The 60948-nt window shown below is 37.1% G+C and overlaps 1 protein-coding gene across 1 annotated transcript; it reads left to right on the top strand.

Annotated features, from left to right (window-relative positions):
- The first annotated feature begins 35568 nt into the window (after window positions 1-35568).
- Med30 (mediator complex subunit 30) lies at window positions 35569-49801 on the top strand. The gene is made up of 4 exons (XM_090339304.1): window positions 35569-35883; window positions 37805-37963; window positions 39760-39864; window positions 46355-49801. The coding sequence occupies exons 1-4, from the start codon at window positions 35710-35712 to the stop codon at window positions 46448-46450; spliced, it is 534 nt and encodes a 177-aa protein (XP_090195430.1). The 5' UTR covers window positions 35569-35709; the 3' UTR covers window positions 46451-49801.
- The last annotated feature ends 11147 nt before the right edge of the window (window positions 49802-60948 follow it).

The following is a 60948-nucleotide window of genomic DNA, read 5'->3' on the forward strand; positions in this document are numbered from 1 at the left end:
AGAGGAAAGAACATGTTAAAGAGATACAAATCAGAGGCTTGATTGGTAAAGTTGAATATGAAATTCAGTGGTAAGGACAGTTTTCACCGAATTCAGTTAATAGTTTGCACATTGCCAGAGGTCTTGTTCAAATATTTTCTGGTTTTATTAATCATAGAAAACAATGGGCTTCGTTGTGACATTTGCCTATTTGAATACCATGTTCTTTGATCATATTTAACCCTACTCCATCCACCTTCCTTTGTCCCCTTCTCCTCTCTTCCTGGTCCTTGCCAGTGGGTCTTCTTTCTGTTGGAGTTCTTAATCCTATTCTACATTCTGAACAAAGAAAAAGTGAGTTTGACTATAAACCCCTAAATAAAGCCAACTGTTGTTGAGATATGGAAGGAGTAAATGGGAAGACTTGAATTGTTTATGAAAACTTTCAGTAGCAGATATAGCTCCAAGAGCCTGATGTCTCATGGCCTTGGATAAATGGCCTACATCCAACATTTTAACCTCTTTTTATTTAATTTTTTATTTAGTTTCATCGTGATCTTTTCAACTTTCTTGTTTTGGTAATAGATCCTGGAGATGTGAGTATTTAATGAGTCAGAAAAACCTAGAAGCACTTCTAATTTAGATGAAGCATGAGTTGCTTATAAATGAGGAATGAAGTAGAATCAGAAGCTGTTTTCCATTCTGAGAGAAGGAAAATGAGACACTTGTGTTCTAAGAAATGTCAGATTATTCTATGTGTATGCTTCATTTCCCAGCTACGATGACCTCTCATCTGATAGTGAGATCCTTTTCAAGACATATGAAATGAAACAGATTTTCTCAAGCAAAGGGAGGGGTTCCTTCTTTAGGCTTCATTCATTTTTCCATACTGACATAAGAATGCAAACATCAAGATTGCTCTTTTCTTTGCAGATATATGTTGCAAACAAATCAACAACAAGAACTCTGCAACAAGCACAAAACTTACGTATGTAGTCAGATATATTTGCAAGATACAAATCTGATCATATCACAGATCTGGCTTAAAACATTTCAGTGTTTTCCTATTTGGGGTGAAGGATGTGAATCTTTATCCCTGCCCAGGCCAGACAGAACTCACATAATCTGTTTTTTTAAAACTCTTGTGGCTCTCTGCTTAGCAACCACATCAATCCTCTTCTGGTCTTTGATAAGCAATGTAGTCACTTGGGCTGCAGGGGTTTTTGAGAAGCAATTCCCTCTGTCAGAAAATCTCCTTTCCCCCTCTCTTCACCTTTTCAGCTTCCTCATACTTCTGAATTTAATTGATTTCCTTCAGAAAGTGTAGGTGATATATCTGAGCATCTTCCTTCTCTATGCCTTATATGCTTTTGCAGTTCTTCTCCTTCATAATACTGATTGCCTGATTATTTATTTGTGTAACTGTGTTGAGTGTCCATTTGTGCAAACATACTCTATGTATTTATCATTTAAAATCCAGGACCCATCAAGAATCCTCATACATAATGAATATCTAAGAAAGAAAAAAGACAGAAAAGTGAATGAAGTAAAATAATAAAAATGGGGGAGAGAGCAAGAAAAGGGAGAAAGAAAGAGGAAAAGAAGGAGTATCAAATTAGAGAAGACACTTTGGGGTCCATGATTCCTTGAAGTAAAGCAAATCCAGTAGCACAGTTAAAACTACTCTTTAGGCATATAGAGGAACCTTTCATTCCTTTTTATCTTTCTTATCACTTCATTGTTCTTGAAAGACCATCTCTACCACTTCTAATGCTCGGTATTGCTAAGCTGCAAGTACAATTTTCATCACTGAATTATTGTTGTAGCGCTTTTAAATGGATGACGATGAAAGAGGTCTTGAAAACAATGAATGAGGAATAGTTTTATATAAACCAATATCTATGCAATTCACCACTGCTGTTGGAACCTTACTTATTGCATCAATTAGAAAATGCTCTTCTCATAAAATAGGTAATTCTATATAAGACTGTTAAATAAAGAAACATTCTTCTAAGATAGAAGTAATGTTGGCTTTTATATGTTGTTGTATACTAGCTTAATGTCTTGACATTATCTGGAGCATGCTTCCTCATAATTCAAGATAAAACAGAGGAATATATAAAGATCTTTAGAAGAATGATGAACAAATCTACAAATATAGTTTCCTTTAGTGCTTCAGGAATATCCCTGCATGTTCATCTATGTTAAACTCACTGCCAGAGCTGCCAACAAGAAGGTCTGAGCAACAGCACACATTAATCTTTGTATTAAAGCAGTAAATTAATACATTAGATTTGATGTTTACTTTTCATTTATTTTGCATTAGTTTTTATTTCTCAAAGAAATTAATATACATTGAGAAGATATCTCCAAGAAAAAGTGGAATTTCCAGGACTTGGGGTGGCTATTGACTCTCAGATCAGAGCCTCATGCTATTAGAGGGATAAGCCAGCATTTTTTTTGTAGATTTTTTGATGTACTGTTCCAGATTGATTTCCCCCACTTTTGTTTTGCCTCTTAGCCTTGTTATTCTCGGTGTTCACTTTCACAAAATGCAAGGATTTTCAATAGCACAAACACTGGCACCATAGCAGAAATACCCATAATACTTATAAAAAGTGACTATCTCTGACCAAAAATAAGACTTGGTCTGGATACATGATTATGTGGACAATTTCTTTTCAAAGCAAGGAAAATATAGTTTGTTTCATTATTTGAGCTCTTATTTCCAGAGTCTAGTATAATGGGAACTTGGGATATTTTTTTCCTTCAAATGCAAGCTACTCAGTGTAAAACATTAACTACTCCCACACCTCTTACCTACATCAATATTACCAATTCCCCAAGATACTTCAACCACTTGAACCACTCCACCAGCCTCATGTCTCAGTTTTATAATTAGAAATCCTAATATCCTCAAGGTGCTAGATGTTGAGATCCCTCCCCTTTTCTGTTTCTTCTTCATATCATAGTTGACCCAATGAGTTATATGTATATACCTGCATTCATTCATACATACATTCATTCATATATACATACATCTTATACAGTCATGTAGATTAGGCCCTACCATGACCTTGCTTTATAAAGGTATCACAAATCAATCCACTCAAAGAAGTGTTGTTTCTCCCACTTTATTGACTGAAATAACTTAATGGAAATAAAGTTTTCTCCTGTCTATAAAATCTCAGACCTTTCATTTCACAATTTTATTAAATGAAATAACATTATAATATGTAGGAGTAGGAGGCATGACCTTATACTCATGAATGTATTTTCAGTGCCTTAACTGCAGTCAATTAAAATTTAAATTAGCCCATAATGCCAAATAGACTTCATTACAGAATTTTGTAAGTGTATCATTTACATGCTCTGCCAGTCTAATCATGTATCTTGACTTCAGCCATCAGTTGAGATCAACTCTGCTGAAATCTCTGTGTTCAATACCTGAAGCTCTTCAACACACCTTTATTAAGATGAGCAAAGATTGATTGGAAATTGAACTTACATGTAAAAATAATAACTAGTATAGTTCATTACAGAATTGACCAAAACACAATTTTGTAAAGTATGAGATAATAATGTTCATAATTTTAAGTCTTCCTAAGCGCAAAAGCCCCGCCTGTGCAAAGGAAATATTTTCCCTTCATTTTTAAGATTCTTCACTTTTCACTGATCTTCTCCAAATACAGACTCATTTTTCTTTCATATTTTTGCTATGCTGCAGTAGCCATTTTCATAATATTTTTCAATGTTCATGTTTTAAGTACAGAATAATTATGAAAACTTGTTCAATTGTGATTCTCTGAAAAATCCCTGGCTCTCTTAATTTCATGAGATATTAGCTTCTTGAAAAGATGGATGAAAGCTGGGATTTAGCAGATGAGATAGAAGCAAAACTAAAAGAAAAAAAAAGGAAAAAATGATTGTTACAGGCACAAGTTAAGAAATGTAGGCAAAGCTTTCTTGAGGGCCCAGAAATAAGACAGGAAAACAAAAAGCATAACCATAGCTGAGCACAAGGCATCAGATAGGAATCAAATGGATGTAACCCTTCTATTAATCACAATAAAAAAGCAAAATAAAAAAAAAGAAATCAAATGGGTGGCTGAGTCTAAGATACGTGATTTAAAGAGATAGAAAACAAGGACAATGCTTGTTTGTTTCTGAAATAATGGCCTGAAGAGTTTGGCAATATATTCCCTTTGTAGACAATCAGACTGATATTAAGTAAACAATAATACTCTAAAAATTTAAATAAGCTTAAACCTAATACGTTAGAATTCCTCAGCACAATGGGAGTAGCATATGAGAAAAATATTTTTAAAAAGAGTTTGCTTCCTCATGACATATAATTCCAAATGGAAGGCAATTTAACATGTCTGTACTGGTTACCTTTGTGATTGGACAAATTCGTTAACTTGCTAACTCTGCTTCCTTAGCTATAAAATGTAACATTCAGTTAACATTGATTCATTCAGTTGTTCAACATATATTTACTGGAGGGTTAAAACACATAGAAACAGCTGGAATCACTGGGAAGCACTATAAAGAGAAAAACATGGAAAACTCCTGGCCCAAATGGGGCCTCCATTCTGATAGAGATTAAACCATATAAATAAGGACACTAGCATTGCCATGGTTCAGCTGATACGTGTATTTGCACAGGTATGTGCATGTGTGTATAGTGGGTGTCAGTGGCTCATGTCTGTAATCCTTGCTTTGCAAGAAGCTGAGATCTAAGAATAATAGTGAGAAAGTACAAAAGCTAAAAGAGAGGACCCAACCCCTGAGTTCAGTATGAGCACACACAAACATAAACACACACACACACACACACACACACACACACACACACACACACACACACAGAGTGTAATAATAGTAAAATCATCCCTGATTCACACATGCTTCACAAGCTATTGACCCCTCTCTTCTTCTAATGCCAAGTTGTGTCCCCAAAAGCATCTTTGGGAGAAGCTCTAATGTCCACATCATATTCTCGCTCGAGTGACTTTATTCTGGGATCTGTTTCCACTGCTCAACTAAATATGTTGAGGCTAAATTCAAAACATATTTTCTAAACTTGATCTTGGGCCACTTGCTAGCTTCCTAGCAATTCCACATTATACTTCTAACCTGTTTTTGACTTGGGACCAAAAATACAACACTAAAATTACTATCTAATTAGTTCTCTTCCCTACTTAATACTTTAAAAATGTGTCAGGTTCCTTAGTAGAACCAAAATTTTTGATATCATTCTTACAGCCATCCAACGAATTTATTAAACCAACAAGGTATTTAGTTTTGTATGTGAAATAGGTTTATTAAAATATTTCCCTTCAGTATGTGAATTAATGCACCTTCTATCTGGCAGATATCATGTAACCCTTTTACTAATTACAATAAAAAAATTTGAAAAATAAAAAAATAAATAAAATAAAATTGCTAAAGCAGAAAAAAATATTTCCCTTCAATCTTAAGTATTTTAAAATTCATAGAGTAGTAACCATATGCTTACATATTATCATCTTTATGTACACATAGCAGCTACAATCTAAACCATCCTGGAATTCATTTTTAATGTGTTGATTATTTGTCTTTATTTAACTTCCAATATGTATTTCAGTAAAGCTTAAACCCCTTAAAAATAAAATAAAGAAAATTATGAAGATGTCCTAAGTACTTCAATAGTCCTTGATGCTAGACAAGATATTAAAGGAGCCTTCTCTTTTCTCTCTTCACCTCTATTTCTCTCATAGAAACCATGTCCTGTGACAGGAGATGAATGACCCTCTCTAGAAGTTATTATAGGAATTGTCTAGGTTCTACTTTTCCTTAATACACAGATCAATCTAGGGCAAGAAATGTCCTTCACACCTTTAGCAATGGAATTTTAATAATGGTCATCATATCTACAAAAAACCCCACATTTATGTTATTTTTCTTTGCCCATGTTTAATGAGACACTCCTAAATTCTCCTTTTGACTCAATGCCAAACAAGGCTATAGCTGGATCATCTGTAGGATGCTCATCTTGCAAACTGGTGATTAGAATGACTACCTTATTGCCTAACTTTTTATGCTTCCTGCCAATCTGCTTATTTGCCCAGATGTTTGAGTTTCAGCTATCCAGATTGTTTATCAATTTACTCATGTGTTTTATAAAAGAATCCGCTTGAGACACAGTGTTTACAATGTCTTGCTTGAGGATATATTTCTGCTTTACAAAATTTATTTAAATAAATCAGTTTCTAAAGAGGGGCAAACCACCAACACCATTTATGTTGCATGACAGTGCTTCTCCATGGGCCAGAGAGGTTTCAATTATCATGGATAGGGACCACTTCAGAAGTGACATGATCTATATTAAGTTAGCTTTTATTGCTTTTATAGCTATCTTAATGGGGCCATGACTGGGTGTAATAGAATGAGAAACTGGCTGGTTTTAAAATGACTTGTTTGTGCAAACTGTATACCAAACCACTTCTGAGATATAGAGTCTATCCTACAGCATCACTAATAAACTGACAGACACCTTACTGCATACCACATGTGTGTACCTCTATATACATGTACATAATAATAAATATTCATATGTTTGCCATGACAGTAAAAATTCATAGATCTTCTCATTATAAAGATAATAATGGCATCACTACAAATAAGAGTATTTTTTTATTATTTTTATTTGAAAAACATGCATTTTATTTTGTAGCAGATGTCAATATATTTAGTTATAGAGTGTTGGGCAATAAGTAAATAATGCTCCTATAAGGGATAATAGAAAGTTAAGAACCTCTCTAAGTGATTTGTTGAATGGAGACAACAAAAGTAGACTAGATGAAATATTCTCCAGAGTTAAAAACAGACTGACGGGGAGAAATAGAATGCACCATAACTACATGGAAATCTATTATCCAAGATAACTAAATATGTGTTATATATATGAATATATATATTATTTTGAACGAGAAGAGAAAGCCACACCTTAACCATTAGAGTAGTTCTTATATAATGTGTGGAATTCTAATTGTACTCAGATATCTTAGAAATGCTTTATAGAATAGAAATGCTTATTTATAAGACTAAATGCCTGGCTCCAATGGTAGACTACCAGCCAAGCAAGTGTGAGGACTCTGATTTGAAACTCCTGTACTACAAAAAAAATTAAGATTAAAAATAAATACACACAGGAGTGTAATCTACAGATACACTGGGGTGTCGTGGTTTCACATGAGATATGTTCAGAAACTTTTCCTGAGGGTGAATACAAGATCCTCCAGCATATGGTGGCATGAGGAGAAGATGCAGCAGAATTGTGTTTCCACAAAGGTAAGACTCTTCAGTCATCAAGTAAAGTAAAATACAGAGACAAAACTGCCCTTGGAAAAATTTCTCTGTCTTTTGGATCTTAAAGTCTGAAAATTACTCATCTATACACATAAAAAAGGGAGGACCTCTAAATTTAGCTGTCCAGCTCCAAAAGCCACTCTTAAAATAATAATTATTAGTGGTAGTAGGGTGAGGGTTCAGCGGAAAATTTCACATTCTTCCACTTTCTAAAACAGTTTCCCCATTCTGTTGGTAAATTAAACTAGTCAAATCTTACTATATGTTTGTAGACATAGAGAATTGTTCATTTCTTTTGGGTCCTGAATGAGAGATCTCAAATATTCAGTGCAGAGATGGGGGCACGGGGGCATGGCACCGCACAGAATGCTCTAAAGCTGACTAAATAGCTCTTATATCTCAGAGGCACACATAGTGTCCACAGCAAAGCCTGTTAGTCTTTGCTTTTGGCAGGGGGAAGGATGTTCTTTGTGTATATTAGTTATATGAAAAGATTTCACTGTGGTATCTCACATGTGCACATTTTGTATTTTAATCAGAACAACCCGTCATGGAAGGTCGGTGCTATTCCGGGCAAAGTCACCACTCTCCTCTCCTGATCACCAAGTGAAGAAAGGTGCTGATCAATGCAGTAGAGGGACATTCAGGATGACTCCAGAGGTTGACGCCATCACATCAAGAAACCAGCAGGCCCAAGGCCTCCATTTGGCCAGACACCACTCTCAGCTCTCAAACACAGAAGCCCGAGCCCATTTTGCTTCCCAGTGGTAGGAACAGTTCTTCTTTCTATACAGCTCCATCCATTACAGCACTAGTCATGCTAGCCAAGTATGTATGCAATTCACCCAGATGCCCTTCAAGGAATAAATGGATCAAGAATATGTGCAATATAGACACAATGGAATTCCTCTCATCCATTAGCAAGAATGAAATCGTACCATTAATCCGGAAATGAAAAACCTTGGAAAAATTAAAGTAAGCCAGACCCAGACCAGACATGGTTTCCCTCATTTGTGGTAGATAGATTGTGTCTATAAAGCTGTGAGTAAACACATTGGATGGTATGCAAGTGATTACAAGTTAACTACAGGAACTTAATAGAATCTATGGAGAGTTCAAATAGTATTTTTTCAACAAGACTAGGTCAACAGCAAAATTAACACCATGAAATGAGTATTTGCAAGACAGGAACAGGTGGGGGGGGGGTAGAATGTAGTCCAGAATTCATTGTGTATACCACAAAATTTGGAAAAGTAAGAAAAGAGGTAGGTTGAAACAGGGAGAGAATATTGAAGGGGTCACACTGATCAAGATGCATTACATTCATAAACTGCTTTGTTATATGGCATCTCCTGTGTACAACTACTTAAAGATAATTTAAAAAAGACTTTAAAGATAATAGCGCTTAGTCCTCATTTTACCTAGCAAAATTAACAAACATGTTTCCGTTCTCAAAAACAGAAACACCCGCTGTACCCCTCTACTGTGCTGTTGTTCAATATCATTCAATGAGCTCCCTTATGCAATTTTGATCCATAGACACAATGCACTTCAATATCATTTACTCTCCATTCTCTTTCCCTCCTCATTCCTTCAAATAGATCCATAATAACATTGTATGTTATATACTATTATATGAATATCAGTATGGTATGTATATCATATGTATAGATTCTACTAATGCTACTGTGTATTTCTTTTTTCATATATTTTTATTGTAATTAATAGAAGGGTTACATTATACTCACCAGATAGAAGGTGCATTACTTCACATACATTGATACCCTTTCTCATGCTTGGTCCCCATTTCCCTCCCCTAACCCCTCCCTCATCTTGTATTTCTTTAGCCAAAATGACAGAGACAAATGACCCAACTCAGTAGGCTTATCCTCATTCTTGAAGAGAAATCTCCTGACTATAGAAGTTCTGCTTAGACATTTATTTCTCCAAGGTGAGGGTTTTGATCAGCTACCAAGGTGCTTTCTCTACCTACAAGTTGTGTATACACACACACACACACACACACACACACACACACACACACACACACACACACAGAAGGAAGCAAGGGCCAGCTTCATGCTTCTAAGGTTTAAGATGATGTCTCCTATTTCCTCATATGAATCCACAATGGGTTGCTGTGTAGAGCTGAACCACTGGTGGCTTGTCACTAAAGATGAAAGCTGAGTAAATGTTACGGTACAGTGATGTTCATTAGGTTCTCACCTGGAAGAATCCATTCTGAACACCGCCCCTCAAAAAACTCAAGGAGGGATGTTAATTTGTAAACATGGGCTATTTATTATGACATATTTTGGCTTGAGTTTTTTCTTTTAATTTGCCATCACTGACTTTGCCATTTAAGATAACATGCCCAAATTAGCTACCTTTCAATAGGGAACGAACTCTTTCTATAAGCAATTGTTCCTTTCAATTATTAATTTAATGGAAATGCAATTATGGTAAAAAAGGAAATTTCTATTACAGACACTTCTCCATTGCTCACTCTCCCTGTTTAAAAATAAAAAATTTTTCCAGGCAAACGTTCTTGACAAAAATATGAGTTGCATGGTAAGATGATTTCATAATTTCAAATAAGTTTTCTTATTCTAAGAAAACACTTCCCAAAGTTTCCTAAAGTTGAGTTACAAGATACACAAGCAGTTTAGATGTGACTAAGACAGTATCTTCCCCTCCTGTCTAACCTTTTATTAAAAACCACACACTTTATTTCAACATTCTGAGCATATCCTAGACAACTTCGTGCATACAAGTCCCAGAGCAGACATAAAAACCAGATGGGAAAGAGATTTACAAGAACCAATCTCAAAAGAATATTTGCAAGCAGAATGTCAGCTCAACATTGATTTCAGCAATGTATTTTGATTTACAATACAGATGTCTTTTCAGAATTTTCATTTCTCCTTATGTAAAAACAAAGTATCTAGAGAATATAGTCCTAGGGGCTCGCTTTAAATGTTCCATCCTTAAACAAGAAACAAAAAAAATTATCATTTATTTCTCTCCCCTGGGAAGTTCAGACTTTTTAGTAGACTTTATCGATGAATTGTTAAATCAAGCACTTATGGCTATTCTTAGGAATATTTTCCTCAGAATGTGATCTTGTTACATTTTGAAGATCTTAACAAGGTGGAGAAAAATTAGAAGTTTTTTTTCTTTGGTCATTTCCTTATTATACAACAGCAGCATCTTGAGATTTTTATGGTGGTGACACCAGGCAGTCTTTTTAGGTATTAAAGACATAAAAATAAAAATACCTCCAAGTTCATAGTCTCCTTGAAAAGGAGGTAAAGAAAGTCAGCTGAATTATGGAGTTTGCAGAAAAAAATATTTGCACCCTGATAAAGGAAGCACAAAATTCTCTTAGGTAAAACAATAGAAAAGGGAAAAGAGTGAGCTAATAATAAATAACCAATAATGTGGTAAGTATAATGAAAACTCAATCTGCAAGAATTTTTTGCTTCTCATCTTCTTTGACCATAGGAAACGAAGTATATTCTTAAAAAAGGTTCATACTATGAGCAAAGATCTAGTAGCCCAATTCATAATATTTCCAGTTAGTAAAGAATAACTACTTCAGGGAAATAAAAATGAAGCATATTTTGGTATAACATGTGCAAATTATCCCTGATTTTTTTCCAGTGTTCAAAAAATATAGACATGCATCAGTAGCTCACATCTGCAACCTTATGTACTCAACAGGCTGAGCTCTGAATGTTGAGAATTCAAATCTAGCCCTTATATGACTTCATCTCCACAATAACTATCAAAAACCAGGACTGGAGATGTGGCTCAGGTGGTAGAACACCAGATGAGAAAGGAAAAGTGGGATCCTGAGTTTATGCCCCAGTACTAGAAAAAATTTACAATATTGAAATTTACTATTTTCCAGGAGCTTAATATAATAATAATAATAATATAATATAATAAGTGCCTTGTATCCAAGCTTTATTTGGCTCCTACTAGTGTGATTGAGTTTATGGCTTAGGTAAAGAAGAAACATAGGAAATGGAAGCATAGATCAGTACTAGCCAATGAGCAAAAGCATCAGGTACTGAGTTAGAGTCCTGGTCTCAGATCAAAAAGAAAAAAGAAAAGAGGAAGAAACTTGGTAGAGTCAATAATGGTGAAATTGGGCATAGTAAATATGTATACATTCACATGGCACTGAAATGACCCAACCTAATTTATTTTGCAACAACAATGAACCAACTAGCTTTGTTAACTTTGATGATGTAACTTATGGAGATGCTTAAACTTTATCGACCTATCAACCCAGGATATCTGAGAGAGATTTGTTCATTCAAAGAAATCTACAAATAAGCCTTGAGAGAAATAAAACATTTATTTTCTTTTTCTTTTCAAGTGGAACAGGGTAGGATTCAGAAAATAGCATGTTATCGTTTTAACTTCTCATTGTGTCATCTAGTCTGTGGAAAGAAAATGTCCACTATCTCTGTTGGGCCCAATGTTATATTGGGCTGCCTCTCCTTGTTACTTAGTATTGTAATCTCTATAAAGTAATACTGATGGGCATGGTGGTACATGTCTGTGAATATGACTACATAGGATGCAGAGTTGGAGTTTTTATGGTTCTAGGTCAGCCCAAAGACTGCTACCATAAAATATATATATATATGTATGTGTATATATATATATATATATATAGAGAGAGAGAGAGAGAGAGAGAGAGACTCTATCTCAATAAAGAGGCTGGGCCTGGTGGTTCATTCTGTAATCCTTGTTACCCAAGAAGTGGAGGTAGGAGGATCACAATTCCAGTTGGCCCCAGGTTTAAAAACAAAACAGAACACAGACAGAATCTTAAAAATAACTTAAGCAGGGGCCGGGAGTTTAGCCTAGTGCTAGAGCGCTTCCCTAGCATGCATAAATGCATAAAGACCTGGGTTTGATTCCTACATACCACATACATAGAAATAAGCCAGAAATGGTGCTGTGGCTCAAGTGGTAGAGCTCTAACCTTGAGAAAGCCCAAGGACGGTGCCCACGCCCTGAGTTCAAGGCCCAGAATTGGCAAAAAAAAAATAATAACTAATACAAAAAGAGCTGAAGACATGGCTTAAGTGGTGAAGGGTTAGCCTAACCATCATTACTTCACATGCCAGTACCTCCTAAAACAAAATAAAATGTAATAATGCCGTTAACATCACACTTAGATCTTATTTTAAGGCTCACTAAGTCACTCTGAAAGTAACATTTTCCATCACAATAATTTCCATGACTTAAACATTATTATTTTATCTAAGTTTTGAAACAAGCCTTTAAGGTAGATAAAGGGTTAATGAGATGATCTTTAGATGAAGAAACAGTTTCAAAATGCTCATATAACTTAATAAAGGTTACTGCAGCTAGTAATGAATATTCATAATCATGAACTCTGGCCCTCACAAGACTGGTTGAACATGACCTATATCGTTTGTGTTAATTATCTGGTCTTATTTTATTCCAATTCATTCAAAATATGCAACCTAAGTATGATAAAGGGGGCCATTCAGGATTAGCTAGAATATTTGATTAACCTAAATGCCCTGCAATAATATCAAGCATCCCAAGTTTTCATTTTATAGAAAAATACTGCTCAGATTTTGTAAACTTTTTCAAGAAAGCAAAGCAACCCTGGGGTAGAGTTTTTGAGGTGTAAATTTCCAACTTTCCCTTGAAAGCTGTAATTCATCAAAAATGGTGCATTTGATGAAAAACTGGGCTGAGACCTTGAAGGCATGTGACTAGTCAGTTTATGCTCTAAGCTTCCAGGAACGTATTCTGTATGGCCAATGTGATTCAGAAATGACGGGAGTTGCTGTTTGAGGTTTTCTGTTTCTCTCCAATTCAGCCTCCTTGGATTGATAAATGGGTCTAGTTGCATCTTTCCTGTGTTCTGTTGCTTTAATCTCAGCACTACATTCTGCAGGCCTAAAAAGGAGCTCTGTGAAGGAAGTTAAATAGGAAGTAGAGTTTTAGAGCTGAGGCTCCAGTGGAGGGAGCTCTTACTCAAGAGCTAAGTCAGATTTACTGAGAGAATACATTGAGACACTTGACTTTATTACCTACACTTAAGAAAATCACAAAGTAACACCAACCTAGAAAGCTGATTCTAGGTCTGCATTTACGTGTTATAGAGCAAGATGTAATTCCTTGTTGTTGGTCTCAATTAAGGTTTATTTGGCAAACAGCATTACTATTTTCTAAAGTGAACTATATGACTAATATTAATTCCAACAGATATTTACATGTTCAAAATATTAACTTAGTCATCCTGATCCTGGGAGGAGAATTTTGTATGAAAAATACCTGTTTTTCTTGGTAATGATTATGGTGTGATAAATTATGATCATTGTGTACCTACATTTTTAAGGTCTGTCTAGAAAAACACTGATTTTCATATTTAAAAAATGATTTTCAGTGCCAGGAGTTTGACCTAGTGGTAAAGTGCTTGCTTAGCATGCACAAAGACCCAGGTTCGATTCCTCAGTACCACATACATAGAAAAAAGCCAGAAGTGGTGCTGAGGTTCAAGTGGTAGAGCATCCAAGTGCAGAGCTCAGGCCCTGAGCTCAAGTCCAGGACTGGCAAAAAAAAAAAATAAAAAATGATTGCCAGTCTTCTGGAGTTGAAATACTCCCAAAAGGTGATAAAAGTCCTACAAAGATGATTTATTTTCCAGGGAACTCAAATATCCTTTATTGAAGTACTTCTAAGAAGTACTTGAATAGAGTCCTTTATAAAAGTACTTATATAGTATAAAAGTTACTCAGTGTAACCAATTCCCTAAGACCTGCAATGTGGCTGTCATGGATCTTTGTAGTGAGGAAAGCTTGGATAAAGACACCTTTCCCAGTCTTCTGGTGGATGGATGAAGGAGCCACTCTTTAGCATACTAAGAAGTGGGTAGTGGAAGCATTACCTCTGCCTCAAACAGGGATAAAAGGAAATGTGTTCAGGACAGAGCCTTTTGTCCATTTCTCTCTTCCTCTGAGGTTCTCCATTAGGTGAAAGTTTGCATAAAGGTATTTAAGATGAGAAGGAGGAATGAGAAAATCCTAACAGCTAACTTACTGCCTTCTCTCCTTTCCCCAGCCTATGTTTCTCAGCCCCCAGCACAGGTTGTTGCAGTGGGCCTCCTACGTCACATACTGCCCAAGCACCTGCCACAAAGCCCCTTCCTCCTGGAGCTCTCATTCCAAGTGCATGCTGCAATGAATGTGGTTGTGTTGGTTGCAAATAAGGTAACTTCTGTAAAAGGAAAGGAACAGGCTGGGGTAAGAGTATCTATTAGTGTATGATACAGATCCTGCAAATTCCTCTCAGCCCAAGGTATATCTCTAGAGCAAACACTGTTCATTAGAACAGTCATGCCCTTATTGAAAATGGACAGGTTTTCAAATTACCATTTATGTAGTCATTGGCCAGGGTACTTCTCTGAGAAAGAGCAGGATTTTGGCTCAAAGAATATGGTGAATCAGAGTAAAGCCGATTTGCAGCTGAGATAGATTGGAGTTTATTTAGTTTTTTTATTTATTTATTATTTTGGCAGCCGTGGTTTGGATCTCCAAGCTCACTTAGAGACTGGGCCTGGAGATTCCTTGGCTTGCTTGCACAGCTGAGCCAAATCTTTCAATTGAGCCATACCTCCAGCTCTTCTGTCTGTACGGTATAAATCATATCCACTTGACTTGTACAAGTGGAAGTTTGTAAAAGATTACTGGAATCTCTGAAGAAAAATAAAAGTATGGTTTAAAAGAACAATAATAACAGTTAAAGGGCTGAGGAGTCAATTATCTAGGAGAAGAAATCACTTCACAGAAAAGAAAAAGTAGTAATGGAATTAGTTAAAAAAAAGAAAAGCTAATAATGTCATTATCTTTTATTTAAGTGAATTAAATGAAAGGAAATGCATACTATCAGACGCAGTGGCTCATGCCTGTAACACTACTTACTTGGGACACGGAGATGTGAAGACTGAAGTTAGAGGCCAATCTAGGCAAAAAGTTGTGAGACTCCATCTCAACCATAAAAGCTAGGTGTGAAGGTGCATGCCTGTCACCCCTGAAAGGATCATAGTACATGAAAGATCAGGGATAATTATGAGACCATATTTTTTTAATAACCAGAGTAACATGGCTCCAGTGGTAGAGTGCCTTTATGAGACACTGAAATCAAACTCCAGACCATAAATAAATAAATAGTTGAAAAGTCTCCCCTACAACCATAAGAAGTCAATGAGTTAATGCTATGGTTAATGGTTTTCATACTATAAATAGTATTTATTGATCTAGGTATAACTTTCTATACATTAAAAATACTAAGGTTCATTTAGTAAAATTAAACTCTTTTATCTGAATCAGTTATTTAAAAGATTTTTATCCTTTCCCTATATTTCTAAAAGTTGTTAGAAGAAATGAAAAAAGTAAACTGAGCTCATTTAACTCTTATTCTTCAAGTAAGTTTACATACAAAATACTTTTTTATTTATAGGAAATAAGTGATCTCACCTGTATCATCTAATAGCTCCCCAGTAACTGTGGGTTTATTAGAAATTATCTGTCACACTTTCAAGTTTACGTGGATGGGTTAAGAAAGGACAAGGAAAAAATTAATCACAGAAATGCTTAGTGTTTCCTCTGTCTTTGCTGCTCACTGGTTTCAGTGTGAGGAAGAAGAAACTATACAAAAAGAATATTGGGCTAAAAAACAGTCCAAAGGTCACAAAAAGTATAAGAAGATGATCCCCTCTACAATGGACTCATCACACTGTTGCAAAGATGGCAGTAGATATAGTTACTTAATTCAAGGTTTCATCTAGGGTAAAGCTAAAAAAACATACTCTAGTTTTTTCCTCCCTTCACTCCCCTCTTCCATGTCACTTTTAAATCAGAATGAAAGTTTCTGAAATTTCCCAAATTAAAAAATTCTAAATTTAAAACCTAACATTTTAAAATTAGCATCTAAATCTCTTTTTAAACTGACTTAGGGCCTTCTTTTTAATTTTTATTTTATTTGCTCAATTGCAAGAGACATCATTCCTTCTTAACTATATAATGGCTTAGTTAGAGACAGACTGCTAACTGAAAAACTAGGAAGATAGGAAATATAATGGTTAAAATTGACAGTTCTCTAGTGAATGCCAACAAAATATACCCAGGAGAAGGATTTCAGAATAAAATTAAAGTCTAAAGCTGGAAAAATAAGTTTGGAGTGATGCCATGGCAGATTTAGAGACAAGCAAATTAAACTTAGTGAAATTCAAATTAATTTCACAGATGGTATCCAATTCTGATGTGGCTGGCAGGGTTCCAGGTTATATTAGAAACATAAAGTAAAAGCAAAACCGTTACTTCAGTTTTCTTTGGAGATGTGAAAGGCCTGATCTTTGTGATTGTGTGTTTATATGCATGTTGCTGTGTTTTTGAGCATCTGACTGTGTATTTTGTATGAAGCTAGTCAATACGATATAAAAATTAAAAGAGGAAAAGTAACTCAGCCTACTAGCTTGTAAGGAAATAAACTCTTAGACACTTGTCAGGGAAAGAATCAAGTAAGTAAATATTTATCTGATATGGTTTTAAGAACTGCCAGACATACACTGTCATGACATGAAAATAAACTTGATCTTCCTCAAGAGTCAGGATTATATACCAATGATATATACATTTTATCTAAACCCTTAATTCTATATTTCTTAAGAATAGAAAAATAAAGTTTACTTGGAAAGAATACATAATATTCAATGTTTAGCAACCAATTCATACAATACGTACTCTTTACTGCCAAAAAATTGCAGACTGTTATTTTACTGATAATTATATACATGAAGATTTGTTTACCTTTTGATTAATTTTTGTCTTCTGAATAAGAATGTAAGAAATTCTGCTCTTCTTAGTGACAAGCAGAATTAGAAAAATTTTGAGATTTTTGTCTTTCTCAATCATTATAAATTTAACTTCCCTGTCCTATATCATTTCAAAAATACAAAATCGTATCTATATCAAACATTAAAAATAATTCTATTACAATTTTAAGCCATTAAGAACAATTTTCACAAATTTGAGTTTACTTAAAGCCAACATTACATTTACTTTATTCTGTTTTTATTTAAGTTGAAGTGTATTGAAATATACTTAATCTAATAACACATTCTGGGGGCATTTAAATTATACTTTTTCTTGATTTCAGTTTGGAAGACTATTTTGTTTCATATTTTGAAGCCAATAATATATTCTTTTTCCACATTAAAAAGAAAAACTATCGTCAAGCTGGTAGACTCATCTAGGCCCTAAACTGCTGTTGCCTAATGGATAAAACTGATGTTCAGTTATAGCTAATAATTCTGTGCTTGGTATAAAATGCCCTATAGGCATTTTGTTTCCTCTCTGGCCTCATCTCATATTTGTTTCTTATCTTTCCTTTTTTTTTTGACTCCTTATATGTTGAAAGGAAAAAGGATCACAGTTTGTGGTATACAAGGAATTTTTTTTCTTTTTATTTTTTGTGGGTCCTGGGCTAGAACTCAGGGCCTGGGTATTGCCCCTGAACTATTTTTTTACTCAAGGCTAGGTAATTGCAGGTAAGAGTCTCATGGATTTTCCTGCCCTGGCTAGCTCAACCAGTGAGCCTCAGATCTCAGCCTCCTGAGTAGTTAGACTTACACGCAAGAGTCACCAGCATCTGGCTTGAATATAATTTCCTATAGCTGGGGAAACAATTTTTTTTCTGAGCTCCTTTGTGTAGTTTTGTCTTTTTAGACATTGCAGTCTTCAGGAATGTAGAGTTGAAAAGATGAAAGTTACAATGAAGTTAAGCTGAAAGAACTGAGTTTAATTGGCAGAGAAAATAATGCAGAAGCACTCCCGCTGCGGGGTCGGGGTGGGGGGGTGTCTTTGAATCATTGAGGCCTCAGAGATCCTTTGTTCAGGGCCTTATAGAGGAACAAGATGATCTTTCTCTGATTGGTGGACTAGCCCTTTGCCTCAGTTGCTAAAACAATCATCTTGTTTCATTTTTCAGGACTTGCCGATTTTGAAATAGGAGTTTAATGTCATTGAATATACAGCCCTTTCATCTTTCCTGTAGTGGTTCCCAGGCCCAACCAACAGTTGTATACTATTTATTAATTATTTCATATTTATTCATATCACAGATACAACACATAGCCTATACATTCTAAACATCCTGTTTACTGATTCTTAAGAACCTTCTTTCCTGTGGCTCCCCTCTCTAATTCCTGTGGACAAGACATTGATTGTTACAAATCAAACAGAAATTAGGGATAAAGGGTGAACTTCCTTAAACTCTAAGCTTGGCTCCCCCTTAACACAACTCTACCCCCCTTCCCTAATCCTGCTGAATCAATCATTACTCCTATCTCAGTTGTAGACAAGATGAGAGCCCTCAAGGCTATTGGACTAAAGGCCTCATTTTCTCCATGCATTTCGCCTGAGGTCTCCCTAGTTTTTGTGCTGTGGGTGTCAATGGCAGCTGGATTCCTTCAAAGGAAGCAAACTAGAGAGAAAATTAAGGAGGGCACCCAATTCAAAACCAAAGGTCTTTTCCATAACTAACTCTTGGAAGTAACATCTAATTCGTTTTGCTCTGGAAATGAATCAGTTAAGACTAGTCTAAACTCAAGAAGAGAAGTTACACAAGGGCTTTGGTGTCTGGAAGTGAATAGGAGCTTAGAACCACAATTATATTCTAGATATTCAAATATCTAAACAACTAACAATGAAGAATACCAAGTAAGTAACTTTTTTTTTTTTTTGCCCATCCTGGGCCTTGAATTTAGGGCCTAAGCATGTCCTTGGGCTTTCTCAAGGCTAGAACTCCACTATGTCAGCCACAGAACCACTTCTGGCTTTTTTTCTATGTATGTGGTACTGAGGAATCAAACCTGGGTCTTAGTACATGCTAGGCAAGCACTCCACCACTAGACCAAGCTCCCAGCCTCCAAGTAATAAAACACACAACAAAATATTAACTCCTAACTAGAATGATTAAGGAAAACGTTAAAGAAGCTGACATTTGAAATTCCCCATGCCAAGAAAATATGACAGGAAGAAGAATAGAATGTTTTGGCAAATTTGGGAGATTTCTATGAACTTGAAAATGGGTTGGGTGGGATAAGTGGCTGAAGATGAAGAAAGTCTACAGTCTGTGGAGTTTCACATCCATTACAAAGAGGACTTCAGGCATCCTCTTATATGATGGAAAAAGAAGTCACCAAAAGAGAAATAGTGAAAATTATATCATGGAAAAATAACTATAATTATAACATGGAAAAAATAACAAGGTATAGAAAAGGAATAAAGTCAAACAGAAAAAAAAATGACAACAGAGATGAACTAAGTTGGTGGCTACATGTTATCAAGAAGTAGAGTCATACATTGCAGATATATGCAGGGATTCAAAAAGAAAGACTTCACACAGCTCTTGGCACACATGACTAGGTAGATATTGATTATGTGAATCACAAATGAAAGAGACTGAATTTCTTTTTAAGTATGTTGAGTTTTGAGAAATCTACAGGGCAAGGGGTTGTGTTTTGTTTTGTTTTGCTTTGTTGTGTTGTGAATTATTTTTTTTGGCTATACTCTGGTTTTGTTTTGTTTTGTTTTTGAGTCATGGGGCTTGAACTGGGTCTGGGCTTTGTGCCTGAGCTCTTCAGCTCAAGGCTAACACCCTACCCTATGGGCCTGGCCGTAGTTCTTGAGCTCTTTGGCTCAAGGCTACTGCCCTACCCTTGAGCCAAGCCCCACTTCCAATTTTCTACAGGTTAATTAGAGTTAAGAGTCTCAGGTCCTTTTGTGCCCAGGCTGGCTGAACCTTGATCCTCAAATCTCAGCCTCCTGAGTAACTAGGATTACAGGTGTGAGCCACCACACCCGGCTATACTCTGCTTTGAACACAAGATCTTGAGCTTGGTAGGCAGTTATTCTACTTGAGCCATGCCTCTAGCCTGATTCTATAGGAAAACATAGGGGATTTTACTTCAACCTTGGATAGAAATAAGCAAAAACAACTCAGTTTTATGATATATTCTTGGCATTTTCTTACATGTGATATCATATTGTTATAGTGTAATACAAACATTTTCTAAAAGGAGAAAAGGATCTTCTGAATTATCTGTGAATTAATATTAATAGTTGTAAATATACCATCCTCAGAATCAATTCTGGACTTCCAAGTAAACGTTGAAAACAAGATGAACATGAAAGACATGTATATGATTGAAAATTTACAAAGCAACTACATTTAATCTTACTTGAATCTCCTACTTCCCAAGGTTTGTCTTTAACTAGTATTTATTTTCTCTTGATTCAATTAGGAACACAGCCCATAATTTGGGAGCAGCTCTACATTGTATGTGATTCAGTTTCACACTAACTGCTAATAAAATGTAGGAAAGGACAATACTCAAGGAATCCCTTAAGTATTCATTTGATTATCAGAATTAAGTCAGTTAGTTCCATATAGCACAGAATGCTTATGTAGGTTAGGCCATTTTGCAATTCACAGCTTAATTAAAGTTTGTAGTTACTTGTTAAAATTGTAATTGCACTGTTACAGAGTTGAGGGTCTTTACAAAATTAAAGTGTTATTTACCAAAGTGGTCCTGGATATTTATAAATGTGCTTGTGTGTTCATATGGTTGTGCCCATTTATACACGACAATATTGAAGATTTTCCCTCCTTAATTTGCTCCTAAAGAAAAGAAAAAGATATGTCTACAGCTGGTCAGTCTGGGTGACAAGTTTGATGATTCTGTTCCCCAAATACTTCCTCATTTATCATTGCTCACACTCTGGAGACATGAGTCCAAGGTCTTTGCTAGTCTCAGGATTCTAAACGCCACGTTTTTCCTTTAACTTAGGCCTGGGTCCTCAGTTTCCATGTGGTCTGTCCACTTAACCATAAAATTTGAACCAAAGATGTTAAATTCCTAAAAGCCATCAGTACTCTCTCCTGTGTCAAGACAGTCATCTGGAGAACAACCCTCAATGGTTTCCAATGATGGCAGCAGTCAAGGGAAGAGGAATGAAACACTTTTTATAGAGGAATAATTTTTATTAGCATCTTTTAAGTATGCACAATGTGTTCCATCATTACATTTTCATGCACATATATAATGATGCATTGTTTGGTCATAATCATCCCACCATTACTTTCTTTTGCCCTTTCCTGCCCCCTCCTGCTAACCCCTTCCTCTTCCCAAATAGTTCCCTTTCTACTTACGTCTTAAAAAATAAAAGAAATATTCTTTAAATGTCCTTCACAAACACAGAAACCTCTTTCCATGGAATTCAAAGACATTGCAAAAATGGGTGTTTTCACTTATACAGAAAGTAACACCAGGGCTGGGAGTTTGGCCTAGTGGTAGAGTGCTTGCCTAGCATGCACGCAGACCCAGGTTCGATTCCTTGATACCACATACATAGAAAAAAGCCGGAAGTGGTGCTGAGGCTCAAGTGGTAGAGCTCTAGTCTTGAGAAAGTCCAAGGACAGTGCTCAGACCCTGAGCTCAAGCCCAGGACGAGCAAAAAAAAAAAAAAGAAAGGAAGAAAGAAAGTAACACCAAAAAAAGAAAAAGGAAGCGGAATTACTTCATGTTGTTTCCACAGTTTGATATTGTATCAAAAACAACTATGAACGTTTATGAAAATTAAAACAAACGTTTGTCTGATTGGATTTACTTTTCTTTAATTTCTACTTTGTTGACTTTTGATAGAAAGGTGTGATGTGGAAATATTGATACATTGTATTTTCTATTGATGAGTGAAATATACCAGTATGTGTTTTCCTTTCCTTTTAGATGCCACATTATTGGAGCTCTAGAGATTTCCATGAAGAAATGTGAGCACACACATAATTTCCTAATGAGGTAGTTATGTCTTGTATTATCCAGTCTATGCATAATATCCATATAAGACTTATTGCCTAAAGAACATTAAAAATATTTGCTGATTTAAACAAATAAACTTCAAATAGTCAATGATTACATTGGTAAATGAAGCCTGGTTCTACACCACCACAAAGAAATCAAGGAAGGGAGAATTCATGGGCATTGTAATTAGGCTGAAATGGCCTGGACAGATTGGAAGGTCAGACAAAATAAAATGGCTATGTATAAAGAATGCACTAGCACAGGGAATGCTCAAATACTTTGATAATACTCAAGGTCTAATAAGATTTGGGCTCTCTGGAAAAAGCTCCATCATATTTCAAGGAAAAGCAAGATGAAGCTACAGAGCCACAAAACAAGAAGAAAAAGGACAGAGTAAGACATGTACACTGGAACCAAAGGAATGCTAAGCCAGTCTGTAGAGCTATTTAAAGGTAGGCAGGAAATCTAACACAATATTCCCAATTTGAAACAGAAAAGGACATGGGAAGATGTTTGCATCCATGTCAATGTAGATTCACTAGACACTAGAAAGCACCTGAATGAAATTATGTAAAATGTTACCAGAGTCCAACTACTTAGTTTACTTCTCCTGCCTATCAATTTTTTTTTTATTAAAACACTGACTACAATAAAGGAAGAGCTTCAAGTACCCTCTCAATTAGAAGAGTGATTCGTAGCTGGTAAATGAGATTATCTAGAAAAAAATTCTCAACTGCTAAAATGCTGAGTTGTCCTCTTGTAATTTCTCAACTTTCTACCTTTTTCTCTGATGCCTCATTCACAAGCACAATATAGTTTCAAGCCTTTACCCTAAATCTTTCACCTCTGTAAGGATTCTTACACAACATAATAAATGTTTACCATCCATAGTACCCTATATAAGTTACTAAACATCTCTAAGTATGTTTATCTTTGAGTATATTCTATGCTTCTTTGCCTCTATGGTAAATATGGGTTGCCTAAATTTGAGTGTTGACTGAGAGAAAGAAGGAAGGGAGGGAGGGAGAGAGGGAAGAGTGATAAGGAAGGAGGGAGGAAGAGAAAGAAAGGAGAAATCAGTTATTTCAGAAATAATCAATTCACAAATACAAACAGAAGTATGATAGTAGGTTTTTATTATTATAATTAATAGTATTATTGTTTATATTTTTCTATAAATGGGTAGAAAAGGAGTTGTGAGTCAAAGAGCAACAAAAAATTAATTCTCAAAAAAAAGTTGTCTGAAGAATGTGCAAAAACCTCTCTATTTTTTGTATTTATCCATTAATCCTTAAGGTTTCTTTTGTGAAACAGCAAGGAAAAAAAATCTTGTAAGTGAAAGCAAGCATTGATCACAGGTGACAGATAACAAGCTATTAATGAGTTTCTGGTTGTTACAATGCATGTGATAGGGTATCATGGAAGGTGCTAATAGATCTCTTCAATTCTATATGAATCTGAATGATCATGGGTGTTTTCAATGACTCACTTGATCTGAATAAATACTTTTCCAAGGACCCAATTCGTTTCAACAAGCAGTTATTGAAAGCTTTTATAAACAAATATCTGGAGAGTAGTTTTTGATAAAAGAAGAAAACTACCCAGGGAAATGAGACAAGCTGCTTTTTGTGGTGCAAAAAATTCTTCAGTCTCTAAGGCTTATGTTATCTGGAAATACATTATAAAACTCATCACCACTTTGGGAGGGATTAAAAGTTCCCTAAGTCCTCAAAAGTAAATGATTCCATGGCCGGGAGTTTGGCCTAGTGGTAGAGTGCTTGCTTAGCATGCATGAAGACCCGGGTTCGATTCCTTGGTACCACATGCATAGAAAAAGCCAGAAACGGTGCTGTGGCTCAAGTGGCAGAGTGCTAGCCTTGAGGAAAAAGCCCAAGGACAGAGCCCCTGCCCTGAGTTCAAGCCCCAGGATTAGCAAAAAAAAATGTAAATGATGCCATATCTGAATAAAGGTGAGATGTTCTATTCTAGAAATGGACCCAGAAAGATAGGATGATTATAGGGGAAGAGACAGAGCTCTGGTGACAAAAAGAATAAATTTTTTAATTTATTTTCATTTCACATGGTTCATAGTTTATTTAATCTTCAACAGAACCTGAGAGCAAAATGTTACAGTTACTAGATGAGTGCATTTTGACAAATACATTTGAATTTGTTTTTACAGTATATTAAGGTTAAGGGTAGCTTCTTCAAACAGCTTTCTTTTGTTAGGGATATTCTCAGTACAGTAAAGATACTATCACAGGCTTCCTTCTTAAAGAGATTCTGGGTTCAGGATTTTAAATGCCAAGTTGTAGTGCCAATACTGACATTGAACAAGTTTAGTAGTATTATTCATAATACTATTGATAGTTTATTAAAGATCATTTAGGTGATTGTATAAAGGGAAGAGTATATGGAAAGAGCCATAAAAAGAACACATTTATGCTTTTAAACTTCACTATGATATTACACATATGTTTAGTCTTTTGGGTTCCATTCCATCTATGTGAAATCGAATCTCAAATGAAGCTTTAGTTTGTGTAGACAAATAGATAAAAGATAAGGTTTCTAAACTACCAAGTACACTTCTGACACACAGTAGATGCTCAGTAATGATAGCTATTATACACAAGCCCATGAAGATTAGATATTGCTCATTTATTGACACCCCCACTTAAGACTTAAAGTTATTCTGTGACATTTAGGAAATGTTTAACACTTTTGATCAATCCCGAATCCATATCCCTAGTCCTCTTACTTTTGCTTGTTCTTTGTGTTTCCTTTTGTTTATCTTGGCTCTGTAAATTATGAAGAAGCAGAAAGAAAAATGTGGCCTGATTTCTCTAAATGTGACCTGATCTCCTGATCTGTCCCTGAAGAGACTAGAAGGAGGAGGAGAAAACCATGATAACAGACTATCTGGTGAGGTTCCATTTCCAATATGCTGGTGTGACTGCATTGCAGATCAATCCTCTCATTCCTAACAATTACAGAAAATGGACAAGATTCAAATCAGGATTTGGAAAGACAAAAAGAAGCAGATTATGGAGAGAGATAGAAACATGAACCAACATTATGAATGGATTCTCTATGACTTTCATTCTGGAAATACGCTGTAGTCACAATCTCATTACAGCACAGGAAACAAAGACATTAAAACATGCCCAACTTTCTAGATGTAGAAACCAAAGAATGAAGCCAAAGCACAGACATCACTGGAGAAGAAGGCATTTCAGAAGGGAGAGAGAGAAATGGATGTATGGAGATCAATAAGGTTACAGACTGGTCACGTACTTATACACAGAGCAAATTGAAAGTGACACGGCAAAGATTTGCTTGAAGAATTAAACTAAGATTTTTGATTGCTATTATTGTCAGAAAGTACAAGGCATTATAGGATACCTGGTTATTTGGAAAGAAAGTAGAAGAAGCAGGGAAGGAGAGAGACAATGGAACACCAATAAAATTTCTCAGAAAATATAATACCAAGTCTGCATAATAAAACTGTCAGGATGCTCATAATTATATTCCAGGATACACAGAATCAGAAAAATATAATGCATTATTAATTACTTAAGACTCCACATCAAGAAGCAAAATTTAGCATTTAAAAATAGATATCAAGCAAAAGGCGAGCTACAACTATAGAAATAAATTCTTTCAACTTGCCAACTTAAAAATTGAAGTGATTTATAGACATTTCACCAAAGAAGGTGTTTGGGTAGCTGGTAAGAACCTGACAACTACTGCCATGAAGACAAAAAATAAAAAATAAAAAAATAACAAACTGATACACTGAATAACAGAACTAAATAAAAACTCACAACTTTGCAACTTAAAAATTTCTTACAAATTGCCAATTTAAAATAATTGATAAACATTTCACCAAAGAATGTATATGAAGGGTGATATGCTTCAGAAAAAGTTTGACATCTATTGTTGTCAAGAGAAAAAAATGTAAATAATAACATTATACTGAATAACAGAAATTAATAAAGACTCACAATATCAAATATTAGGAGCCAGGTACTCTCATAAAATGTTTGGGGGATGTAAAAGGAACAGTCCCTTTGGAAAACAGCTCAGCATGGTCACATGTACACATAAAGGCTTTATACAAACATTTGCAGAAGCTTCATTTGTGACAGTCCCAAAGAAGACTTAGCCCAAATGTCCACAAGCAACAAACAGGTAAACAAAATATGGCATAATCATCTTTTGAACTTACATCTAGAAAATACTCACCTACTAACACATTATCATATAATAAAACTTTTAAATTTTATATGAAAGAATCCAAGCAATAACAACAATTTTCCATACACTTCCACTTTTTATAGAAATCCAGAAAAATTAAGATTCATGATGACAGAAATACAGTTATGATTTGCTGGAGTAAGAAAAGAAATGAAGGATGTGGTATAAAGTGCATAGACCTTTTGGAAGCTATAAAAATATTTGGTATCAAGCTGGACATGGTGGTTCACGCCTGTAATCCTGGCTACTCAGGAGGCTGAGATCCAAGGATCAGGGTTCAAAGCCAGCCTGGGCACAAAGTCCATGAGACTCTTATCTCCAACTAACCACCAGAAAGCCTGAAGTGGTGCTGTGACTCAAGGGGTAGGGTGGTAGCCTTGAGCTGAAGAGATCAGGGACAAGTCCCAGGCCCAGAGTTCAAGTACTACAATGGAAAAAAAAAATACTTGGTATCTTAATTATGATGATAATAGGGGAATATAAAAATAAATTAAGGTTGAGAATGGTGGTGAATGCCCATAATTCCATTATTCAGAAAGATGAGGCAGGACAGTCCCAAGTATAAGTCCAGCCTAGCCTACACAATAAGACCTTGCATACATGAAGAAAAAAATACATCTATGTGCCAGTGGCTCATGCTATTTGAAAGTAACTATTGGGATAATTGTAGTTCAAGGACAATCTGGGCATAAATGAGAGACCTCAGCCAAATATATCACTCCTGTTATCCTATGTGGTGAGCATAGACAGGTTGAAGTGGAGGCCGTCCTCGATATGCATTCAAAAACTTCAAAATCCAGAAGGCCTGGGGACATGGCTCCAGCAGGAGATGTCTAGACTAGGAAATGCATGGCCCTGAGTTCAAACCCCCTTTACCACCTTTAAAAAAAACCCAAAACTCCTCAACTGGACACTTGAAATATATGTACTTTTATTGTATAAGAATTTTATTTTAACAAGTAGTTAAGTATTAAATAATACATGCTAGTTGTTTTGAATAAGAATACATGTAGTCTACTTATAATCTAGGTATAGAATGAAACAACAAAAAAAAAAGAAGATAAAAATAGAGTAAGAGGGCCGGGAGTTTGGCCTAGTGGTTAAAGTGTTTGCCTAGCATGCATGAAGACCCGGGTTTGATTCCTCGGTACCACATACATAGAAAAAAGCTGGAAGTGGTGCTGAGGCTCAAGTGGTAGAGCTCTAGCCTTGAGAAAGTCCAAGGACAGTGCTCAGGCCCTGGGCTCAAGCCCAAGACTGGCAAAAAAAAATAGAATAAGGTAGAATGAGGTCCAAAGAGAAGAGACAAAGGCAATAATTGTGAATTTGGAGATTTTGGGTCATGAAACTTGAAGTCTATATTTTTAATATGCAAACAAATCTCCCTCGTCACTTACGACCTCTTTCATGCAAAGGTAAACAGCAAATCTGATTATTAGTATTCAAGGCATAAGATGTGTCCTAGCCATCTGTTTAAGCCTTAATTGAAAAACACATTAGAACAATATTTGAAAATGGACCTTCACCCTTCTCAGTGCTTGCTTTGTATCTGGAGACCTCTCATTCTTGATCATTAAGTCAAGGATGACAGAAAATACAATTTCTTCCTCAGAAAACCATTTTCCCTTTTTTCTAATGTGTGAATTAAATTAAATCTCCAGAACATTGTGGAAACCTATTTTAGAGGGTCAAGTTCTGTCTCAGTCACTAAAAAAGACTTGCTCTTTAAGTCATTCTATATTTATCACATTTTCATCACAAGTCTTTCACTGTGCTAGGAACTCTGGGGAAGAAGTTACCCAGCAAGTCATTGTTCCTGTCTCCATCTATGTAAAATTAACTTAGCATAGGTGAATGCAATTAAGATATAGCAACACAAGAAGAATGGCAAATTGCCCTCATCCTGTCTAAACTCTAAAAGCAATAAAGATATCAGAGAAGAAGGCAACATTGTGATAGAGAAATAAATGAGACAATTTGAGTATATACTTCACAAAAACAAAAACGAATAGGCAGAAGTGGGGAACACTTTATTATAAATTGACCATTCATTTGATAAATAGTAACAATTCACCATATGTGAAATGCTGAGTTAAATGCTCCGAATACAGTGCTTAACAAATATATACAAATACAGACTCTCAGCCTAATGAAAGTAGCATTCAACAAGTAAATAAATATACAAACAAAACCATAATCATGAAACTGCAGGCAATGCTACAAAGAATAATAGGCTAAGAATAAGATAAAGATACTATTTCAGTAGGGTTTGGCAGGTAGCAGAGTGGAACAAAGCAATTCGCGGAGAGAAGAACCTATATGATAACTCAGGGGAAGAAAAGAACTTAGTACCTTTGAAAAGCTTCAGAACAATATAACAAGACACAAAGCAGATTCCAGGGATTGAACATAGACCAAATACGCACTCTCAGAACACGTTCAAGATTCTGCATTTTTATGGATAATCTCGTGAGGAACTGATGGAAAAGCCAGGCCTTCTGAGTCTGAATAATTAAATAAGCAAGTACACCTGGGCTACAGCTTCTCAAGAATAACTTCTTCCAATTATCCTCCAGTGAACAGCTTCTGTGTCACTCTCTGCTTTCCTGAGCTCATTTCTGCTCCATTTCCTTTTCCTTTGTCTAATTCTCTGTGGCATCACTCAAATTCTTGAGAAAGACAACTTGATAGGCCCACGTAATACCTTTTTCCCTATTTAGGTGGAGCACTCTTTAGCAGACCATATGACACATTCCTAGCCAGCTTACACATTGGATATCCAAGAGTCACATGTATACTCTCAGTCCAATAAGCTGTGCTCCACGGTCATGTACTAAGACACAGCTACATGAGACTGATACCAGATTTGGAAGTGAAAAATAGCAAGATCCAAGGCTAACCTGCTCAAAGCAATGAAAAGTTTGCTTCCATGGAATACAAACAAGTAAATAACAGGAGTCCTAGAAATGCAGAAAAATTGAGACTTTCATGGAGATAACTAATATGATAAAGGAAAAAGCAGAGACTGATATAATGAACATGGATTTCAGAATGGCAGGTGAGTTCATCTTAATTTTCTCTTCTTTTCCTACTAGATCATGCATTGACATGATCTAATGATTCGGGTGAAAAGGTTGAAGGTAGAATAGCATATCGGCTACAGAATATGGCTTAACTTTGTTTTCTCCTTGAACTGACTGCCAGGCACAGCAGGGACAGAGCCTGAAGGAAGAAGGAAGGAAGGTCTCTTCAGCGCACCATACTTCTGGACCTACCAGTTCTAATCTCATCACACATCATCCTTGTGACCTTGAAAGGAATGAGTGAAATAAGGAGCTGCTCCTTATTGACCAGGTGGCAGGCTGCAAGTAAGCACTTTTTCCTGACTATTTCTATCCTAATTGTGATTCCTCCTACTCCATTTGCCTGTTCCATCTTCTGATAATACACAAAGTCTTCCCTCCTCCTTTTCACCATCATCTGGAAACCTCCACTTTTCTGACTCATTCTACCATTACTATTTATCCCTCAAAAGGTGTGAAAAATCACCCTATCTTATTGCCTGATCTCAACAGAATTATTTGTAAAACAATTCTCCCTAAGGAAATCTATTTTTTCTTTCATTCATCTTTTTTGTTGTTGGTGGTGGTGGTCATGGAACTCTGGGTCTGGGACATTGTCCCCAAGTTCTTCAGCTCAAGGCTACTCATAATGCCACTTGTGGTTTTCTGGTGGTTAATTGGAGATAAGAGTCTCATAGACTCTTATGGGTTGGCTTTGAGCCATAATCCTCAGATCACAGCCTTCTGTGTAGCTAGGATTAGAAGCATGAGCCACCAGCGCCTGGCTTCTATTTTCTCTTTCTAGGAGCCTGCTCTGTTTATTCCAGTTGTCATCAATTGGATAATGAAATGGTAGATTATGTGTGGTGTGGGGAGGGAAAGTGTAGGAAGCTCCCAGTCACCCTAATGCATTGCAACATCAGGACTGCTCTGTAAGTCATTAACTAATAATATCGATGACATTCATAGGAATGCTAGGAAAAAGTATGCATACAGAAAACTTGAGGAGAAATTACAACAGGAAACAAGACCAGAAACTGGCAGGTAAATTACTTGCTTTACTATGCATCATAAAATGTCAGCAATCCCATGGCCTTAATAAGCTTTGGTTATATTTCACTGGGTTTTTTTTTTTTGAGGACTATCAAATTTAAAATAAGGAAAGTAGGATGTTTATTTCCAGTAGAAGAAAGAAACTCCCATGACATGCTTGGGTTATGTGGTTATAAATAAGGACAAATCATATAGTTTTCCACTTTTCATCTTAAACCATGCTTATTTAATTAAAGCTTCATGCCATTATTCATGATGTTGCCAAATAATTTTTTATCTAGGCTAAGTGTTTCTAATTTCTGAATTTTGCTTGGTAATATCTATGGCATGGCTAGAAAGGAACTCTTAGTTACTTAAATCATCCAAAATGACTGATAGAGACACACAAATTCTCTAAATGTAGAGGGAAAACCATTTTTGGATTTTGAAGCTATGATTTAATTCATGTATATCTTAAGTATGGAATTCTAAGTGAACATTTGTGAAGCAAAGGAAACCTTCCCTAATGAACCTTTAGGGACCAGTTAGCACAGTTTGTTAAATTGAAATGCTAATTAGGTCTCAGCAATAGTCTAAATGCTTGTTAGTTTGACCAATTATAGGTGCCCAATAAGTGTTTATTTAAATTCAATAATACTCACTCTGGAGGGAATATCTGACTATGAGTGGATGAATTGAAAACTATAGGCTACCAAACATGAATAAATTATACATGAACTGGGGCATTTCAACACTACTACTAGAGGGCTAAGGTCACAGCAGTGATGGCTGAGTTACATCCCTGTCCCTTGCCACGTCTTGCATAGTGATCTCAGTGGACTGAAATCAGATTGAAGAATTCCATGGTATGGCCAATACAATGAAAAGTACAAGAGACTTAGTAAAACACATGTGCTGCATGTGTTGTAAGCCTGTCCAGAACACAAAACCATTGAGTGACAAAGCAGGTCTGGAATCCACTATGCCGACTTGTGGGAAGGATTTTCTTCTACTGTGGCTCCTGAGATCTTTCTTCACTGTGCATCTACACCTTTCCTATTCCAAACGCCTACTGCTATCTACTTAGTGTATTCCCAAATACTATTTTTTACTGATTCTTAGGAGGTTTGGACTGTAGCCTTTTCATTCTACTATCACAGTGTTTTGACTACACACACACACACACACACACACACACACACACACACACACACATACAACAACTACAACAACAAAATTTCAGAGTTGTTCCATGTTTTCTTCAGTGATAGAAAATACAAAGGTCAGCATTTCCTATGGCAACAAACACAAAGGTAGCTCTGATCCTGAATTACACAAGAGTCAATGACACACTGGGAGTTGCTGCAGACTAGGTCAAGAGAGATGGTAATTTGCCTTCTGGATCATTTAAAGTAAGGGCACTGAATTACTGTGTTCTCAGAAAACACATTGATATCAAATACAGTCAGGTTGCGGTTAGTTTAAAATTTCCCACTTAAGGAATTCAAATTAGATTTAGTTGTAGATGAATGAACTACTAGGAGGAAGGTACTGAGGTATTCTTTATGTCATCCTCAAAATTTGTGAATGCATTATGTTGTAAAGCAAGGAGGAATTAAGGAAGCTGCTGAAACTGAAGTTAGAAAACATCCAACAAGGGAAGAAGATACTATGAATTGTATAGATGAAGCCAGTGTAATCATCAGGGTTATTTTAATATGGAAAATGGAAATGGAGAACTTGGAACAAGAGCTGTGGAGGGCTGACATTGGTCAAGATGCACTGTATTCATAAGCACCTTTGTTGAAAGACAATTCCTTTGTGCAATGACTTAAGAGATAATGATAATAATATACAGTATTTAAAAAGAGATGTAGCATTGCAACAAAACACAACAGGCAAACTCTGGTCGGTTTTATTATCTTTAGTTGTGTTTAGTTGTATCCTTCAACATGTGAGTTAGTAAGTACAAGGCATTGCGATTGACATCCATTTTATCCTTCTCCAAACCTCCCCAAACCAAACCCTTTCTTGAGTTTTCTGAGTTTCATAGGATATGCATTGACTATTACAAATGTATTCATCTTCCCTGCTTCCTCTCTTTAGGAAGTTGGCTTTAAAGAAATCAAAGGGGATCATAAGCAAAAGAATGACCAAAACCTCTAGAAACTAGAGGACAGAAATCAGACTCTTCCAAATAACCTCCACAATGGAACGAAGCCTGACAACACCTGGAGATTAGCTCAGGGAGGCTCATTTCAGACATCTGAGCTTAAAAACATAACAATATATCTGTGTTACATTAAGCCACAGTGTTTGAGCTAACTTGTTACAGCAGCCAGAGAGAACTAATATAAGGAATCATTTCTCTAGAACTTTTTTTCTTTATACACAATCTTGGTAAATAACATAAACTTCACCAATTTATCCAAGACCAGCATATGTCCCATTCTTGGTTTCTTCCTTTTCTTATGATCCCCATCCAGGCAATAACAAAGTCTCTATACTATGAAATATGTATTTAAGGGCAATTTCTGTAATTCAGATCAGCATCAGTAAAAGCATTGCCCTTGGGGAATTTGTTCAAAAACCATTCTAGTGGAGCGGTGGCGCACGCTTGTAATCCTAGCTATTCAGGAGGCTGAGATCTGAGGATCAAGTTTCAAAGCCAAGCCTGGGCACAAAAGGGCCTGAGACTCTTTATCTCCAGTTAACCTCTAGAAAACAGGAAGTGAGGCTTGGCTCAAGGGTAGGGCAGTAGCCTTGAGCTGAATAGCCCGTTCAAGCCCCATGATGAGGCCTCCTCTCCCCCCTCCCCGCCCCACTAACACACAAAAATTCTACATTTAGGGTTAGGAGTTTGGCCTAGTGGTAGAGTGCTTACCTAGCATGAACAAAGACCCAGGTTTGATTCTTCAATACCACATACACAGAAAAAGCCAGAAGCAGTGCTCAAGTGGTAGAGCTCTAGCCTTGAGAAAGCTCAAGGACAATGCCCAGGCCCTGAGTTCAAGCCCCAGGACTGGCAAAAAATATTTAATATAGTTGTGTTGAAATTGAAACCTCTATACAACTACTTAAGGATAAAACACTAAAAAAATTAATTCAGGTGACTGCTCTCTCCTTGACAGTTTTCAGTGGCTTCTGTTTGTCTAAATTTGTTTACTTGGCTTAGAAGGCCCTCCCAGTGTGTACCCATTTTTAGTCTTATTTCCCAACCACTTGTGCTCAAAATAAGTCTTCTTTCCCCCCAGATCCTAGGAAACATTGGTGTTAACAATGGCCTTCCATGCTCCCAACCCCTCACAGGAAACACTCCAGTCTTCTTTACCTCTAAATTTCAACTTATTGCCTTTATGCGTCATGCCCAGTGTCCTAATCATGATGCCAGAATCTTTTACTTTTGTTTTTATATATTCAACCAATTTTATATATTCACACTGATTAAGTTTTCTGTCCCCAGGAGAGTTCTTTTGCTTCTCACTTCCCTCTCCATTCCTAGCACTCAGAACATAGTAGCTATTCAGTAAATGTTTGTCAGATGGTAACAGATTTTGCATGGCCTGAAAAATCTAATATAGTGTTAAATATTTTCCAAAATGCAGTAGTTTTGTCCCTATTACCAATTTGTACATTCTCGACTTCTTTTTATCTTCGAACTGAGTGTAAGACCAGTAGGAGATTAGTGGGGTTTTGTTGTTATTTTGTTTGTGGGGTTATTTTTGTATTTTTAATGCCATATAGAATCTATCCAACAATTATTTACTGAGCACCTTCAATTTTGCTTCTTAAATGTTTTGAATAAGATCACACAGTCTCTTTTTCTTCCCAGCTTGAATGTAGAATGTGTCTATAGAGTTAAAGGAAGTCAGAAAATAAACACAACAAAGTTATATAAAATATGAAACATTACACTAGTCCTCCCTTATTTGAAAGAGAGACTTTTTTTTCTGTGTGCCATTACTTGAACTCAGGACCTTAATATACTCTCTTTTTTATGCACAGCTGACATTTAAATCATGCCTCCACTTCGTGCATTTGGGTGGTTAATTGGAGATAAAAGACTTACACCTTCATGGGCTGGATTTGACTTATGGTCATCAAATCTCAACCTCCTGAGTAGCTAGTATTATACGTGTGAGCCACCAGCATCTTCTCCTTTATTTGAAATTTCTGTTTCTGTGGTTTCAGTTAGCCAATGTCAATCCAATGTCCACAAATAATGTATGAGAAACTCTACAATCTGTACTTTTACCATGTATTGTTATATTTTATGCTATATTGTTCCATTGTATATTATTCTACATCACCGGCTCCACGGTGTATTATTATAATCTATTATTAGTTATGATCATTAATCTTTTCTGGGCCTCACTTGTAAATCAAAGCTTACCAGAGGCTTGCAGGTAGGAAGAAAAATAGTATTTTTACTCACTACTTAACTGGGTTATTTCCTGCAGTTTTAGGACGCCACTGAAGGTCGTGGAATTTACCTCAGGTGTCAGAATAAGAACGAAATGTATTTTCATGTGTGTGCAGTGTTGACCCGTTTGAGAGAGAGAAGCAGGGATCGAATGTAACCTGAGAGTTGGTTTCTTGCAAGCACAGGTTTAAATCTTGCTAAGCTTCAATTGCAGTTTGTCTGTATAAAAATAATACCGCAAACCTCCCGGGCTAGTTATGAAAGGGTGCTCAGCACGAAACCCTACACCGCAGGAGAGTTGGGTGGGGAGGAACCTCTACCCTGGGCTGAGATTCCAACCACCCGCTCCGGGAAGCCCCGCCCCGCCCCCTCACGTGCCGCTGCCGCTGCCCGGAGCGCTAATGATGATTGGCTAGTTCAACCGTCCATTTGGCTCGGCTCACGCGTCCCGTCCAATCCTGCTCGGCTTCACCTGGGTTCCCAGGTCCTGCCCGTAGGCGGTGCCCGTGACGTATACATTACGCGTCGCGTCACGGGGGCGGAAGTCGCGCTCAGTGTTTTGAAATCCGCGGCCCGCGTGTTTCGAGCTGCTTTCCACGCGGAGGTCCGCCGCGGCCTGCTTTCGGGGGGGACCCCCGACCTCCGCCGGCCTGCACCTGCGAGCCTGGGCCCGCGGGCGCGCCATGTCCACCCCTCCGTTGGCGTCCGGCATGGCTCCGGGACCCTTCGCGGGGCCTCAGGCTCAGCAGGCCGCCCGGGAGGTCAACACGGCATCGCTCTGCCGAATCGGGCAGGAGACGGTGCAGGACATCGTGTACCGCACCATGGAGATCTTCCAGCTCCTGAGGAACATGCAGGTCGGGTGGGGGCGGCCGGAGGGCGTCCGGGCGGGGAGAAGGGCTGGCTGGGGCCTGGGGTCGGCGGGCTGGGGGCCGCCGGCTGGGGCCACGCCTCCTCGTCTCCGGGCGCCCTCGGCCGTCGGTGGGATCGCCCAGGAAAACCTCCCTCGGGGTCGCCCCCTTCCTACCCTTAAAAGTGTCCCCCAGGGCTACATCCGCCCCTCCGCGGGGCTGCAGGTGCATGCTTTCCAGAATGGATTTCTGAAAGAGTGAAGCCACGTTTTCCAGATGGAACGTGGCACCTTGCAAGGCACCGGGGGGGAGGCGTACCCCCCACTTCCCTCCTCAGATGCCCTGGACACCTCTGCAGAGCAATCTATCTCCAGATGATTGGTCCAAACACCTGAAGACTTTACATCCCACTAGCCACTTTTTTTTTTTGTGCAGAATTAACAGTCTTCCCCATTTCCTGTCAAACCTAGCATTACAATAAACGATGCCAAATTGATGGGGTTGCGAACACATCGCACACATTGTAAATAAAACCAATCACCTTCAAAAGACCTATCTTGCCCTTGTGAAGTCTTTGCCAACCATGCAGTTCACCGTTAGCCAAATTTCTGTCATCATGAATTAATTTTCATTTTCTAGATTTGTGTGTGTCTGTGTGTGTGTGAGAGGGAGGAACTACACAATGGGTAGTCTTTTTATCTGTCTGGATTTTTTTTCAGCCTGTGAAAATAAACCATTCTTTCCCTTTTATTACTGAGTGGTATTTCACTGTCAATTCTATATCTGTGCATCTGTTAGGTAAACATTTGGGCTGTTTCCACTTTGAGGTCATTGTAAATAACGCTGTGAATGATCAATTAACAATATGTGTCTTAATTTCTTTCTGATAAACAGTTTAGGAATGCAATTGCTGGGTTGTATGTTATGTCTGCTTAACATTTTAAGATAATTTATCCCAAGTGGGTGTTTATATTTCATTAGTAATCCTAGATGGTTCTAATTTATCCTCATCCTATGTCAGTACTTGTATATATTCTTGCTTTGCAGATATTTATACCAGTTTGTGGCCTTCCTTCACACTATCATTTAGAAACAGAACTTAACATTTTGATGAAATACCACCATAAATTTATTTTTTCCAGATCATAATTTTATTATCTAAAAAAGTCATACCTAACGCAAAATAAAATGATTTTCTTCTCGAAGTTTTCTTCTAGAAAATCTTATGGCCCCTCTTTTTGTCTTTATAGATGAAATTGAGGCTCCTGTGCTCTGTCTTAATTTTGTACTGATTCTCTTTGGATTGTTTTATTTTTATGCCTTTTGTAAATACTGATGATTCTGTTGTTGGTTTTTTTTGGGGGGGTTGTATGTCATTCATATCTTGACAGCCCCCAGCCCCACCCCAGAAATGATACTTTGAGCATCTTAATGATTACAGTTAAATATTTTGAAATTTTTTTTTCGCAGTAACAGAATACTGTTCTTTTTGTCCTGAAAGTTCTTTTTAAAACAATGTGTTTTACCTTCCTGATTGAGTTTACTAGTTTGTCTCCTTTATGAAATAGTAAACTATTAAAATTATGCAATCTTCTTAAAGTTATATTTTAAACATTAAAAAGGAAAGAAAAATATTTAATTGTTTAGAGGACTTATCAGATAAGTTTTTTTTTTAAGACTTGTGATGAAACATGTATGCCAGGCTGCTAAAAAATGTGCATGTATTACTTTTAAGTTTTCATGTACTTGTATACATATACATAGTGAATTGTCTGTTTGATTTAAACATTTTTAATTAAATTTGATCATGAGAAACAGTCATGTGATGTTAAAAATTGTTTCTATTACTTAGCTTTACATAGAGATTATTTGTACAAATCTCAATTTGCATTATAATATTTTGAAATTATTTTGTCTTTCCCACAAGCTACCAAATGGTGTCACTTACCATACTGGAACGTATCAGGACCGGTTAACAAAGCTCCAGGACCATCTTCGCCAACTTTCTATTCTATTCAGGAAGCTGCGGTTGGTGTATGACAAGTGTAATGAAAACTGTGGAGGAATGGACCCCATTCCAGTAGAGGTGAGTTTCCATGAGAGAGGGAACACGCGAGGGGAGGCGAAATCGTGACCAGACAACTGCATTTTTTAGCAGAATTGCCTAATTTTGAATTTTATTGGGATCACTTTTTTTATTAGTATACATTAGCGATACAAGGGAGGATTTCCTTGTGATATTTTTACTCATATGTGTATTTACTTTTTTTTTTTTTTTTTTGCCAGTTGTGAGGCTTGAACTAGGGGCCTGAACACTGTCCTTGGACTTTTCTCAAGGCTAGAGCTCTACCCTTGAGCCACAGCACCACTTCCAGCTTTTTTTTTTTCTATAGATGTGGTGCTGAGGAATCGAACCTGGGTCTTCGTGCATGCTAGGCAAGCACTCTACCACTAGGCCAAACTCCTGGCCCAGTGTATATTTACTTTTAAACAGAGAAGATGGAGATATGATGTATATGGATTATTTTCACATTAGTAATTTTTCATACAGCCAGTAGCTGGTGGCTCATGCTTGTAATCCTTGCTACTTGGAAGGCTTAGATCTGAGGATCTTAGTTCAAAGTCAGCCTGGACAGGAAAGTCTGTAAGACTTAAGAAAAACAGAAGTGGGGCTGTGGCTCTTAGTGGTAATGCACTAACCTTGAGCAAAAGATGCTTGGGATCAGAGCCCAGGACTGGCACATAAATAAGTAATAATTTCTCATAGACATTGATTCCCAGGATTAGAGTGATAATCTTTTTTTTTTAATTTTTGTTGTCTGAAAAATTTTGCCAGACTTTTATTTTTTTGCCACTTGTGGGACTTGAGCTCAGGCCCTGAGCATTGTCCTTGGGCTTTCTCAAGGCTAGCATTCTACCACTTGAGCCCACAGCACCACTTCCAGCTTTTTCTGTGTCTGGTATCAAGGAATCGAACCCCATTCGTTGTGTGTGCTAGGCAAGCACTCTACCACTAGGCCAAACTCCCAGCAGTCTGTGAAAAATTTTATCATTGCTGTCAGTATCTGCTTTTGTATTCATACTTTATTTTTTTAAGTAGAACTTTTAACAGTATCATAAAATACTTTTATAATGTTTTTTATGAAAGTGATTTATAGATAAAAGATTATTCATCAGTATTACGGTAAATTTTCTAAGTAGTGGAATAGTTATGTTTCAAAACTGCATTCTTTTAGATCTGGTTATATTAGCCTGGTGTATGTAAAAATATTCTATAAAGAGATTTTTCCTGTTAACAAGCTGTATTATTCCCACCACCAAAGATAGCTGAGAAACCTAGATGCCCTCTTACTTACAACAAACAATAATTTATGCAATTAGTATTTCCTGTAGAGTGATCACATAGAAGAAGTGTCGTGGGGAAGAAAAAGCTCCTACAATATCCTGGAAAGAAATGGTCCCAATGGGGAGATCAAACTAGGACTGACTTTGTGTCATGATGAAGAGAAGTGAAGGAAAATGAGGGATGAAAACTTTTATTGGTAGACTATATTTCATTGGGGCAGAAATTATCTTTTTGATATTACATTTTTAGTATCTCGCCCTTTATGTCTAGCAATTAGAAATTTACTGATTAAAAAATGAAAGCATTATTTAGTATGTGATAAATAGTGTTAGAAGCACTATTTTACGGAAGAAATCTGAAGAGTAAGATGTGGAATGCATTGAACTGATGAACTTCTAAAGCTATTGCTTCAGCCATCACCTGAATTCAAATTTACTTTTAAAGAATTAAAAGTATGAAAAGTGATCTTAGTCTGTTGTTATCTCTGTGCCAGTCTAACCGGACTATTTAGACTATATGTTTTATTTCACTCCCAGCAACTTATTCCGTATGTGGAAGAAGATGGCTCCAAGAACGACGATCGGGCTGGCCCACCTCGATTTCCCAGTGAAGAAAGACGTGAAATAGCTGAAGTAAATAAAGTGAGTTACCTGTTCATTTTATATTTCAGAACTTTTGATGAAAATTGCTTTGGAGTCGAGTGTGTCTCAGATACCTAATTTAAATTATGGAATCACACATGAAGTTTTTGCAGCAAACTTAACCTATTTAGAATATGGCCAAAAGCTGAAAGGTAAGCAGAAATGCCGTCTGAGTAGTCAGAAGAGAGATTGCAGAATTCACCCGATCTACCTCTTTCAACTATTAGAGAAGTCTGTGGGCTCTCAGTCACAGGCCATTTACTTTTCTTTAAATCGTACCTTTCTAGCTTACATCATATTTGGAGCAGAAAATGATAAAAAAAAATTACAAACAGGAAATATGAACACCTCATTGCATGAATAAGAAATTGCAAGTGTTATGAAAGCCTTATCATGTTCCAGTTCCTGAAAGAAAGTTGACAGAAATGCATTTATGGCTAAATATTTTTTGAAGTATAGGAAGATAATGTTCACATATAGTTCTCACAAAACATCAGATAGTAAAAGAGTTATCAGTTTAGTGATGGAAATATGGCCCAAGCACATAACAGAAATATTACAATGAATAAAGCTATCAACATCATTTTTGTAAGTACAGATCACAGACTCTTTTAATCCCAGATAATAGTTTTCATCAGTGTACTAAGAAGTTTTTTGAGTTATATGAGCATAGTTCAATTTATTCACATAATTCAGAGTATCAGTACACTGAAAAATTTTTCCTTAAGTGACTAAAAGACATTTGATATAATTTGATACCAGTTAGTGGTTCAGATACCAGTTAAAAAAATTAAGATTGTTTCTGGGAATTATTTTTTTCCCTTTGAAAACTTTCTTTTCCAGTCAGATAAATTTTTTTTAGAAGTAAAGTGCAAGATATTCTTATTAAAAGCAGGCATAAGCCAGGTGCTAGTGGCTCCTATCTACTCAGGAAGGTGAGATCTAAGGATCCCGTTTCAAAGCCAGCTGGGCAGGAAAGTATATGAGACTCATCTCCAATTAACTACCAGAAAACTAAATGTGGAGCTGTGGCTCAAAATGGTAGAACACTAACCATGAGCAAAAAGAACTCGGGGACAGTGCCTAGGCCTTGAGTTCAAACCCAACCACCAGAAATTAAAAAGCAGGCATAAAATAGAAGGCTTCATATGCTGTGTTTAATCTTACTTTAGAAGTTAAAACAAGGGCAGTAAGTTAGACACAGGTTTGGAAAACGAGTTAAGATAGTATTCATCAGCTTATTAGAATGGTGGGAAGAACTCTTTGGAAAAACAACTAAAGTCTATAACTGTTCCATAAAAAGGCCTAAACCAAGACTGAGACCATCCTTGTATAGTACTTGGAAATAAGAATCTCATGGTCTTTAGTGCCTGGGCTGGCTTTGAAATGCGATCCTCAGATCTTAGCCTCCTGTGTAGCTAGGATTATAGGCGTAAGCCACTGTGCTCAGTTTAACAGCTTAGTTTTAAATTCATGGGCATTTGATTATATAAAATAAGGTATTAGGAAGTGGTGCTATGCCTCAAGTGGTAGAGCTCTAGCCTTGAACTGAAGAGCTCAAACCCCCAGACAGAGTTCAAGTCCTACAACCAATAAAATTAAATAAAATAACATAAAATAAGGTGTTATATGTATCTCTGTTACACTAAAATTACAGGAGGTTTGTATTTAGTTAAAATGATCAGAATGTTCTAATGCACATTCTTTTTTCTTCTAAATAAGCAAAATAAGTAGATTTGTGTTCCTTCAATTGGTTATTTTCAAATATGAACTGTAGTGTATTCTTGACATTGTATGGATTTTGGCTTTAACTACTTTTCACTTTCTCATATTTCCTGCAGTCCTAAAACCCTGCCACCCAAGTAAAGGATGATATCCTGTTTAAAACAGGATATGCTGCTGGGTACAGTGGCTCATGCCTGTAATCCTAGCTACTCAGAAGTAGCTGAGATCTGAGGATCATGTTTCAAAGCCAGCCTGAGCACTAAAGATGAAGAGTCTCTTTTCTCCAGTTAATCATGAGAAAACCAGAAGTGGCGCTGAGGCTCAAGGGGTAGGGCAGTAGCCTTGAGCCGAAGAGCTTGGGGACAATGCCCAGGTCCAGCGGTAGGGCCGTAGCCATAGCCTTAAGCTGAAGAGCTTAGGGCCAATGCCCAGGCTCAGAGTTGAAGCCTCAGGACTGACAAAATATGCTTTATGCTTTAGAACCACAAGAGTGAATTTTATTTTGCCCAGCACAATTCTGTCTGTTAAAGTAAAATGAAATTGAAAGGTGTCATGGGTAGTGTTTACAGGGTTGACACATAATCGAGTCCATGCAGGTAGAAGCTAAGACATGTTTGATCAAATGTCACAGCCTTTGTATGAATATTAGATTACCTGATCTGACTTAGCATAAACATATTTGTAAGTATCTACTCTGTTTCTATATTCACCTGTTAAATGTAACAAATTATGCACAGCTGATAGATTTTGAAAATAGCAGCTGTCAAACTCCCTTAGAATCAATCAGCAGCAAGATTGTATATATTAAATCCTATATCGTGTCATGAAAATTTATTTACAGTTTAACTACTAATAAGCATAACTGTCAACTTCACTGTTGATAGTCTCAGAACGTGTTTTGACTCTAGATGTTTTACTTGTGTGCTAATTTTTTAATTTAAAACTTACCACCATCTTTGAGAGAAACTATCCAAGTACCTTATAGTATTGTATACTTTTTAAGTTTGCCTATATTTTGATATTATCTTTAAAATTACTTATTTTTGGTACTCTTATTTTTTATGAATTAATGAGGTGTCAAAAAGTATATCAGATTATATATATATATATATTTCCATTTTTAAAAGAATACAGTTAAATATTGTTGCTCCAAATACTATTTCCAAACTGTTATGAATGGTATTTCTATAATAATAACTAGTAAATATTCCATGCAGCACTTTATTTTTATCAGTGTCATCTACTGTGTTAGGACTTGAAGGAAGGAAGCTTAGAGGAGTTTATGAGCCCTAGCCTAGTAGATTTAGAAACATAGGTGTGGAGTTACAGCCATGAGCCTTTCAGGCGCATAGCAATCTACCTTGTGAAAGTTATTGCATTGGACACAGGACTGTTTTGATTTCTTAAGAATTAGAAATATGTTGCAATAGTTGCTTCATGCTGTGGATAGGAACATCTGTCTCCCTTCTCAAAGACTAATTAGATGAGGGCACTGTATTTTTTTAAGTTCTTTTTAAATTGTAATTAATAGAAGAGCTGCAGTTATATTCACCAGATAGAAGGTGTATTACTTCACATACATTGATAATACTTCTCATGTTTTTGTCCCCATTTTCCTCCACCCCATCTTGTTTTCCCCCCTGTTTCCTATTCAAATAAACAAATAAACGTATACACAGTATACCAGGTAACAAGATGCTGAAACAATATGACAATAACCAAGGGGCAACAAAAGAGATAAGAAAAAACATAGTACATTAAGAACAACGATCACACATTACATAGCTCTTGTTTCCATATCCTAGAGGTCCTTTTATTTAGCCTCATCCTATATTGCCTTATGTATCTAGATTTTGAGCTATTGTAATCCTCTGCTGGGAAAGGATTGTACTAATTATTACAAATGAGGGAAACCATTGAGCCTATGTTCCTTTGGGTCTGATTTACTTCACTTAATGTGATTTTTTTCCAAATCTTCCCATTTCCTTACAAATGGGTCAGTGTCATTCTTTCTAATGGCAGCATAGAATTCCATTGTGTATAAACACATCTTGTTGATCCTGTCATCTACTGAGGGGCATTTGGATAGTTTCCATACCTTTGCTATGGTAAATAGTGCTGCAGTGAACATCGTTGTGCTAGTGGCTTTAGTATGTCCTTGTTTCTGGACGATTGGGTAAATTCCAAGTAGTGGAATTGCTGGGTCATAGGGGAGCTCTATGTTTAGTCTTTTGAGGAATTGCCATACTGTTTTCCATAGTGGTTGAATGAGTTTACACTCCCACCCACAGTGCAGTAGCGATCCCTCCTGTCCACATCCCACCAGCATCTGTTGTTACTAGATTTCTTGATCATGGCCATTCTTACTGGAGTAAGGTAGAATCTCAGAGTTGTTTGATTTGCACTTCTTTATATATATATATGTTTTTATTGTAATTATTAGAAGGGTTACATTATATTCACCAGATAGAAGGTGCATTACTTCACAAACATTAGTACCCTTTCTCATTTCTTGGTTTCCATTTCCCTCCCCAAATCCCGCCCCTCATCTTGTTTTCCCCCCTTCCCTATCCTATTTCAAATAACCAAATATGCATATATACAATATATCAGATAACAAGGTGAAATACTGTAACAATATGAGATAACCAAGATTCAGCAAAAGAGATGAGAGATAACATAGTACATTAAGGACAACAATCACTCATATAGCTTTTGTTTCTATATCCTGGAGGTCCTTTCATTTAGATGCATCCTATATGGCCTTATATATCTAGATTTTGCTCTATTATAAATCTCTGCTAGGAGAGCCCAAGGTTTATACGGATTATGACAAATGAGGGAAAACATTTGAGCCTATGTTCCTTTGAGTCTGGCTTACTTCGCTTAATATGATTTTTTTCTAAGTCTTTCCATTTCCTTACTAATGGGGCAATGTTGTTCTTTCTGACAGCAGCACAGAATTCTATTGTGTATAAATACCACGTCTTGTTGATCCACTGGTCAACTGAGGGACATCTGGGTTGGCTTCATATGTTTGCTATGGTAAATACTGCCTGCTGATTTGCATTTCTTTTATGGCTAGAGATATTGAACATTTTTTCATGTGTCTACAGTCCATTCTTATTTCTTCAGAGAAGTCTCTAAGTCTTTAGCCCATCTTTTAATGGAATAGTTATTTCTTTGGAGATTAGTTTTGGAGAGATTTAATTTTTTTTAGCTATTGATATTTTTTAGGTATGAGGCCTTTGTCTGTTGTATGTTTAATGAAGATCTCCCACTCTGTGGGCCTTCTGTTTAACTTGCTAGCTATGTCCTTTGCCATACAGAAGCTCTGCAGTTTAATGCAGTCCCATTTGTCCAAACTTTCTTTGATTTGTTGTGTTTCTGGGTCTTTATTAAGAAATTTCCGACCTGAAGGACACTGTATTTTTATTATGTTATTTTTTTCATATATTTTTAATGTAATTAATGGAAGGGTTACATTATATTTGTCAGATAGAAGGTCCATTAATTCACATACATTGATACCCTTTCTCATGTCTTGTCCCCATTTCCCTCCCCCCCACCCCCACTCCTCATCTTGTTTTCCCCCCCTTCCCTATCCAATTTCAAATAACCAAATACAAACACAATGGAATTCTATGCTGCTGTCAGAAAGAATGACATCGCCCCATTTGTTAGGAAATGGAAAGACTTAGAAAAAAAATCATATTAAGTGAATTAAGCCAGACTCAAAGGAACTTAGGCTCAATGGTTTCCCTCATTTGTTATAATCAGTAGAAACCTTGGGCTCTACTAGCAGAGATCTGCAATAGAGCAAAACCTTGATACATAAGGCCATATATTATGAAGCTAATTGAAAGGACCTCCAGGATATTGAAACAAAAGCCATATAATGAGTGATTGTTGTCCTTAATGTACTATGTTATCTCTCATCTCTTTGCTATACCTTGATTATCTCATATTGTTACAGTATCTTTATCTTATGTTATTTTTGTATTGATGGTTTACACTCTGTATGTGCTATTAACATTTACTGAATAGTTACAATGCCAGACCCATGTAACACTCCCCCCCACACACACACACACCCCACCAGGTCTCTGGCTTGAGCTCAGGGCCTGGGCACTGTCCTTGGATTTTCTCAAGGCTAGAGTTCGACCACTTGAGCCACAGCACCACTTTTGGCTTTTTTCTATGTATGTGGTACCAAGGAATTGAACCATGGTCTTCGTGCATGCTAGGCAAGCATGGTACCACTAACATGCCAACTCCCCACTGCCTTGTAACACTTTTTGTGATCAAGTTAATCCTCCTAAGTACTCTTAGGAAATAGGTTTGATTACTTTCTGTATTTTTCTGGTGGAAAGTTCAGTAATTTACCAGTTTATATTAGGGAAGGGTAGAATATCTGAACACCCAGTGAATCTGACTCAAAAGTGTGCTACTAACCATATGTCCCACTGCCCTTGAAAGATCCATGTACTTCTTGCAATTAAATGTATAACTTATTCCAGTGGAAGTGTGAGAATACAAAGAGTTGACAACAGACACTGAGCCACAGGCCTCTGGGCTGAATTAAAATTCAAGGGTCCAGTCACAGTACTTAAAGAATGAAAAGGATAAAGGCTGTCTGCATTACGGGATTATTTTCCTCAATTTCTGTCTGGGTTATTAGAATCGTGGCTTACTACACTGTACTCGTCTAACTTTGTGTCTGTGTTTCACATAACATTTTTGGTAAATTCTTTTGTTTCCACAGAAACTCAAACAGAAGAATCAACAGCTGAAGCAGATTATGGATCAATTACGAAATCTCATCTGGGATATAAATGCCATGTTGGCAATGAGAAACTAGACTGGTATTTAAATTCCCAACTGTGCACATGTTATATCACTGTGGGGTTTGTTTTTGTTTTTTTTGTCCCCACTAAGTTGTTGTGGGTTTTTTCCCCCCCCTTGGGAAGTACTATTTATCTCCTCTTTTAATTGCTATTTTTACATTGTAATTTTACATTATAGTATCCCAACTTAAAAAAAATATCTGTTGCATCTACAAAAGATCGGTGTAATAATATTTACAGAGTTTTTTTGGTTAATTTTATGAATTGAATAATTTCTTTTAAGAAATTAAATTTTGTAAATATGTTTTAAATGTTATGTTTAATTGTCCTTTTAGAAAAAAATTAATTTAAGGCCGGGAGTTTGGCCTAGTGGTTAAAGTGCTTGCCTAGCATGCATGAAGACCCGGGTTTGATTCCTTGGTACCACATACATAGAAAAAAGCCGGAAGTGGTGCTAAGGGTCAAGTGGTAGAGCTCTAGCCTTGAGAAAGTCCAAGGACAGTGCTCAGGCTCTGAGCTCAAGCCCAGGACTGGCAAAAAAAAAAAAGAAAAAAAAATTAATTTAAGTGTTTTTAGATTAAAATACCTATGGTTCATGTCTGTATAATTCTAGCTGTTCAGGATGCTGATATTTTAGGACCACATCCTAAAGCCCATCCAGGAAAGCAAATCTGAGAGACTCTTCATCCCTATCAAAGAGCTGGAACTGGAGGTGTAGCTCCAATGGTAGAGCACCAGCTATGAGTGAAAAGGCCAAGCAAGAACTTGAGACCTGGAATTCATGCACCAGAACTGATGCGCGTGCATACATGCATGCACGCACAGGTGCACATATACACACACTTGTTAACATAAATCTGTGATACAAATTAATTAAATATATGTATTACTACCTTGGTTCAATTTTTTAAATTCAGGTTTATACTCAAACCAGTTAAAAGAGAACTTTATTACTGAGAATGAGCCATATTCTTCAAGGTATTTGATCTTCATTGATACCATAAAAGCAAAGAAATGTGATTTGAGGACAGCACAAATTAAAATTATGTTGATGTGCTACCTGCTTTAGATCAAGGAGCCACTATCTTATTTTTCAGATGCAACCTAATCATGTGTTTTAGACACACAAATGAGTTTTAAATTAGGTTGTATAGGGCCGGGAGTTGGGCCTAGTGGTAGAGTGCTTGCCTAGCATACATGAAGACCCAGGTTTGATTTCTCAGTACCACATACATAGAAAAAGGCCAGAAATAGTACTGAGGCTCAAGTTGTAGAGCTCTAGCCTTGAGAAAGCCCAAGGACAGGGCTCAGGCCCTGAGCTCAAGCCTAGGACTGGCTAAATAAATAAATAATAATAAATTAAGTTGTACATAACAAGTGATTTTTCAGCTTACAGTGAATCCTTTACAGGTCTGCTTATGGGAACTAGACTTTTCCATCCCGATTCCAAAGCCCCTACCAGCCAAGCTGGTATGAATTGACCCTATTAAAATATTGTTTGTTTTCTTTCCTACATATGGATCAAGTTTCTTTGGAAGATTACCGAAGAAACTGAATTCCTTTTGGTTGTGGAATTAGGGGGGTTGAGGATCCAACTTAGAAGGGTGTTTGTTGGCTTCTCATTACCTACATTTTTCAACCTTTTCAGTTTTATAGCATTCACGGATGCTTATCTAATAAAAATAGGCAAAACTGCCAGGTACCAGTGACTCATCCCTGTAATCCTAGCTGTTTAGGAGACAGATATTTGAGGATCAGTGAGACCTCTATTCCCAATTAACTACCAAAAAAATCAAGACGTGGGGGTGTGGCTCAAGAAGTACAGCACCAGCCTTGAGTTAAAAAAAGAAAACACTGCATTCTAAGCTTTACAGATAACTCTAACAGGTGGCAAAGTGCAAGAAGACAAGCCAAACTATACAGACATCTTTAGACTCCTTGTGTACAGTTGCCATATCAGTGTGATGGGGACTTTACCCACGTAGATATCTTGAAAATCAGAGCAGAAGTAATGATGTATGATGCTGCGGTGAGGAGGTTGAAGACCTGTTGTAACGTTCCATGGTACTACATAGACCTAATTAAACCACTATTCATTAAGAACTGCAAAGTTTTACAGGTTTTTGTGTCAACATCTTGACATTGTGGTTGCTGTTGCAAATAATGTACTATGGTTAGTTATTCCTGTGAATTTAATATTTTCCTACTGATAACAAAAAAAGTTTTGCCTTAAGGTTTTAGTATTGTAAAAGTACTGTTTCACTAATGCACATACATGTCTGTGGCAGCTGCCCAGTGGGTAAACCACTGAAATTCTAGAGTCAAATAATGCAAGTATAGAATAGTTTACTGAAAGTACAATTTTATTTTCCATATACTTTGTTTAACCAACCTTTAAAGACTTTAATATATAAAATAGACATCTGAAAGAAATATTCAAGAGTCACCCTGTATCAGAATTAATTCTAAATGAATGAAAGACCTTGTGGTAGAAACAGATACCTTGAGGTAAAAAGCAGGAGGAGTAGGAGATGGACTAGGACTCCTTGGCACAGGTTGAAACTTTCTGAAAAAAGGCCCAGAAAACAACAAATTAAACGTTTGACAACTGGGACTACAGAACATAGGACACTTAGCAAGTTAAATAAAAAGCCCACAGAATGGGAAAAGATCTTCACTAGCCAGACAGCTGACAAGGGCCTCATCTAAAATATCTCTACAGCTCAAAAAATTAAATAAAAAAAACCATCCCATTAGAAGGTGGGCTAAAGATTTCTAAGAGACTTCTCTGAAGAGGAAATAAGAATGGCCCATAGACACATGAAAAAATGCTCCACCTCTCTGTCCATAAAAGGAATGCAAATCAAAACAACTTTTGAGATACCACTTCTAGTTAGACCATTATCAAAAAATCTAATAGCAGCTGCTGGCAGAAATGTGGCCTTAAGGGAATGCTGCTACACTGTTGTTGGTCTTCAACCACTTTGGAAAGCATTATGGCGATTCCTCAAAAGACTAAATATAGAGCTCCCCTATGACCCAGTAATCCCACTCCTTAGCATTTACCCAAATGTCCAGAAACAAGGGCATACTAATACTAGCACAATGATGTTCATTGCAGCATTATTTGCCATAGCTAAGATACGGAACCAACCCAGATGCTCCTTAGTAGATGATTGGATCAAGAAGATACACTTGTACACAATTGAATTCTATGCTGCCTTCAGAAATAATGATATTGTCCCTTTTGTAAGGAAAAGGAAAAACTTGGAAAAAATCATATTAAGTGAAGCAAGCCAGACCCAAAGAAAGATAGGTTCCATGGTTTCCCTCATTTATAATCATTAGTATATGTCTATGATTCTCCTAGCAGAGGATCACAATAGCTCAAAGGCTATGTGCATATGGTCATAAAGGATCAGGCTAAAAATGAAATCTAGGATATGGAAGGAATAGGTTTATCTTTGTTATTGTTGTTCTTAATGTACTATACGAAGTTATTTCTTTTCTTTTTTTTTCCCCTTATGGTTTTATCTCATGTTGTTACTGTATCTGACTTTGTTACCTGGTATATTGTATATAAGTTTATTATTTGAGACAGGGAAAAGGAGGAAAAACATGAGAATTGGGAAGGGATGGGGGAGAGAAAGTGAGATAAAAATATGAACGTGTATCAATGTTAAGAAATACTGTACCCACTACCTGATGAATGTAACTAACCCCTCTCTATACATCTCCCTGATAATAAAATACAATGAAAACACACACACTACCATAACATTGAAAACAATACATTTAATAAAATGTGGGCAAGAGTAGTCATTAAAAACACAACTGTGAAATTAAAGAACTAAATAACAATAAAAAAGAAATATACAAGAAAACAGAAATAATGCCAATATAAATGATAAAATAAGTTACTACTGTCTCTAATATGACTAATTCCAGGTTGGTATGATAAAATACCTGAGAAATAAAAGTCTATTTAATATAATATTTTTCAAATCACACTGAGCCTCTTGGTTCAAAGTGCCAGAAATTCAATTCTTGGAAGGAATGTGGGAATTGTATTCTTTGGACCTAGAATCTATAGATAATATCTCTGTAATGGCTATTGATAGTGATTATTGATATGATTAGTGCAGTTGCACTGCTGTAGAATGGTAGCTCCAAGGTCATAGGGAAAAAGCTAGTACGCCTTCATCTCTCCCAAGTATACTTAAGACCAAATACAAGTATGATGGGGATTACTAAACATAGTTTTACAACATGTACAAAGAAGCAAATCAAGTGCTCAACATACCAACTTTTTGTGAGGGAGAGTATGCCCACAGACAGAAGAACAAAGAAAGATGAACTGTATTGGAATATGTACCTTGGGCAAACTTACTTCTGCTTTCTCTTCTGTAAAATGATGTATGAGATTTGTTGATCTTATTCTAGGTTAGAATTTTGGTGGCAAATGTTAGAAACCCAGTTCAAAATAGATTCAACCCCAGGGGGCATTATTAGCTCCCGTAGTCAAGAAAAGATACTAAAAAAAGATCTCACAGAATCCAAGACAGTGGTGGGAACCAAGGCTACAGGAATTAGAGCTAAGATTTGATGCTTTCAAGATTTTTATGTCTACCAGTTTCTGCTTGTTGCTTACCTGTTCCTTTTTAGGATGAGAGGTGTCTCTCGATGCTGGGGAAGGAATTCTTTCTTTTCCCATTATGGTCCTTTCTGTATGCTAACCTTAGAGGCTCAGCAGCTTTACCTCTACACTGAGGAGTCTTACATGCTAGAAGCACTGGTAATATAACCAATTGATGGAGCTTTTTTTCATACTATTAGTGGAATGAACCAGGTTTTAACTCATCCATGTGGCCAAGACTTGGGTATGAGAATCATGGAGAGGGATACTGTGCAAGGAACAATATTTCCTATCTGGGAAAGACACCAGGAAGATTTTCAAGAAAAGCAATAGTACCCACAGTCTATTCATGTTCCACATTTGTTTTGACCTCAGATGTTAATTCAACTTTCAAAAACCCAAAGAACATTTACAGAAAACCAAATCCATCATTCGCTATTATGGAGAAATAACTAGGTTATGTTCATATGTGTGTGTGGACTGGTGCTAACATTTTTCTGTGCAGCTGTTTCTATGCAGCTGTTTCAATTCACTGCAATGTGAGCTTTTCAGGTCTTGCTTATTCCGGACTAAAACACAGATAGGAAGGAGCTAAGAAAAAGAAAAAAGAAACCTCCAGCATTCTGGTAAGGACATTATCTTTAAAATGATTTGGCAATTTACAGCCTTGATAATTCAGACATTAGATCCCTTGGCACTGTTACTAGCCAAAATGTGTTAACTTGACATTTTGATGTAGTTCCAGCTTGAGTAATCCATTTTCTTTCCCTAAATTCCCAGTGAAGTTGCAGTGAGACGGAGAAGTTTTCGGCTCTACACTAAAACCCTAAAGCCTAAAAGTGTCTGTTGATCCTAAGTGCTCTTCAATTTGCTGAAAATAGTTGGATGCCTTAAATATTTTGTCTAATCCTATAAAACACAAGGGCATCAAGCCTGGGAATTTTATTGTGAATTGAAGGTTTTCTCAGGCTGGTTGTGTGTGTGTGTGTGTGTGTGTGTGTACATGTAAGACAATCTTAAATTATCTCATACCATTTTAAACTGAACTCAGTTTTGAGATTCCTTTAGTATTTTAAAATTTGTATTTTTAAAGATTATTGTTCTACAGAGACTTCAGATTGTTCACTGATACAGGATTTAAAATAAAATTCATAGTAGAAAATGAACTTGAATTTGAATCTGAGCTTTTGAAGACTGTGTGTTCCAAGATCTTTGAAACACAAGGAGGTCTTTATTAAAACTACCCAAAGCTGTTTTAACTACCAAGGATGTTTTGAAATAGTACTTCTTTTAACTTTAGCATGCACAAATAAGCTAGCAGAAAGCATTGCCTCATTCATTAAAAAAAAAAAAAGGAAAACCTTAGGGAAAAAATTTAATTTATTGAATTAGGCTGATCCAAAGAAACATAGACTCCATGGTTTCCTTCATTTGTAGTGATTAGTATAGTTCTAGGATAGTCCTAGCGGATCACATTCGCTCAATGGCTATGCACATATGACCATAAAATGATGATAATTGAGCTCCCAAAATATGGAAATATGAGGTTTTATTTATTTATTTTTGTCAATTCTTGGGCTTGAACTCTGGGCCTGGATGCTGTCCCTGGAGCTCTTCGGCTCAAGGCTACTGCTCTACCACTTGAGCCACCACACTACTTCTGGTTTTCTTGTGATTGATTAGAGATAAGAGTCACAGACAGAGTGCCCAGGCTGGCTTTGAACCTTGATCCTCAGATCTTGGCCTCCTGAGTAGCTAGGATTACAGGCATGAACCACCGTGCCAGCAAGGTTTTCTTTTTTATAGTATACTGTTTGCAGTTATTTCTGTTTTGTTTCTCCTCTCTTCAGGTTATTCCTGTTCCTGTTTTTGTTTTGGTACCCCTTGTCTTGTATATAAGTTTATCTGACTTGGAGAAGGGAAGGGGAATCACCAAAATGGCAAGACAAAGGACAAAGAGTGAACTGAGGCAACAGCCGTACTCACAAGACACTATGTTGGAATGAACTTTACAGCTCAGGGAAGGGGAGTCATGGGTGGGGGCAGGAAAAAACAAGGGAGAGAGTAATACTGTTGGGCAAGAAATGTAAACTTCTGTATATCACTATTATTATATATAGAGAGACAGAATCACTTTGGTTGGTTTTTTTTTTTTTTTCTGTCAGTTCTGGGGCTTGAACTCAGGGTTTGGGCACTGTCCTTGGCCACTTTTTTTTGCTCAAGGCTAGTGCTCTGCCACTTCCGGCTTTTTCTATGTATGTCATACCAAGGAATTGAACCCAGGGCTTCGTGCATGCGAGGTAAGCACTCTACCACTAGGCTATGCTCCCGACCCCACTTTGGTGTTTTTCTTAAATGTATGTTTTTTGATTCACCAAAAATATATGGAGTAAGAGCCTCCAAAGTGAGGGTATAAAAGTCTGTAGAGTTTAAAATATTTTCTGATCTGCCACTGGCACTAAAAAATATTTTAAACTGATTAGTGGGAGTTGTATTTCATTATGAAAAAACCTTCAGAAGTGACTAATAATACTAAATAAAATGGATTATATCATACTTAGACTTCTGAAGTTTTGAGTATCCAAAGACTGTCTTTGGGATCAGCAGTTCTCAACCCCAGCTGTACAACAGAACCAATTGGGTGCATGTCAAAATTCCCTGTGCCACAAAGCCACATGCAAACCAGTCAAATCCAAACTCTGAGTGGGATGCAGGTGTCCAGGGGTTCCAGAGCTTCCTGGTGACTTCTAGTGTGAATCTAAGAATCATTGCACTATTAGATTTATAGCAGTGGAAAGAAATCTCCAGGGATGTTTTTCTCTCTGATAAAATACTAAGAACAAAGGACAGGAAAAAAAAAAGAAGAAGAAATAGAAAACTCACCTATACCTACAAACACAGTTATACCCTAAATGTCAGAGCCATAGTGATCCACACTCAGAGGAGAGATGAAGCCACACAGTGGATAGGTAACTTTTAACAGCAAAAAGTACCTCCACTCTAACAGACTGACTCTTTCAAGGTCCAGAGATCAAGCAGAGTCAAAAGGAAGACTTCTTACTTCTCTGTTCCCAGTACCATTCCCAGCATGGCCACATTGTGCTTTAGACTGATTAGTTGTCTAACCATCGTGTCGCCGATCACTTAGAGACTTGTCATGTTCCAGGAGTTGAGCATATTGAAAGAGAAGAAACCTTTTCTCGAAATTACTGAATACAGCAAGAAGAAAACCTGTGTTCCTGCAGGCTGTGGGCTAGATGCAGAATACTTCACTTTTGCAAATTAGATATTCACCAGCCAACTCAACCAATAAACTGAGATTTTCATGGTGCCCAAACAGCAGATAATAGAGCTCACATGATAGATTTTTCTGCTTCCAGAAAAATTTTCATGGGTAAAAATAGTTACTGTTGTATTTGTCAGCTAACAATCTAACTTTAGATAAAAGATACAGGGAGGCAGTACTCTGAAATGTTCACTCTGGAAGATGAGAAAGTAACACAGCGTTAATTGCAATAAGGTAAAGAAAGTGGTTTTCAAAGCAGCTTTGAGACCAAAAAGAAAAAAGCCATTTGTGAAGTCTTACTACCTAAAAAATCTGCAGATGGCACAGCTAACAAATAAATCAATTAAAAGAATGCAAAGTGTGAGCAGAAACATAAATGTGAATTAAAACCATACAAACTTCAAACTATGTATGAAGTAAGTATTTTAACCACTGGCACTAAAATTTTAAATTGAATTCTCTGATGAAACAGAAAGCTGGTATAATTGCCTGAGTAAAGGGCGGTTTGAGAATTACAGCTGGTAGGAAAAAATTAAATGTGTCTCCATGTTATGAATAGACAAGTAAAAGCAAGACAGATGAATAGAAAGGGCTTGCCAAGGTATCAACAATAGTCCAGGTGAGAAATAACTATAGCATAAAACAGCTCTAAGGCAGAACTTGAATTGAAAAGCAGTGAGATTTCCTCATATGATACTCATATCCATGGATTCTACATGTGCTTTTTTTCTTGGCAATCTATGCAAGGTTGAAGCTAGTCTGTGGGCCTAGTGAGGTAAAAATGTTTGGGTGTTTCCTGGAGTGACTAGCTTCTGATGTGTGTGTGTGTATGTGTGTGTGCGCCCATATGTGTGCATGCATGTGCCTGTGTGCCTGTGCTAGTCCGGAAGCTTGACCTCAGAGTCTGGGCATTTTTGCTCAAGACTGTCTACCACTTGAGCCACAGGTTCATTTCTGGCTTTTTTTAGTAGCTTATTGGAAATAAGAGTCTTATAGACTGTCCTTCCCCAGACTGGCTTTGAACTATGATCTTCAGATTTCAGCCCCTGAGCATCTAGGATTACAGGCATGAGTCACTGGTGTCTAGCTACAAGGTTCTGATTTAAGTACATTCTTTCTCCTGAATCTTGTAAGGATTTTTGAAACCAGTATTTTAGGTGAGCTGTGGACTATATCTTTACTTGTTTACACTATTTTCCTTATTGAAGGGCTAGAAGGACAATTGAGAAAAATGTTCTTCTGTCAGATGGTAGGATTTAATGCCACCTGGGTTTGCAGAGTGATCTCACCCTCACCTAGGCTGAGTCCTGAAGAGAGGGAGAGAGTATGAACTCTGAAAAACACATAACTGAATTACAGCTCTGCTTCTTTTTTTATTTTTGTGTTTTATTTATTTTTTATGGAATTCCATAGTTGGGATAATGTATAGAGGGATTATAGTTGCATTCGTCAGGTAATGAGTACATTACTTCTCAAACCTTGATACCCCTTCTCATGTTTTTGTTCCCCTTTCCCTCCCACAATCCCCTCCCGATCATCTTGTTTTCCCCCTTCCCTTCCTTCTCTCAAATAAACAAGTAACTTATATATAATATACCAGGTAACTGGAGACTGATTATATTGGAAGAGGACGGGGAGGAACTGTGGCCACAGCAATGCTCTCAGAGACTAGGGGACTGCCCACTGCCCCCAGGTGAGCCATTACCTGGGTTACACAGGGGCTGTGGGGGTAGGGAGGGTAGAGAAAGGATTATAGGAAGAGCCACATGGGCACTGATGGAGGACAAAGGGAAGGGGCTTTTCCCCCCCCAGAGATTTAGCACTATGTATATCACATATAATTACCTACACTTGCATAAAAACCAAGGACCTTAATAAATCAATGCATTCTCATTTGTTTCCGTCTCCCCACAACCCATCTCCCTTTCCACATACTTCCTGGGTATCTAAGTGTCCTCACATTCACGGTGGAACTTGAATATTTCAGATGCAGTTGCCCTCCTCACTTTCTCTACCTTCAGAGCACCAATTCCTCACCTGCCCCAGGATGTTCTGTCCTGTTACACTTGTCAGTCACCAGCTTCGGTCCTTCAGTGTTTTATGTTTTATGTTTTATCCACTACTAGCTTTGCAGTTGCACAGGATGGCATGGCCAATATCCACTTGGCATCTTCCTCAGTCTGATGACTTTGTCCTCTTTCTTTAGTCTGCCTAAAACTATAACCATCATTAAAGATTGATCTAAAACCCAAATACTTTCCTGGAGATTTCTCTATGATTTCCATTGTCCCTAAACTCTGAGGACTTCTGATTCAGTTAATGTTCCCAGACTTCTGCTTTGTGTTTTAGCTGTGTATATGTGTATGTGTAATGTGAGTGTTTGCACATGCACTTTATCCAGATATATGCAAAGCTCTCTGTAATCAAGATCAAATCTCTCCCCTTCCTTACCTAGTACAAGGCTATAATCCTCACATATATTCAGGAAATAGTGATGGAGCTTACTTGAATCTAACTTTATTTTACTCTCTTAAATTCTCCACTTAGAGAGAATTTTTATTTATTTTTATTTTGGATAGTGCCTCAAGCCATTATTTTAAATCATGACTGATATAGGAAATGGTATTTTGGACCTAGTGCTAGTGGCTCATTTCAGAAATCCCAAACAATTTAGGAGGCTGAGATTAGGAGGATTATAGTTCAAGACTATCCTGGACAGGAAAGTTTACAAGAATTGCTTCTTAATCCATAGCTGGGCACAGTGGTGCTACTTCCCATCCTGAGATGGGAGCCTGAGACTGGGATGATCAAAGTTTCAAATCAGCTGGAGTAGAAGGATCTCCTAGATTTTTGGACACCAATGCCTGTGATCCCTGCAACAATTGAAAACCTAAAGCACACTTGGTTGGGAAATGAGACCCTATCTCAAAAACATCCAGCATAAAACAGAGCTGTAGGCACGATTCAAAGGTCTCTAGCAAGCTTGAGACCTGTGGTTCAAAACTTCTCTTGGTACCATAAAATACTATTTTTAAGTAAAATAATGTAATAATTGATGAATAAATGTATATATTAAAACTCAGTTTATATTTGGTGACCATAAAAAAAATGAAAGAGAAACCACAATTTTAGAATGAACTTCATCACTGTCCAAAGTTTATTTTTGTAGTAGTAAGATCTCACCACAAAGGTAGTATGTAGATTAATTCATGGCATATACTAAGTCATGAAAATAATCATACGACACATGTATTATTTTCTTCTTACAGATCAGGAGAAGCTTAAGTACACTGCAGAACAAAAAGATAAGGACTATAAGCCAGGAATATATTTTTCCCTGGGGGATGTCTTACAGAATCAATATAAATAACAGATTTTCTGTGCCAGACTCTGTTCCGAATATAGTTACTCATTTAATCTGCTCTCAACTTTCTGAAATATTTTTGGTTGTGAATTTATTGAGGCATCACAGTCGTGTTGAGGCAGGATAGATAGGGAAAATGTGGTCTAGGGACTGGCATTAAGAAATCCAGAAGGAGACATAGTATTTAGAACCACCACCTTTGCTTCTAAATAAACCATTTCTGAGAGACAACGGGATGCATTCCTTACCTCAACAGATAGGCATCTGTTTTATGGCAGGATGCATTCTTTCCTGGAAGGAATATCTTAGCATTAAAGAGTAAGTCACAAACATATCCAGGAACTTAGAACTTTCTAACACCAAGACTGATTCTTTTTTTGTCTTGTTTTTCTGTCTCTGGGGGGAATTTAAGAGGAGACAAAGATGTAGGGACATGGGATGAACAATTGCAGCAGTAGAAACCATCTTGAAAATGAATTATACAACTTACACGTGGGGCCAGGAAGGAAAAACGAAGGACAGACTAAAGCAAGGGGTGACATTGTCCAAAAAGAAATGTATTCATTCCCTGACTTATGACATAGTAACCCTTCTGTATATCATCTTTATAATTACAATAAAATCTAAGAACAAAGATGAACACCTACCTTTGCATGACTTTCTGTCAGAACCTGCCTTTATCATATAAATACCCCAGAATGAAGAACTCTGTGTCTCTCCCTGTTAAGAGTATGTCTTATGCCTTTCTGTCTGTCCTCTTGTCTGTGTGCTTGCTTACTCAATACAGCTCTGCTGAGTTTTCATACCATTATGACTTGTCCAGAAATTTTTATTCTGGATTATAGTCCTAAGTGAAGAGCCCCTACTTCTAAAAGAAAACATTCACAAATACTCACCTGGACCCAATGATATGAAGCCCTCAATCTGTATGGCCAACACGATTATGTCTATCAAAGATTCCTTTCCTCATAGCTGGCCCCATTCAGCACTGGCTTGTGCCTAAACCAACTCCTTTTTATCAAATAGAGAAGTCTCTGAATCTTGAAATAGAGCTTATTGAAGGGGGAAATGTTACAGAGTTCACAACAAAACATAGACAAGAGGAATAAGTTGTCAATTCTATTTCACAGACAATTTCCCAGGAAGGATGGGCCACTTTGTACAGCATTGAGAAAGGAGGACCCAGCTATACCTTGCCCAGAACTTCTGCAGCAGAACCTTGTCTGCTTTCTTCTCCTGTGAAAGTAGAAGACACTCATCCTTTTTGAATCCACTTGACAGCAGAAAGGATGCTGCCAGGGCCATTGTTATTCGAACAATGGGTGATGATTTTTGTAGACAACTTGATTGCTTATGAAGCAGCAGAAAAATAAAGCCGATTTCAACAACTGCCCAAGAATCTATGAGCACAGCCTCTCCTGACAGGACAAAGAGATGAGGAACAAAAGTGTAGGCAGCTTTACAGCATTTGTTTCTCCATCCGGAAGGACAATAAACCTCACTGGGATCTCAGATTAGTGAGACTCTTCCAGGGTTCTGGTAGAGTTTGGGGCCTTCTACACTTACACAGACTTGGAGAAGATAACCAGAAAAGTGGGACACAAGGAGGCTTGAGCCAGCCTAGGCATTTGTTGAGAGAGTACTTCAGTAGACAGCTCTTGTAAGTCAACAGAATTTGTCAGAGCCCTGAGACTCTATGAAATTGCTTTTCCTAACAAAGCCCTGGCAAGAATGGCCAGAAAAATACATGCAAATGTAAAAATGCATATTGAACCTAGATGATTCTCATATAAAAAGTACCAGTATCATAAAAGCAAAATCATTATTGGACTTTTTGTTCTCCCATCAGGTGGTCTATTAGTCATATTAATATTTATAGTCAATGAGCAGCAGTTCTGATGCTCTCAATTTGTTTTATGTTTAACTAACCTGTCCTCGAATAACCACTTTGGGTAGGCAAAAATTGTATTAGGTGACCCATGGAGAGTCAGTCATTTAATCACTGAGTAAGTTTAGGACCAAAGAGATGATACAACATTGGTTTAAATTGTACATAGTGATACCAAACCAACGCCAACAGTGCCTGGCACATTTACCATGGTTAGAGTTTGACAAAATTAGCTCTTATTTAAAAATATGTATTTTTGAGTACTGGTGGCTCATTCCTGTAATCCTACTTATTTGGGAGGCTGAGATCTGAGGATCAAAGTTCAAAGATAGATGGGGCAGAAAAATTGGTGTCTATCTCCAATTAACTAGCAAAAGGCTGAGCTACAGGTATGACTCAAGTGGTAGAGTGCCAACTACGAGTGAAGAAGCCACGCAAAAGAATAAGGCCTTAAACTTAAGCCCCCAAACCAATATCAAAACCAGGGGATAAACTTGTGGGCCTTTTAGTCCAGACCCTGGAAAAGAAGTAGGAGTGGTGTAGCCCACAACTCTCTTTTAGTACCAGTGTTGTTCTCAGAGGAGGCAGTGAGAAGCCCAGAAATAGAGAGCTGCCAGGCAAGCCATGGCTCATGCCGGTAATCCTAGCTACTCGGGAGACCAAGATCTTAATATCTAGGTGTGAGTCCAGACCAATCAAAAAGTCCAAAAGACATTATCTTCAAAACTAGCAAAATTACCAAACTGGAGGCATGGCTCAAATAGTGAAAAATAGATCAGGAGTTTGAGGCATTTAAGGCCCAGTACTGTCACATGTCACACACACACACACACACACACACACACACACACACACACACACACACACACACACACAAGTCTGGGGCAGATTTAAGCAAGCAGCTGTCTGCATTCATTTAGGGGGAGGGGGTCTGTGTTCTCCTTAACTCCACTCACATTCCAGCAAAACTTTTAAAATCAGATACCACAACTCTAAACTGAGTGTCACACCAAGCTGCACAGCTGATAGTGTCCCCAGCTCAACTAGCAGTAGTGTGATCTCAAGCCCTCAGACTGGCTATCAGAAAACTGAGATCCCCTTGAAAAGCCACTGGTTGCTAGCTTCCCAAAGTTATTGTCCCCAGCTGAAATCAGCAGTGGCTTTGCAGAGCTTTTGGCTCCTGTCTCCTAAGTCCACCATTATCATTCCCGTGGATTTGGGAAATTACATGTTTCCTAATAATAGCCTGTGAAAGGAATATACAAAGAGAAATACAGGCAGGAGTGACTTGCTAGAGGTCTTTTGAAAGAGTCAGTGAGTGAGTTAGTTCAGCTACTC

The sequence above is a fragment of the Megascapheus bottae genome, chromosome 9 (assembly GCF_031878675.1).
Source record: "Megascapheus bottae isolate mThoBot1 chromosome 9, mThoBot2.hap1, whole genome shotgun sequence".
NCBI lineage: Eukaryota > Metazoa > Chordata > Mammalia > Rodentia > Geomyidae > Megascapheus > Megascapheus bottae.

Bases quoted from the DNA above. Each gene is read 5' to 3' on its own strand.
- Med30 (XM_090339304.1), top strand. From the start codon at position 35,710: ATGTCCACCCCTCCGTTGGCGTCCGGCATGGCTCCGGGACCCTTCGCG. The intron at 37,964-39,759 runs GTGAGTTTCCAT...TTTCACTCCCAG, and splicing joins TGGACCCCATTCCAGTAGAG to CAACTTATTCCGTATGTGGA. The intron at 39,865-46,354 runs GTGAGTTACCTG...TTGTTTCCACAG, and splicing joins AAATAGCTGAAGTAAATAAA to AAACTCAAACAGAAGAATCA.